General features: G+C 43.1%; 1 protein-coding gene across 2 annotated transcripts; it reads right to left on the minus strand.

Annotated features, from left to right (window-relative positions):
* Positions 1-26,422: 26,422 nt before the first annotated feature.
* Positions 26,423-36,490, minus strand: SLITRK2 (SLIT and NTRK like family member 2). Of its 2 annotated transcripts, XM_028715303.2 has the most exons (3): positions 36,353-36,453; positions 35,551-35,779; positions 26,423-34,532 (listed from the first exon to the last, which is right to left on the minus strand). In XM_028715303.2, the coding sequence occupies exon 3, from the start codon at positions 34,487-34,489 to the stop codon at positions 31,916-31,918; it is 2,574 nt and encodes an 857-aa protein (XP_028571136.1). In that variant the 5' UTR covers positions 34,490-34,532; positions 35,551-35,779; positions 36,353-36,453; the 3' UTR covers positions 26,423-31,915. The 2 variants fall into 2 exon arrangements, with proteins under 2 accessions (XP_028571136.1, XP_028571135.1); XM_028715302.2 differs by lacking the exon at positions 35,551-35,779 and having other exon boundaries at positions 36,353-36,490.
* Positions 36,491-72,089: the final 35,599 nt, after the last annotated feature.

Consider the following 72,089-nt stretch of genomic DNA (forward strand, 5'->3'; position numbering starts at 1 on the left):
ACAGATAGAAAATGTTTATAAGACAAGCTCTTTCTTTCCACCCATATCCTTTATGTTGTCCCTTTCTTCCTAGAGGCTGTGTGTGGATAGTACTAGCAGAAACTCATCCAGCTCTCCAGCACATCAATCTTGATCTGTGGAGTCTGGAGTGACAATTTCCCCTCCCACCAGCAGTTTTGACATATTTGTAAAGAGAAATGGGCATAATGGGTACATTTTAAAATGACACCAGTGCTGATCTTTTAGTCAGTCAACAGAAAGGGTGTCTCATTTGTCCAGTCAGGCTATAAGCCTGTGGGGGTGTCACAACAAGCTAAACATTATTTCAATTTACACTCCATTTTGCAAAGGGACAGCTGACATTCTTTTTATTCTGCAAAAAGTATGACCTCTGCTACCTGGACATGTTTTTAAGAATGATATGGATTGTTTTGTGAGAATGCTGCTTGTTTTTTTAAATATAAAATCACTCATATTGCAAATATTATATGCATGTGAATGCTGCCTTTCACCTGAAGATCACAGGGTGCTTAACAACATAAAAATACAAAGTGTGAATGCATTGACTAGAAAAAATAAATCCGCTGCTTTTATTTATAAATGTTTCTGTCATTGCTGTTGCTGTAGTTGTTGGTTGTTGTTTAAAAGTTCTCTTGTGACTCCCCTCTCCCCCACTATTTCAGTCATATATCAATTGGTATGTTTCTCTATCCGAGTATTAACATACATAAAAAAATTAATTTTATTGGTGAGGGACTGGTTATGTCATTTTCCAGTGGGGTAGCTATCGGTGGGCTTCTGCAAAATCAACCAGGCATGTTGTGGAGGACTGCAGGCCAACATGCCAAAAGCTACATACACAAGGGTGGTGGAGGCTGGGTTCATCTTCAACCATTGTTATTCACATCCCCTTTAGTTCAGTTATTTAGGGAGTTATGAGGTCAAGGACACTCTCCATGATATATTGGTTGTGGGTAAGCTTGCTTGTGGGGAGAAGGTGTGGTAGTTAATCTGGGTTCCAAGTGAGAGGTGGAAATTTGCAACTATGGTGAGAGCATGAATGCAGTTTATGAACATCCAGTGCGACTGATGGGTATTTTGTAATTTTGCTATTATTGGTTGGTTTGATTGATTTGATTGTATTTTTAGTGCATCTTGCTTTTGCATTAATATTATGTTCATCATTTTCAGGAGCTTTGGGCCCCAAAGAAGTATACAATGTCATAGCACACAACACAGCATGAGATACGCTTTCATGGAATGGAGTCAACTTTAGCAGATAACACAACTTGGATGGCAGAAAGTGAGGAGGAATTAAAGAACCTCTTAATGAGGGTGAAAGAGGAGAGCGCAAAATACGGTCTGAAGCTCAACATAAAAAAACCCTAACATCATGGCCACTGGTCCCATCACCTCCTGGCAAATAGAAGGGGAAGAAATGGAGGCAGTGAGAGATTTTACTTTCTTGGGCTCCATGATCACTGCAGATGGTGACAGCAGTCACGAAATTAAAAGACGCCTGCTTTTTGAGAGAAAAGCAATGACAAACCTAGACAGCATCTCAAAAAGCAGAGACATCACCTTGCCGACAAAGGTCCGTATAGTTAAAGCCATGGTTTTCCCAGTAGTGATGTATGGAAGCGAGAGCTGGACCATAAAGAAGGCCAATTGCCAAAGAATGGATGCTTTTGAATTATGGTGCTGGAGGAGACTCTTGAGAGTCCCATGGACTGCAAGAAGATCAAACCTATCCATTCTGAAGGAAATCAGCCCTGAGTGCTCACTGGAAGGACAGATCCTGAAGCTGAGGCCACCTCATGAGAAGACTCCCTAGAAAAGACCCTGATGTTGATAAAGATTGAGGGTACAAGGAGAAGGGGACGACAGAGGACAGGTGGACAGTGTTCTCGAAGCTACGAACATGAGTTTGACCAAACTGCGGGAGGCAGTGGAAGACAGGAGTGCCTGGTGTGCTCTGGTCCAGGGGGTCACGAAGCGTCGGACACGACTAAATGACTAAACAACAACAATATGGAATCAGAACCATCACTGACCCTGGTTAGGGAGGAGACTAACTTGTGCCCTCGAGTATGACTCAGAAACATCAACTGGCCCAAAATGCAGCAGCCAAATGACTGTTTGTGGTTACCTTTAGAACTCATATATACCCTGTTCTAAAAGAGCTGCTCTGGGCCCAATTCAAGATGATCATGTGAGTGTTTAAAACCCTCACTTAGGCAAAAAATATTTGAAGGACTGCCACTTTCCCCACAGACCCACCAAAGTAATAAGTGCAACAAAGGGGCCCCTCTTCATAATTCCAACACCCTTAGAAGCTTTTTGGAGTGGCCCGTTAGAGAGTATTCTCTGTAGCACCCCCTAACGGTGTTTCGTTTAGGGTGATACAGGCAGTTTCCCTGCACAGGGCACCAAGCCAAGGGTGTACCAAGCCAAGGGTGCATCTTAAAAAGCAGAGACATCACCTTGCCGACAAACGTCTGTATAGTTAAAGCTATGGTTTTCCCAGTAGTGATGTATGGAAGAATTGATGCTTTTGAATTATGGTGCTGGAGGAGACTCTTGAGAGTCCCATGGACTGCAAGAAGCTCAAACCTAGCCATCGTGAAGCTGAGACTCCAAGATTTTGGCCACCTCATGAGAAGAGAAGACTCCCTGGAAAAGACCCTGGTGTTGGGAAAGATTGAGGGCACAAGAAGGGGATGACAGAGGACAAGATGGTTGGACAGTGTTCTCGAAGCTACAAACATAAGTTTGACCAAACTGCAGGAGGCAGTGGAAGATAGAAGTGCCTGGTGTGCTCTGGTCCATGGGGTCACGAAGAGTAGGACATGACTAAACGACTAAACAACAACAAAGTGTTATGCTAAGCTGACAAAGGTGTAAGTATGTAACATTGTGATCACATCACATAGAAATGAAATGTAGAAAATACAGTTGCTAAGTACATTAAAGCTTAAATGCATGTAAGTGCAGTGTTGGTGCTTTTGCTGTTTCAAATATGCTTATGTTCACTGCTTCCATTTTGCTGTCTACACCCATGTAGATAATATATATTTCTGTGACTACTGATCTAAAAATACCTCATGTCTTGGTTCTATCACAAAAGTGTCTGTATTTATCAAGACGGCTTTGAAGACCTTCCATATTTCCCCCCTTTAGCAGAAGCATAAATCTACTTGAAGATCACCTGCATAAAACTTTCACTTGATGCCAAATTTCCTTCATGGCCTTCCAAACTAAAATCAATTACCTACCTTCTCCCCAATTCCTGGTGTAGGAGCTGTATTGATTCATTCACAGAATAAGAGAAATAATATTTCCACTTCTTTGCATTTTCTTGTGCAGCTCCCTGGACAGACAAGGAAACATTTGTCCCATCTTCCTCTTGTGTTCTTCATGCACAAACCATCTGCCTGACTTGCAGCCCACCACCAACCTCATTCCATCCTCCATCCTTTGACACCTGCCCTTTCTGTCAATGCAAGTAACCTTTTCATCAGAAATCAGATTACCTTTCTCTGATTTTTCTGCTCAAACAACTCCTGAACTCTTAGACCTTTCAGAGGAGAAAATAAACCACAAAACAATCATCAAAATACTAGTGTGATTAAGGACTGTGGCTTACGATACATCTGTAGTACACAGTATGAAATTTGGAGGTTACACTGAAGGATTCCAACTGCACCGCTTCCACTTTAGAAACAAGACCACAATTCCAAAGAAAATACTTGAGTCTACCTAATGAACATGGTGGCTATGTAACTAGTCAGATTTGCCTCTGTGCAGACATCACGAAGGGCAAACATAGTCAACTTGGAGTCTGGTACAGTGGAACCTCTGGTTACATATGCTTCAGGTTACAGACGCTTCAGGTTACAGACTCCACTAACCCAGAAATAGTACCTCGGGTTAAGAACTTTGCTTCAGGATGAGAACAGAAATTGTGTTCAGGCGGCGCAGCGGCATCAGGAGGCCCCATTAGCTAAAGTGATGCTTTAGGTTAAGAAAAAGTTTCAGGTTAAGAACGGACCTGGAGAACGAATTAAGTTCTTAACCCGAGGTACCACTGTATTAGTTACTTGGATGATCCTAGAAAATCAGGGATCATTTAATGACTAGGGATCATTTAATGACCCTGTGAAACTACATAGCCAATCATATTTGATTAGGAGTTGGCAACACTGGGGACAAACAAAGTGACTTCTGAGTGAGAGCAATGCATCGCACAGTGGCAAACCCTTTCTGAGGCGAAACAAAAAGTATGTGAAAGAGATACATTTGTGATGCTACTGAAAATGCAAAGTGAGTACTTTAATTTCAACCCTCAATGGGGAACATTCACAGTTGTTGAAATGGTTTAAAGGAACTGTTCTGGCAACTGAAACACTCCTTCTAAAGGAGAACCACACCAACCCTGGAGCAATAGATCCACACATGACTAGCTCTAGAGACTATCCACTTGGCATGCAATAATAAATTGGACACAAGATGTAATCAGCAACCCATTCTGGGAACTTCAGTGTGACTAACTGCACTCCAGAATGACTTTCTTCCCAGTGCCCTTCAGGGAAGGCTTGCATGGAGTATCTCACACAATTAGAAGCTTGGACTGAGTTTCCCTCACTTACATTTATTCCAATTAAAAAAGGAGGAGGAAAGCTTTTAGCTTGGTTTCAGATCTAGTCCATAATAACTGCAATATTGAGAGATGCTGTCTGGTAGCTGCAATCAGGAACCCTATGGCTTAGTGTAGGTAGGGTATCCAATTGCCCAGGGATAAGCTAGGCTTCCAACCTCTGTAACAGTTGCAGAGTTTTATGTGTAAAAGTGTATTGTGTGGGGGATGCTTTTCTGAAAATATTAATTTTAATTAAAGCTGGGGTGGGGAGTAAAATGAAGGAGTGCTACTTAAATGATTTGTGAATGTTAGACCTATGCTAGGAGCAAGGCTGTCATTACTAATTCCAGAGCATCATTTCATTTATTGCAGCTGGAGAAACTACAGGGGGAGAGTGAATGTGATCCTTCCAAGGTCAAACATACATTCCCTTTGGAGGTGACACAACATAGGAACATTGGAAGGTGCCATAATGGGTTGAGACCCTTGGTCCATCTAGCTCTATACTGTTGACACTGACTGGCAACAGTTCTATGGTTAACTTTATTTTAATTTATGTACTCATTCATTCATTCATTTATTTTATATTCAGTCCTTCTTCCCACAGGAGCTCAGCACACACATTAGTAAAAGGGTTTCTTTTCTTTTTTTAACATTCTGAAAACAGTTTAAAACACTTTGGAAACAGTGATCCCAGAGTTGCTTAGAACAGTATCTTTCAGCCATAAAAATGCCTGGGTGAACAGGAATGTTTTAAAATTCCTCCTGAGAATCAACAGTAAGGGGAGAGAAGCACCTTACCAAGGAATGGCAAGGAATCAGGGAACTGCAACTGTAAAGGTTCTGCCACAGGGCAACACCAACTGGGCAGACCTCTATGGTGCCACCACCAACAAAGCCTCACCTGCTGACCACAGAGCCAGAGATAATTGATATTCAGGAAGTCAGTCTCAAGGTCTGAAGTCATTTAGGGCTTTAGATGCTACCTTGCATTGGGCCCAATAGCTCACTGACAGCCAGGATTCTGTTTGTTCTGATGTCTCTTCTTTGAAGAGCGAAAGAATTACTGATTTGCTCAGTTTCATAACTACCATTGTGTGTGTTTGTTTGTTTTTCCTTTGTTCAAGGAAACATCCCCCCCCCCTCCAATACATCCAGGCCTTTAAAAAATGTAATTAATTGTAATAAAGAATATGAGCTTTACATCTGTTGTTTTAGTCACCCCAGGGAAGTTCAAAAAACAGTTCAAATTTTAATTTCCTGATTCAGGAAGTTTCACCCCAGTGAAGAATTCACATTTAAGAGATTTTTTTTTAAAAAAAAAAGTAAATGAAAAACGGTGTAGAGCTCCAAAAAAACAACAACCCCACAAAGTAATAAAAGATGGCTTTGAGCTAGCTGCCATTCGTATATAGATATTGTTAATGACCATTCATCAGCAGCAGTATCATTTATCTCTCCAAATAATGCATTCAATTGTACTCCAATAGCCTTAAAAAAAAACAACTTTTAATGTCAGCGCAGACTGAATTTTAACCAGCTTCCATTTCTTTTCACAAGCTTATTTGCTATCAAATCTCTCGCTTGTATCAGTGCTATCGCTTCCAGTGATTTAGTATCATTTACCATAGATAAGCAACATAAATACAGTTTGCTGGTTGATAAAACAAAAGGAATGCATATCAACACTCCTCAGCTGATAATACCATTATTCATCGCAGAGTAGGATCCTTGTTGACCTTGTTCAGGGGGTAGTGGCAGGGGGGTGGGGTGGATGAAAAGCTCTTAGAATGAAAAGCAAAAACACTGGGCAGCTCAAGATCCAGATCAGTGGTGATGCCATTCTGCTTTTCATCTGCCACATTTGTGAAACTGTTTATCATAAGCCAATAGAGTTGATTTTAAAGTAGTTCTGTAGCTGGATGGGTCGTGTCCTCATTACTGATGTTTCGTTGTTGTTTTAATGGAACATGAGAACATTTGAAAGCTGCCTATAACTTGCAAACTACTGGTAGTTAAATAACACAAGAAAAGGATCAGGCAAATGGCCTATCTATTTCTGCATCCTGTTTCCACAGTGGCCAACCAGATGCCTAAATGGGAAACTCTCAAGCAGAACCTGAGCACAAGAGTGCTCTCTGCTCCTGTGGCTTCCAGCAATTAGTATTCAGAAACATTACTGCCCCCAACTATGTAGGGGAAACACGGCCATCATGACTAGTAGCCATTTAATAATAGATTAGTAGGCATCCCTGGGAATCATCATCACCATCAACATCATCCTGAAAAAGATGAGGATGGGGAAATAAAGGAAGCGAGCATTTGCATACAGTGGATTTTAACAGGTGGCACACATTTCCAAGCAAGTACTCCTTTGCATCATGCAGTAAATGATGGCCGATGGGTGAGAATCACCAACAATAGCCTATGAACAGCCAGAGTCAACTCAAGCACTACATCTGGAGAGCCACAGTTTTCCCATCTCTAGTCTAGATTCCAACTCAACAAGAGCATAAAAGATAATGTTATATGGTGGATAGTGATAACTTTTTCCAGTCCAGCAGTTGCTGAACAACCTTCTAGGGTCCCACATGCAAGTGTTGGATGGGGTCAGAGGCAAAAGTGAGTGGAGCAACAGGTGTGAATTTTACCTTTGCACAGCAGGTTGAATTCAATGCACATTCAGACACCCCTCGGTATACTCCACTGAGACAGGGAAGAGACATAATCAGGGGTTAAGGACATATCCCAGCCAGCAAAAACAGTTGGGGTATACCATCCAGGTTCTACTGGACTATGAAATTCAATGTCCCAGTAAGGTGATCGTGCAATCATAGCAAGCATTTCAACTTGCCAGATAGAAATACCCCCCTCCTCCCTCCACGGTGTTCCACAGGTTCTATTCACCCTACCTCCATTCCCCTGAACCAATTTTGGGACTGTGGGGATCACCAGGGGGGAAACCTGATTGCATAAGACTTCTGGTGATGGTGCTCATTAATTGAATCCTGCCCTAGGTATCCAGTCTTCTCCTACAATTGCCTGTGCCAGCTGTGCCTTGTGAGAGCTAATGTTCAACAATATATAGAGGACCACAAGTTCCTCATACTTACTTGAGAGGCAGGAAGAAACCTTAGACAGCTTTGGCACCATGGTGTGAAGTGTGTCATCACCTCATTCCATCAATTTTTCATGGGCAATCTCATCGAATGCTACGCGTGACTTGCATTTAAAAAACACCCCCCCCAACCCACTATAGCATGGTATTACCCACTTAGCTTCCAACTGAGAATTGGTGATCTGGTTGCCAAATGATGTAGTACTTTGAGCACACTGGAATGGAATGGGATGAAAATGAGCCTTCTGCAATAAACAGCAGAAGGTTATTGTGTAGATTAAAATGTGAGGATTGCTACCTGCCTGCCTGCACAGATATTCATTTCACAAGCAGATTAGGGTTCTCCCCTTCCTTTTTATCTTTGCCATTCAAAAGCTGTTCTTAATTGCTACTGATTCCATTCTGCCAATTGATACCTAATTACAGGAAGCTATTCCATGTTTGGCTGTTCAATTAGCAATTAGCTAAGTGTCTAAAAATAGGGGTGGGGTGAGAAATTGCCATGTAAATGTGATTGCTTGATTATTTGATGGATCTGCAAGTGGGCATGGTCTACAACAGGGATGATGAACATTTTTCAGCCTGAGGGCCACATTCCTTTTGGGCAACCTTCCAGGGGCCACATGCTAGTGCTGGGTAGGAACCGATACAAAGGTGGGTGGAGCAATACATGCAAATTTTACCTTTGCACAATAGGCTAGTTTCTGTACACATTCACACAGCCTTCTGTATCCTCCGCCCAGACCAAAAACATTATCAAGGTTTAAGGACACGTCCCATCCAGGCAAAAACATTTAGGGTACAAAAAAAGGGTCAGCAATGGTTGGTTGTTCCAGATGCTGAATGATATTGACGATTACTGCCTACTCTGTGTTGCAAATGGTTCTAATACTATGCCACTGTTAAATGTTGACTATGGGCTCAGAAATTTGGTTTTAATTGCCAGATAATTTCCAGACAGCCCATAGCAATAGCTTGTTTTTCAGAATTCTAAGTTGCTGTGAATGCTTAAATGTTAGAAAATAAAGAATAGTAAAAAGAAAAAGAAAGCAAGATTGAGTTCAATGGGTAGAATGGCAAAATTATGTATTGATCCCTTATCACATTAATGTACACATACCACACTAACATGCAAACACACCACATGTTTCTGTACACACCACACACATGTACACATACACCACTCATATGTGCTCTAACAGGTGCATGCACAGACAGAGAACTAGGAATTACGGCACGACTCCCTACCATGCCCTGATTCTCAGGCCACACCCAGAAGATGGGGGGGGGGGGCATGCCTCATCACCACCCCAAGGAACTGAAGAATCCCAGGTGGTTGTGAATGTTTGGCCTCAAAGGATGCACCTATCTCATTCCCTTAACCACAGAGTCCGAGAAGTGAGCCTTGGGGCTAACCCATCACCTAAAGGTGCCTAAATGGTGTCACCATGTTAACCCAAACTATTTCTTTTCCCACACCTGAACTGCCCAAAGTGACCAAGTTAACCTATTAAAACAACACAGATGACCATCTAGCACTCCATCCCGCTATTCAGTGTGAAGTAGGCAGAAAACCAATCTGTGATCCAAAATGTAGGGGGGATCCTACATGGCCCCCCAGTCAGTGGCGTAGCATGGGGGGCCGGCCACACCGGGTGCAACATCTGGGGGGGGGGGGCGCCACTAATCTAGTGGAAGAGACTCGAGTGCTAAAATCCACGGGTTAGGGGGCGCAAATTACTTGCCTTGCCCCAGGTGCTGACAACCCACGCTACACCACTGCCCCCAGTGGTGACCCAAAAGCACATGGGGAGACCAGGAGGGGTGGCAGGTGCTGCTGCAAATGGAGAGGCTGGAGGGGAGACAGACTGTTCCTTAAATAGGGACCAAATTCTGCCTCCCTCCTTAGGAAAGCACCAATCGGCACCAAGGGTTTTTCTGCACTGCCTCTCTTGCTCCCATGGCAACCTGCCATCTAAGCACCATCTAGGCCTTTTGGCTGAATGTTCTCTTTTTTTGGAATGAAACCAGTCTCTCAAGAAATGCTTTTCAGGAGTAAAAAATAAATATGCAATTTATCAAGATTGTGTGTGGGGTACATAGAAAAACCAAATAAGTCTCCACTGGTTATAGAATAAAATGTTATATGTTATATCATTTATGGATGTTTGATTGATTGACAATAACAGAGCTGTGTAAAAAGACGCTGTTTTCACTCCATACAGCCACTCAATTATTAGCTTTTTAAAATTTCCCATGAATGCTTTGCATTTCTCAGGAAAATTAATCCATTAGCATCACAGTACAAAAAACTTTATTGACCCAATAAAGCAGAGTTTCTTTTCAAACAAATGATTAAAGAAAATAACATTAACATGCATCTGAGATAATTATATCCATTTATGAGACAATGGATGCTCTATCAAAGAATTAATGGAATGAAGCAGTTTGAGGGACTCTTCTTAATTTTATTTTATTTTTATCAGTTGAAATATAGCACTTTCATTTACGAGTACACATTTCAAACAAATATGACAGAATGAGGCTGCTATGCTCATACACACACATCTTGCCCACCCTCAAATTCTCTTTGCAGCATATAAAGATGTTTAGAGTCACTTGGAATTCTTCATGGGAAATACATTCAAAAAGTCACTATCAAGAAAGGTTTAGCAGCTTAAAAGTGTGAGAGAACTCCACAGGACTAAAGTTTGGCTGGAGAAAGGATCGCAAGTTTGAGAGACAGAATTTTATTTATTATATACTGGCTTTTGCACAAGCCACAAGGTATTTTAAAATAAAATAAAATAACAAAGCATAATAGATCACCATATTCTGTTCCGCTGTTGGAGGCTGGTTACCCAAGAATACCTGATGCTTGAAACCACAAGTATTCTGTGGTCTTGCTTGAAGGCTTCATGGAGGCAACTGGTTAGCCACAATGAGAACAGAATGGATTTTGATGAACCTCTGGATTCTTTCTTCTGGTTTCCGGCCTTCTCAGAGTTCTTCTCCCCAACCATCCCCACCAATGCACCAGATTCTGAGACTGCAAGACTCAGAGGTGCTGGCTTGTAAGGGTGATCGTGGAAGCCGATGTTGTGTGCGTGACATCAGTGTCAGGAGGATCTGGGGGTAGAGCTGCGAGCTTTGCCTCTGTGCTTTTTGGACTTGGGGGGGGGGGGAGGAAATGGCCACCACCCCAACAATATTTGGGCGTCCCAAAAGGGCTTGGGCCCCAAGAGTTGGTACTCTGGCAAGAGTATATGGTAAATATCTTTTAAATTGTTCATAAGCTAGTGTGCTACCTTGAAGAAAGGCTTTGGGGCACAAATCAGAGCTCAATTATAGCCACTCTCCTAAACACCCTTTCCTCCCACACTCTTTGAAAATGCAACTGAATAAGAATCTTCTCCACATCTTGTCAGTGTGCCATCTCTAGGAATCTGCCCTTTTCTTTTCTTTTTTTAAAATGATATTTATTAAAGATTTAATAGTTACAGAAAAAAAGAAAAAAGAAACAATAAAAAGTTAAACAAAACAAAACAATACCTTACAATACATCAAAGAAGGAAAAAAAGGCAAAAAACAATACAGCAGAACAATAAGAAAAACAAAAACATTTAAAAACACATCTAGTATTTCCGTATCTTTATCTTTCATTTACTTGTTTCATCGACCTCCTCACACCTCCCTTTTTTGTATTCTAGTTCAATTAGCTATTTCAGCAAATCCTTTCCATCTTTCTCAATTTTTGTTCTATAATTTATCTTAACACAATCTGACCTTAAATTTTACACTTTGGCCCATTAACAATCTATTTTTACTTAATTCTTTATAACATTTCTGCTAAAACCATGTAACTTCATTCCAGCATCCTTCTAACATTCATTAATTTTGCAATATTTCTGTAAATATACTTTGAATTTTTTTCCAATCTTCTTCCACTGACTCTTCTCCCTGGTCTCGGATTCTGCCAGTCATTTCCGCCAATTCCATGTAGTCCATCAGCTTCATCTGCCATTCTTCCCAGGTGGGTAGATCTTGTGTCTTCCAGTGCTTTGCGATGAGTATTCTTGCTGCTGTTGTAGCATACATAGGAATCTGCCCTTTTCATACTTACTCCATGGAAGTCTTGACTGTATTGGAAATACATGGTTTGTTTGTTTACTTCCTTGTTCCATTGATGAATCACTCCCCATAAAAAATCCCAAAGTGCTTTTGTTTTGTGTAACATTATGGGAAGTAAAACCAGTATCTCCAATGCCACAGAACTCCAGCAAATTTATCCAGCTTGACTACCCTACATTCTCCTACAAATGGACCTTGAGCTTGTTTGGAGGTTCTAGCAGGGGAGCGCAGCTATCGTATACCCTCTGCTTTCATTTTAAGCAGCTTTCAAGTCTATAGGTCTTTTCATTACATCTGCAATGTCTCCCTGACAGAACCTTGGGGTGCTTCCAGATTACCTGAACATTCATTATGATTTCTTTTCAGGGAGATTAAGGGCCCATCTACATTATGCACTTAATGCAGTATCAGACCACTTTAAACATTATAACTTTCTCCAAAGAATCCTGGGAGCTGTTTGTTCAGGCTGCTGAAAGTTGTTAGCAGATCTCTATTCCCCTTACAAAGCTCCAATTTCCAGAGTTTGTTGAGAAGAGGGATTGACTGTTAAACTATTCTGAAAATTGTAGTTCTGTGAGGGGAATAGGAGTCCCCTAACAGTTCTCAGCAGCCTGAACAAACTGCAACTCCCAGAATTCTTTGGGGAAGCTACGACTGTTTAAAGTGGTATGATGATGCTTCAAATGTATAGTGCAGATGGGTAAACAACATTGGCTATTTAATGAGCATTCGTTCTAATTTGCTTGCTAGATTACAGAAAGCTACAGAAGGGACGCAGGTGGTGCTGTGGGTAAATCCTCAGCGCCTAGGGCTTGCCAATCGCATGGTCGGCGGTTCAAATCCCCGCGGTGGGGTGAGCTCCTGTCTGCGGTCCCAGCTCCTGCCCACCTAGCAGTTCGAAAGCACCCTTAAGTGCAAGTAGATAAATAGGTACCGCTTTATAGCGGGAAAGTAAACTGTTTCCGTGTGCTGCGCTGGTGCTGGCTCGCCAGATGCAGCTTCGTCACGCTGGCCACGTGACCCGGAAGTGTCTCCGGACAGCGCTGGCCCCCGGCCTCTTAAGTGAGATGGGCGCACAACCCTAGAGTCGGACACGACGGGCCCGTACGGGCAGGGGTACCTTTACCTTTACCTTACAGAAGGCTAGATTACATTCTGTCTGGCAAGCAATTGTTATCCCACACTTCCCAACATTTTTCCTCATTGCTTTCCTTATAGCAGAATGCCCAGTCTTTTCAGAAAGTGGATTTGTTGTGCAAGGCTTCTCCAGCAGATTTAATTTTGCAGGTATGTGAGGGAATCCCACGCAAAGATCGTGACAGTCTAGAAGCTCACCCAGAAGCCAGAGGAATGAGAATCCCTGACAGTTGGTGAAAGGACTTCAATGCCAGCCTAGATTCTTGACATTTTTTGACTTGCAAAATATGTTATACAAAGTAGTAGCAATTGCTGTATGGATTTAAATAATAATAACATAAAATAATAATAAGTCATTTTACAAAATGTACAAAGACTACAAATTTCAGCTTTTAGATGGAGAACTTTAAATGTTTAGCTTGGAACATATAAATCTCTATTTTTAATCCCATTAAGACAAAATCCTAAACTAGATACTTGCAGCCTTATTGACAATGTTTTAAGTTTGCACATTCCCTGGCATTTTTGAGGTTTCACAACAGATGCTAAATATATTTGTTGCATTTTACACAGACCTCACCACAGTCCATTTGGATTGTTTACTGAGTAAATGTTGGTCAAAAGGAGATGGGAGGGAGGGATGCTTTAGCCTTTCATTCATGGAAATGCATCTCAGAGAACAAACATCCACTGGCACAGTTAAAAAGCCTATAAGGCACAGAAGAAAAGAAGCTTTCTAAGCAAATGCAAAATAAAATCAAAAGGTTTCCTGAGGAAGCCTTTGACTGTGGCAAAACTGCTCAATCTAGGATTTCAAAGGATGATCAAAACTATTTGCAATTACTCCTGACTTGTGCTTGTATAATTCTAGAATGAAAAAGGACTCCCCCTTCCTCCCTAAACACACACACACACACACACACACACACACACACACACACACACTGCTGCATTCCTTCTTTTGAAAGGGCATAGAATGAAAGAAACAGATTTTTGTTGCCAGCATTCTGGCACAAGGGAAATGAACCCATGAAATTATGAATGGGTCTGAAATGGGAAGATTGTCCATTAAGAAGATGAAGAAAAGACAGAGCTGTCAGTGCCTGGGCTTTTGGTGCAAACACCCCAACTCCCCATGTTGCAGAGATGAAAAAAAAGAGAGACTCGTGTGGATTTAGTAAGGCCCTTCTTCTTCCACCACAGATCTCTGCTTGATTTCAGGTTTGAAGCAAGATAACTTGTTGTGAGTAGGCTTAATGGATCAGGGAATAATTGCAGCACTGGTAGACTTCATATGTTGAAAGTTATATAATTGTATCAATTGACAGTGAGCAACTGAGTAGAATACGATATGTGTGTGTTTCCCATATATCTGTGCAAACAGAAATGCTACAGACAAAGAAAAAAAAGAAAAGAAAAGAAAAGAAAAGAAAAGAAAAGAAAAGCTGTTAATTCAGAGAGAGGTTTGGGATATCCTGAGAGGGTGCAGCATTTGCCTGATTCCTACCCTGGTCCCGATTTATAGCGAACTCTATAACCAGCAAAAGCCAATGGCTCAAAGAAGATGCAGTGCTGGGTGGGGCTATGATCCAACCAATTTTGTACAGTGGTACCTTGGGTTACATACGCTTCAGGTTACAGACTCCGCTAACCCAGAAATATTACCTCGGGTTAAGAACTTTGCTTCAGGATGAGAACAGAAATCGTGTGGCGGCGGTGCAGCAGCAGCGGGAGGCCCATTAGCTAAAGTGGTGCTTCAGGTTAAGAACAGTTTCAGGTTAAGAACAGACCTCCGGAACAAATTAAGTATGTAACCCGAGGTACCACTTTACTAGAAAGAGGTCAGGACCATGGACAGGGGCAAGAGGATGGGTCAGATATAGGTGCAAGAAGTTCAGGACCTTGAGCAGCAATCCTGCTGCTGAGTGGAGATGGAACAAATTGCCTCAACGCCGGCTTCCTGCAACTGCCAGAGCTTTCTATTGTGGCATGCAGGATCAAAACTCAGGTTTCACCATCTCAGGGCTGCAACACAGCAATTAAAGGGCCTCTTCACCTCTCTGGACAACTGCTTTACTATTTTTGTGTTACCTACCTGGTTTCCTTCTTTCTCCTCATTCTCCACCCCCTCAACTTCCTCACAGTGTGACCACAGCCAGTCAGAGATCATGCTGCATATATGGTATTGTCACAAAATGCCAAAGCTGGTATTCTGACAGCATAAGTGAGGGCAAATAAAATCAACTCTGGATGAGTTCTGAAGGTGGAAGGGACACAATCACTACATCCTCCTAGATCAGAGGGACAAAAATTAGAAGTACTGCTTCAGATCAGCCCCAAATTGGTGAAAGTGAGGGCATCTTTTCATTTGAGGATTTGTTTTGGCCCTAAAAGATAATCACTTTTTTGTGTATGTGTGAAGCTACAATGAACTCCCCGAAATAATATCCACTGAAAGTCTGTTTCTTTAAAAAGCCATGTTTCTAAAAAGGAATAAATAGGAGCTTCTCTAAAGAAGACTATAAACTAAAATTAGGATCTATGATTTCTAGGAATGAAGAACTGAGGAAGGCATGTGCAAAATGAGGACTGGTTTTTGTGAAGCCACAAATCCAAGCTTATTCCTCTCTGCTAGCCACAGCACCATGTGCCGCAGGCAGCAAAAACATTTCATAATCATTTTCAAAGGCAATTTCATGTAAAGACAACTGCAATTAATCTTAGTCATCTCAAATGGCACCACCGGCTTATGTGGAAGACTTCAGCTTTCAAGGTCAAGCAGCATATTATGGATCGGTGTCATTTCCCAGGACGCAGAGGGTTCATTAGCAGGATCAGAAAGTGGGCAACAATGCACTGTTCATCTATGGAAAGAGGGTGTCCAGATGAAATCCTGAAAAGTGAATCATAAGCAAGGATTACGTTAGTGGTTTGAGATTGTTTCCCCACCCTTTGATAGTTTAGCACTTGCAAATGAAAAAAATGTAAGGTGTCCTGGCTCCCACCCAGATCATAATGACAATGGCTTTGAGATGCAAAGGTTTTGGATATTGTTAAATGACCTTTATGCTCACTTTTATGCATTTTAAATGAACGGTTAATTCTTGAATTGTTAATGTTATGTTGCAGTGACATTATAACTTTGATTACTTTGTAAGGTTATGCACTATTATTGCAGCCTGTGAACCACTTTGAACACAGATTTGTGGGGAAAGGGTAGGTAAATACACTTGCTATAAGCCTAGGAATGCATGTGCTTTGCCATTCCATTATAGATGCTTCTATCATGAGTCATTTCTGTAGCTGCTGCCCAAATCCTTGTAATTAGAGATGAGACGAAAACTGAATCACTTGGATCTTCTGCATGCAGAGCATGTGCTCAGCCCATACTACTGAGCTGTACATGAACTAGTCATAAAAACCATTCCTCCCCATGGCAATCATGCAGAAGGCATGCCTACAGAACAACCATTATTTCCTCCTTTCTATAACAGAAGGTGTTGTGATACCCCAAAGCATACTCGTATTTTCAGCCAAAATGCTCGAGTATGACTTTTGCTAAGTTAATTTATGCTTTTCATTCAGAAAATATCTGCATACACACAAAAACAACCTGGTTAATTCACCTGGTTTGTTGGCTTGGATGATTATTTGTTTAGAAATTAAATATATCTGACTGCTTTCCCTAATCAGAAAAAACAATCAGATCAATAATCAATATAGATGTAGGCAGCAATCATAAAGCAAGATTGCTGGGATGAGCAGTTGTTTTGTTGTTGTTCTTGTTAAAAATTGTATACCACCCTATACTCACAGGTCTCAGGTCAATTCACAACATAAAATCACAATATAAAAGCACCAAATATATATTGAAAATAAAAACAAGAACAACCCAATAATCCCCCCTCCCCAACACATTCTAAAAGGGCATTGGATGTCATCAGACAAAGGCCTGGTTAAAGAGGAACATTTTTGCCTGGCACCTAAATATATATAATGAAGGCACCAGCTGAACCTCCCTGGGGAGAGCATTCTACAAATGGAGCCACTGCAGAAAAGGCCCGTTCTTGTGTTGCCACCCTCCAGACCTCTCATGGAGGAGGCATACAAAGAAGGGCCTCTGAAGATGATCTCAGGGTCTGGGTAGGCTCATATGGAGAGAGGTAGGCCTTGAGGTATTGCAGCCATTTCAGACCAGGATCCGTGTAATATGCTTAGGATGCAGAGGATCTCTAGCTCAGCCAGCTGATTCCCAGCCCAGCCAGGCTCAGCTGGTCCCCAAACCTGTCTCAGTTGAAGTTAAATCAGCATAACTTGCTCACTCTCATTCAGCCTGCTCATTTGAAACTGGCTGAGCTGAGGCTGGTATGAATCCCCAAAAAGGGCATGACTAGTGCTGCCATATGTCCAGATTTCCCCAGACTTTACTGGGATTTCAAAGGCAGAATTGATGTCCGGGGAAGGGGGTGATTCCAAAAGGCAGCACTTTGTCCTGGATCTTAGGCAAGGCAAGCTCAACAATTTTGGAGTGTCCTGGTTTTTACTTTTTGAAATATGGCAGCCCTAGGCATGAGTAAAGAGGGAGGGATTTAGACGGGACTCAATATCTCTTCAGCTCAGTCACATGACCTGGCAACTTGGTGTAAAACTATTTTTAAGGTTTGTTTTCACTCTGCCAGGCTTAGGCAGAACAGCTGCAACCCCACTGTTGAAGGGAGGCTGGATCTGGTTTGACTTTATGCCAGCTTAATTTGCAGCGTCTTGCTTTATACCAGGAACTGGAGGCCCCTCGACTATCCTCGGGTCCAGTATTGGACCACTTCGACCGGATATCCCCAGCCGATGTGGACAGACTCCTCCGAGCTGGAAAGCCCACCACCTGTCCTCTTGACCCGTGCCCGTCTTGGCTGATTAGAGCGTGTCCAGACGAGGTGCGGGCCCTCCTGGGGGATATCATCAATTTGTCCCTTGGCACGGGGACATTCCCAGGGGAACTGAAGGAGGCAGTGGTGCGCCCGCTCTTAAAGAAAACATCATTAGATCCTTTAGATCTATCCAATTACCGCCCGGTTTCGAATCTTCCGTTCCTGGGTAAGGTGATTGAGAGAGCGGTTGCTGAACAGCTTGGTGGGTTTCTGGATGAAACATCGGCTCTGGATCCATTCCAGTCCGGCTTCCGCGCTGGTCATGGGACCGAGACGGCTCTGGTTGCCCTAACAGATGATCTTCGTAGACAGCTGGATCGAGGCGGGTCGGGGCTGCTGATTCTTCTAGATCTGTCAGCAGCTTTCGACATGGTTGATCATGAACTTCTGGACCACCGCCTTGCCGACGTGGGGATCCAGGGCACAGTCCTTCAATGGCTGCGCTCGTTTCTCTCTGGTCGGGGACAGAGGGTGGCGCTTGGGGGGGAATTGTCATCGCGCCACTCCTTGGTATGTGGAGTACCTCAGGGTGCGATACTCTCCCTGATGCTTTTCAACATCTTTATGCGGCCCCTCGCCCAGCTTGTTCAGAGTTTTGGGCTGGGTTGCCATCAGTATGCTGATGACACCCAACTCTATCTGTTGATGGATGGCCATCCTGACTCGGCCCCAGATACACTGACCAGATGTTTGGAAGCTGTGGCTGGATGGTTACGTGGGAGCCGGTTGAAGCTAAATCCTTCGAAGACAGAGGTCCTGTGGCTGGGACGGGGCGATATGGGATTGGGGGGCAACTCCCATCTCTTGCGGGGGCGCAATTAGTGCCAGCACCGTCCGTTAAGAGTTTGGGTGTAATCTTCGACACCTCCCTTTCCATGGAGGCGCAGATTGCAGCTGTAACAAAGGCGGCATTTTTCCATCTCCACCAAGCTAAGCAGTTGGCTCCTTACCTCTCTCGCCCTGACCTAGCCACTGTGATCCACGCGACGGTCACCTCCAGACTGGATTATTGTAACTCGCTCTACGTGGGGCTGCCCTTGAGACTGACCCAGAAACTCCAGCGGGTGCAGAATGCTGCAGCGAGACTCCTTACGAGGTCTTCGCTGCGAGATCACATTTACCCGGTGCTATACCAGCTGCACTGGCTCCCGGTGGAGTTCAGGATCAGGTTTAAGGTGCTGGTTTTAACCTTTAAAGCCCTATACGGCTTAGGACCCTCGTACCTACGGGACCGCCTCTCCTGGTATGCCCCACAGAGAAACTTACGGTCCTCAAATAAAAACATCTTGAAGGTCCCAGGCCACAGAGAAGTTAGGCTGGCCTCAACGACAGCCAGGGCTTTTTCGGCTGTGGCTCCGATCTGGTGGAACACTCTGTCACAAGAGACCAGGGCCCTGCGGGACTTGACATCTTTCCGCAGGGCCTGCAAGACAGAGCTGTTCCACCAGGCCTTTGGCAAGGGCACAGCCTGACCCTCCTTCGGCAATCTTCGCAGAGCTCTGGCCCAATGGCTGCCAGTGGCTTGAATTAATTAATTTTAGAATGAATGATTTTAGAGTGTTGTTTATGCTGTACTTTTGTACTGTTTTATTGTTGTTAGCCGCCCTGAGCCCGGCTAAGGCTGGGGAGGGCGGGATATAAATAAAATTTATTATTATTATTTATTGTGCATAGGATTCCTCCCTTAACAACTCATTTTCAAAAGTATTAATAATAATAATAATAATAAATTTTATTTATATCCCGCCCTCCCCAGCTGAAGCTGGGCTCAGGGCGGCTAACAACAATAAAACAGTACAAAAGTACAGCACAAACAACACTCTAAAACCATTCATTATAAAATTAATTCAAATCAAGCCACTGGCAGCCATTGGGCCAGAGCTCCATGAAGATTGCCAAGGGAGGGAGTCAGGCTGTGCCCTGGCCAAAGGCCTGGTGGAACAGCTCTGTTTGCAGGCCCTGCGGAAAGATGTCAAGTCCCGCAGGGCCCTGGTCTCTTGGGACAGAGTGTTCCACCAGATTGGAGCCACAGCCGAAAAAGCCCTGGCTCTAGTTGAGGCCAGCCAACTTCTCTGTGGCCTGGGACCTTCAAGATGTTTTTATTTGAAGACCGTAAGTTTCTCTGTGGGGCATACCAGGAGAGGCGGTCCTGTAGGTACGAGGGTCCTAGGCCGTATAGGGCTTTAAAGGTTAAAACCAGCACCTTAAACCTGATCCTGTACTCCACCGAGGCCCCACCCTGGGCCAGATAGTAAGTGGCAGGAGCAGTCCTTGTGAGGCCTGTCAGGCCCTGCCCTGGGCCAGGTGGTAAGTGGCAGGAAGGAGTAGGGCCCTCAGACACTCACACAGGGGAGTCCTCCTGGGCAGCAGAGCAGTCCTTTTGAGGCTTCAGGCCCCGCCCCAGGCCAGATGGTAAGTGGCAAGAGTAGGGCCCTCAGACACTCACACAGGGGAATCTATTTCTCTATCTGCATTTCTCTATCTGCGCTATGCACTTTTAAAAACAAAGAACTGATGCACATGCAAGAGAGAGGGGGGGGGGGAGCTAGATTCTGTTGTTTGTTTTCTGGTATACTTTTTGATGCAAAACAGCTTTCTTCTTGCCCTGCCCTCCCCAGTGCTAAATGACATTTGCAATGTGCCGCAGTGGTAATTTAAAAAATCACAAGCTGTATCAGTGATTACTCCAAAAAAAGTTTCATTAACATTTTTACTATCTCATTTCACTCATGAAGAGTTTGAAAATCCAGCCATTGTATTCTAAGGGAAGGTCAATTTTCTTGAAAGAAAGCTTTTATTTATGCCATTTTGAATTTTTTAATAGAAACTCAGGTCTCTGTCTCAGGTTCAAGCCTCAGAGGTTACACTGGCTTCCACAACTATTCCCTGAGTGCTACCGATGCTCCCTAGCCAACTCCTGATCAGCTCAGTGAGACCCACTTCAGTGTGCTCATGGGTTCTTCTAGAAGGTTGGGAACCACGGATCAGGGTTTCAGCCCCCTGGAAGTGACATACGTATTTCAAACCAAATGAGTCAAATGTCAGCAAGGCATGCCAGCTGATACTCAGGGAGCTGGCAAGGGTTAGAGTAAATCTTGCATGCTCCCAATGGACCCCTTCACATGGTATCCATGGGTACTGAACACCCGAATAAGGCTTTAGTGAGAAGGTAAACATGTGTTTGGTCCAAGAGTAAAGAATTTCTGGCCCACAGTCCTAATGAGACCCACCAGTCTTACCCATCTGACCTGCCAGGCCATTTCTGCACAGCCACCTGACAAACATCTAATTTTATCAGGTATGGGGCAGGTAAAAGCCTGGCTCAGGCAAAAGCACTCCATGAATAGATTGCAAGGCCCACACAAACATCAGCTAATCTGTCAAGTCTTGAAGAGCCCCTGCAAGTTTTCCACAACAGTCAATTACCAGGCTTCTGCCAGGCTTTACAAAGGGCTCTAGACTACAGTACTTCAGCTTGCAAGAAGGAGATAACTTGATGGAATATTCTACTGCACCACCACCCCAAAGATGGGTGTGGAGAAAATAAAAATGCTTGCATATAGAAAACTCATACCAGAGAGAAGCCTAGACTAGAACACTTCCTTCTGATATGTTTGTTTGTTTTTGCTATTTTTATTTTGCTATTTTATGCAGCTGTTTGATTTTGGAATGAAGGAACAATAATAGAACCATAGAACTGTAAAGTTGGAAGGGACCACAAAGGATCTTCTAGTCTGACCCCCTGCAATGCAGGAATCTGTCATTTGCGTGTGTGGATGAGTCAATTCAGATCCCATTCACATACTCATATAATAATATGGAGTCAATTGGCAGGTTCATCTTTCAGCTAGTATGTGTTGAGGTATCAACTGATGTATATACTCTGTGTAAGGAGAAATGTAGGCACACACACACACACACACACACACACCCTTTGCACTGCCTTTCCAAAGGCAGGTAAGTAGGCACCCAGCTTGGGGAAGAAGGTGTAAATGCTCAGGCAGCATCCTAGAACCTTCTCACTCCTTCCCAAACTAACTCAGCTTTAGGAAGGGGACAGGAGGAACGTAGGACCCTGTCAGAGCCTTCATGCCTCCTTCCCAAAGACCAGTGCCTCATTTATTGGAATTTGAGATGGCGCTCTCGGCTAAACAACCAGTGTATACTGACCGCTCGCACAACCCCAAATCCACTCCTGCATGCATGTGGGAATTGACTAATGAATGCATCCCGGCAGTTACTTTTTTTGGAACAATGACAGTTCCATTGAATGGGCTAGGGAAAGTCAGGAATTCTTCCATGGCTTGGATTTTGAATGAATACAAAGAATAATTTAAGAGTTTTCAAAGAGCACCTCTCACTTGAGGTGAACTTTTATAAGCACACACACATCCAACATACACATCTGAGGCTGCTTTGGAGAAACTGCTGATCTCCAGTGTGATGGAGTTGGGTTAGACATCAGTACAAACCATGGTTTGTTGCTACATCTGAACTGTCCCTATGGCATCTGCTATGCCAAGTACACTAATTAGAGAATGAGCCTTAAACTCTGTATTCAGAATTGAATAGTGGGGAAGGATGCAAGTTTTTCTTTGTGTTGGAAGGATTTTTTTCTTCTTCCTTTCCATCTGTGACTAATGAAAAACAAGTTTGACCTTTAAGACTAAGCTGAGCAGGAAAACCTGGGAATGCAGAGTGTTCTTCTTGAGGAATGTCTTTCAGGGAGCCAGGGGTTATTTTTTCTTCTTAAAAAAAACCACAAATTTTAATACCTTGCTGCATTAATTTGAATCACTCAGATCACTAGTCCAACTTGTCCAGTACTCCTATTCTGACTACGCATATATCTCTAGGTTAGTAGTCACAGATAAATCCTAACTTTGTTAGGAATCAATCAATCAATCAATCAATCAATCAGGGGTAGGGAATCTCTGGCTTGTGGCCCAATCGGGCCTGCCAAGTCTTTCCATTTGGCCTGCAAGTACACTTTGGCCAAACTACACACACCTGTTCTATCCATTATGTCATATAAACCTGACCTCAGGTATGAGAGACAGAGCCAAAGGCAGATTGTGGGTGACCATCAGGTCCTGTGAAGCTCTGTTTGCAAGTGCCTTTCAGCTGATTGGTGGGGTAGGTCTGTCGGGCAGATTCAGTTTCCCACCCCTGGTTTAAATAGTGTTGCCGGGGATTGAAGTTGCAACTTAATATGCACAAAGCATCTGCTATAGCACAGAGGTGTGACCACTTCCAAAGCATTTTAATCAAATATATGTCTTATACCAAGTCAGGTGATTGGCCTGTCTTGCTCAGAGTTGTCTCCCCTGATTGGCCGCAGTTCTTCAGGGTCTGAGGCATTGTTCATTTTTTAAAATCTAATTCCACAACCTATTCTGAGCTGGGATGTATACATTGCTGTAAGTAGCAGGGAATGGGAAGTTATCATTTCCTATTCTTGTAAGTCACATTGATGTCTATGGGAGAAGGTAAGCCTTACCTTGAAATAAATGGGGATGAATAAGAACTGGTAGTTTTGGCTTCAATGTGCCCTGTTTGCTTGCTTGCTTGCCTGCTATATCTAAAAGAAGAAGAAGAAGAAGAAGAAGAAGAAGAAGAAGAAGAAGAAGAAGAAGAAGAAGAAGAAGAAGAAGAAAGCAAGCAAAACCCTATACATTTATGGTAGAAGCGCTAGGGATAGTTAGATCTGTCCATGTCGGCAGCAAACCTGTTCAATCATATGTCCATTCCAGCCCATTTTCATTTCTTTTAAAAACAACAGCACATATTTAAATTGTACACATTTACCACTAAAAGTACAACACACTATGCATTTTCTTAAAATATGCATTTCCCTAATACATTCCCACCTAACATTCATGTTTCTGCATTTCTCCCTAAAATACATTTGGGGGGGGGGGCTGAGAGTTGTGCTGCAAAATTGAGAGAAGTGTGCAGTCTGAAGCAGAACTGCCTTCTTATCCTTGTATTAATTCAGGCAGTGAAAATTTGCTCAACTTCTTAAAAATATGGACTGCATTACATTTTCTAGAATTCCTGGATTCCAGGCTACAGTGTATACCAAACGCCTGGGTACTACTTCTCCACTGCAAATCCTTGTTGGGAGGATGTGATTTGAAATGAAAGAACAGGCAGATATCAGGATGGTGTCTGATTTCTTCCAATTCTTTTCTTCATTATATTTCTTATGGATTCTCTTTCCTGGCCCTTTTCTTAGCTTGGGAACCTGAAGAGGTTAGACTACTTCAAAATGAGATTCTTCACTATGGTCGGAAAGGGCATTCATTCAGTGGTCTAACTTCCATTAGCAATTCTCTCAGTAGCCATCAGTGGTGTTGGCCTGTAGCTTAAAAGCAGACCTTCCTTTGAGAACAGTGGGGGCTAATGGTGATGTGGCCAGAGAGGAATGATATCTAAAATGGCTGGATTTCTGCTTACAGAGGTGCCCCTCCCCCTCCATCAAATCTTTCTTTTCCCATGATCCTAGGATTTGGTTGGATTGTGCTGACACAGTCCTGGATTGCCCTAGGTATGGCTGAGTCCACCCAGAGCAGGATGGGACCATCAGAAGAGGAGGCAGTCTGGCAGTAAAAGGAAGGTGACAAAGACACACAGACGCCCTATGTGCATCTCCTTCTCCCTCCTGATTAAACATGTAGTGGGAGACATCCAGGTCAGGTTGGACTCAGATCTCCCAAAGCTGGATCGGGGCCACTGTGAAGTGCCAGATCAGATGGGGGGCATGTATGCCCAACCCTGGGTCCCTGGTTGTACCATCTTGGACTGCAAGAAATAGATTGAAAGTCGTGTGTGTGTGTGAAAATGAAAAAGAGACGAGAGTTCCAACTTAGTTTTCTCTCTGATATGCTAATTTCCTAGGTTATGATTTTTTAAAAAATGTTTCTCCAATAGGGAATATTTAGCCAAGTAATCCGATTCCTGCTGTCTAAATTTGTATCATCCAGGAACAGTTGTATTATTTCATTTGCCATTTGCATGAACTAACCTTGAGTATAATCAGAATCCATCAACCTAGTCTCACCAAGAACATATTACTGAGTCTTTGCCACTATCCTGTCTGCATTCTTTGCTGTTGCTGATGGCACATGTGTATGTGTGTGCTAGTTATGGGAATGAAAGACATTTACACCAGGCATTTAAAGCTCTAGGATACCATTTAAACAGACATGGTCCCGTCCCGTCCCCCCCCCCCCCCGAGATTCTGGGTGCTGTTTTTTAATTGTGCTGAGAGTTGTGTCCTCTTTTTCCAGGACACATCCTCTTTTTCAAGATTAAAACTTCTGTCTAGTCAGATTTTTAAAATTGGGCAATTGTGTTGTTGTTGTTTTTACTTTGTTTGTTTGTTTACAGTAACCCAAGAAAAAAATTCCAGTGCATCAGACTCAGATCTAAGCCACCCAGCTAAGCTGGTCTGCAGCAGAGAATCACAACAGAGCAGCATCTTAAACTAGATACATCCTATATAAATCCCTTCTCTTGTGGATAAACTTAAAGGATGCTGGCTCAGCTACAAGATCTTCATGAAGGAGTCTGGAAGGGCAAGAGTTAACACCCCCCTTCCCTTAAGGATAGTCCATATGTACATGTTAAACAATTTAATAAATTGTTCTGTGCACACTTACGTTCTGTGCACACTTATGTGAACATGAGCCCAAATACTTTCATGTGGCAAGCGAAGGAGCAATATGTATTATTATTATTTTGCCGTTGAAAGTTAAAAGCATTGCTACTAGCAATATATCACAGCTTCTATAGCCAACATATAGTAGGGGTATTTAAAATGACAGTCATCAAAGTGATCCATTGTTAAGAGTAGAAGTCGGCAAATGTGTCCTCTTTTTTGCTCTTCAAAATATGGCAGCCCTAGAAGGCCCCCATTCGTCTCAGAGAGCTACAATTCCCAGAGTTTCCTGTGAAGAGAGGTTGATTCTTAGACAACTCTAATAATTGTAGGTCTGTGAGCGGGGAGGTTGGGTGGGATAAAGGTCTCTTAACAACTCTCAGCACACTTAACAAACTACAGCTCCCAAAATTTGGTGAGGAAGCCATGCCTATTTTAAAGTGGAACCATAGTGCTTTAAATGGATGTAGTTGAACAGTGTATTATCAAACAACAATTTTTTGTCACTATCCTGCCTGCATTGTTAGCTGTTGCTGATGTGGTTTGCATGATAGTGTGGGTGGTAGCGGTGGGAATAACTTATACCAGAGCATATTTGAAGAAAAAGTATTTTCTAACCCAAAAGAAGAAACCAAATATAGCCCCTTCTTCAAATGTCCTGCTCAACTTTATTCTGCATTTTCAGTTGATTCATAGAAGTCTCATTGCCTTCAACATGCTTACACTGCAGCAAGCTATGTGAAGCTTTAAACTAGCCCTGAGATTATTAGTATTTCTTTTTTTCAGGAGTGAAAATAAATAGACCAATGCCTCTTGCAAAAATAAATGTTTACTTGAAACACTCTCTATGTAAAATTGGATTGCTCTCATAAGACAGCAACAGTAATAAATGCAGAAAGGAGAAATATAGAAAACTGACTCACCCAATGCCTTATATATAAAACCATTCTCTACCTGTTTTTCTCAAGCTATTTAAGTGAGAAATATGTTTTGTTAAACCCAAGGACAGAATCACTTATCAGATGCTTTCAGAAGTCCTCAAACAAGGAGCTCACTCAAGGTCAGATGCCATTCCAGTTTAGTACTCCAACTTCTGCTAATGGGGTACTATTTTCCTTCTTGAAGTCAATATGGGTTTGGAGGACTGTTTCCCCAACCAGCTCTTCCATTATTAAAGTCAATCTAATGGGCTGCAAATGGGGAGGGTCTTCTGGACTCCAAATGCAAAGAAGAAGATATGTTCAAGAGAGTGTTTATGTAGATGTCGCGTTAAGCCATGAGAAGATCACTTGATAAATCAGACTCTCTCACGAGGCCTGTGTTTTGTGCCCTAACATAAGGCTACTTCCTGTTGGCACCACTCCAATTAAAACAGCTTTGACTGCCAGCATTTATAATCAAAAAAATCTCGTGGCTTAAGATTGTTCCCAGTTGGTAGATAAGATATAATCAGTAACTGCAAAAGCTTGAAAATTCCATCCAGCGGGGTCCAGTTCCCTACCCGCATGATAATAAAAGGATTATTATGTCCGGTAACCTATTTATGAAAAGGAAACAGTGGACTCCTTTCAGAAGCCATCAATTGCTTTAATAAGGAATTGAAAGGCTTGCCCTACTTTATATGCTGAGCACCATTCCAGTTGCATAAGGATTTACAATGGACCAAAAACAAAACTGGTTTTGTTGTAAATAAGAGCAATTTGTTGGGAAGAAGAAGGTTTGGGGGGACTTCCATAATTATGTTTGCACCTAAGAAGGAGGCAAATATGATTTAGAGCCTAATAAGGAATTATCAAGCTTTGGTTAGTTGCATGAGGTTCTGTGTTCTAAGGAAATGAATAGGTGTTTGAAGCAGCCAGGAAAAAAGATTAAACTGAAGACACAAACCAAAGCATAGATGTGGAGAAGAAGGACTGATATTAGGCTTAAAAAAAAAAAATGGCCCAAATAAAATTCATATTATTTTTTTTTCTGCAAATATGTTTGCAAAATGTTGGAGTTAGTTATCCCAACTTGTTTTTTAACCAGCTAGAAACAATGAGCTGACAGGATGAAAATAAGAAATCCTATAGAAAATAGAGTTCATGCTTATGTAAAGATAGAGGAGAGTAAAAGGAAGATATGAGTGGTAAGATGTTTGCCCTTGATAGAGAACAGCAAGCCTGAAACATGTAGGAACAAATTTCTATCATGCATGAGGATGCTCTCCTCCTGGCTTTTCTTTGCTTGTTTTGCATTTTGTGTAGGTTTTGCAGGAGCCGCCTTGGAAGATTGAGAGATGGAGGTACGAGTGTGCCAGAAAAAGGAGAGAGAGTGTCTGTGTTCCCAGGCTGTGTTCAGTCCTTCCCCCTCTTCCTCCTAGGCAGTGCTTAATGGAGATGTGCTGGGCTCAGGAAGTCACAGCATCTGACTGGGGAACTTTTCCACTGGTGCAGAGGTGAAGAACATTTTTGGCTCCACCACTGGCCAAATCTGACAGGTGGGCAGGACTGCAGGGACTACAGGGACATGGAAGCAAGGGGAATGTGGCAACCAGGTTGCACACTGAACAGTACACAAGGAAAGGTGGAGAGTAGTGTTAAGGGATGGAAGACAAAGGTTTGGGACTTACAGTAAGTGCTGATCCCTGGGTCCCCATGTACTAGTATTATTGCCCTTACAATAGAAAGCAGCATCACTGGGCTGCAGCTGTGGACAGGTGTATCTTATCAATTTTGGTTCCTCATTTTTCCAATATCAAATTCAGTTCTCCACATTTCTGCAGCAGTTCATGACTGCCCCTGCTCATGAAAATTTGTCAGCATTTTAGTGCGAATTGCTATGTAAAAACATATAATTTGCCCAACACAGAAAACTTTTGCAAAGCAGTTTTCTCTAATATAATGCATTTCTGTGCACATTACTTGATTGGAGAACTGCATTGCAGAATTCAGTGATCTGTGAATTTTGAGGGATGGCTGAGTTTCAGTTCATGTATCATTTCAGAAAGTTGAGAATTATGTAGGTTCACCTTCAAATGTGAACTGAATTTCTGTCCCTCCTTGGTTGCAGGGCATGCTGAAAAGCATGCTTCCAGTGAGACACTTCACCATATCTGTTTGCTCAGGGACCTAACTTGCATATATCATTGTATATCCTCATTCTATGCGAATCTGTATCATGGGCAAATCTGCAGCAAATATACACAAGGGACCAGAACAAGACTGGTTTTGTTGTAAATAAGAGCAAGTCATTGGGAAGGAGAAGGGGGAGAAATAAGTCTTTTAAAAACCTAGCAACACTCTTGGAGGAGGGCAGGCCTGCTTCCTGTTCTCAGCAGTGACTGTGGCACCACAGCCAATTTTTCAGGTGCTAGAGGTGATGGGCATCTGGATTTCCACATCCCTACCAACAGAACCCTTTGATGCTATTGGGAGAATTAAGCAAATGTGTGACTCTCTCTTACGGGAATCAACAAAATGTAATAGATGCTGACATTTGGGTTGTAGCACACACCCCAGTTACATATGCCATACAAAGGAACAAGAGCCACCAACTGCTACTCAGGCAGCAACACCAGCAAGGGAAGATCAACCTGGCGTAGGACTGGATGCTCTCCTCTAGCTCAATGATGTGTTATGTCGCTGGGAAACTGATTGCCCTCCTCTAGCTTTTCCATCCGCTGTCCTTTCCTTGTGGGTCTGTCTTTATACGTTGCAAGGCTGATGGCAGGGATAATAGCAGTATGTTACTATTGAGTTGTAGAATTACGAATGTATTCCCTCAGTGCAAGGATTTCTGCTTGCAGAATGGAACTTTCCCCTTCCCTCCCCGTGCACATCCTAAATCTGCTCTATGCCCCCCCCCCCAAACATCCAGAGCATATATGGAAAGGCATAGGGTATGTGTGAGGAGAGGAGTGGGTGGGGAGGACTGTTGCGCCAGCTGACACCTATATCTATCTATAGCTGTATCTGAACCCTCACCATGAGAAGCAAAAGTTAGCAGTTGGGAAGCTGCGTTGCTGAGCATCTCCTTTCCCTGCAGAAGGTCCCAGGTTCAATCCCCAGCATCTCCTTGGAAGGCTGTGAATGCCCCCTGTCAGAAAGCCCGGAGAGCTGACCAGTGTAGATAGTACTGAGGCAGATGGACCAATGGTCTGACTCCTTGTGAGGCAGCTTAGTATGTTCTGAAGAGTTTGGTCATTTCTTCTGTCCAATTAACAGCACAAGTCTTGCCAAGGCAACACCAAAGTAAAGCCCATTGAGTTCAATGAGGCTTAGTTCTAGATAATTTGGTATAGGTGGGAAAGTGAGACAGGGGGACCCAAGTTCTCCAAACAGCACACAGCAGCATGCCAGTACTGGGAGAATCTATGTGTTTTTCATGCATTTCTAACTGGAGCAATTGGTGTAGGCTTTCAGAGGTGTGTGTGGAGAATGGGAAGGTTTTGGATACAAGGATCCCTGATCCAGCCCTTGAGAAAAGGGATTACCCCTTTTGCCTCTACTATCCTGCAGTGGTGAGGAGAGAGGCCTGCTGAGGTAAGATCTCTTGTCTCTGTAAGCAGACCTCTCACCCTCTCACTTTCCCTTCAAAGAAATCAACCCAGAACATCCTTATGGGAGGTTGGTGTTCAACTAAATTCTCCTTAGGGAATTTAGTGGGCCACAGTTAGGCATGCACATTGAGTTCAATGGGCCTGCTCTGAGTAAGACCAACATTGGATGCAGACCTACTGACCCCTGGTATACCCTCCCAGGAATACAGAATTGCTGCCTTGGATATATGTTAATTCCTTCTCATTTTTCTGATGTGTATGGATGACAGGGTGTGCGTATTTAGATTCAGTAAAATCTAACACAAAGGAATTAGACCCAGGACACTCCGTAGGTTTTCTGCAGGGAAAGGGATTTTAATCCAGTTCTACTCCAGACGCTGAAAATCCTCTGCAAGGTTGTCCAAGATTAAACAAGCACTTTCCTTATTCAGGGTGATATATGGAAATACCTACTGGTAGACATGCTTAGCATAAATAAAATATTATGCCTGGAAAGAAAAGGGGGGATGAAGATGCCCCTCCCCCGCAGTTTAAATTTTATCCTCCAGCATGAGTAAGGTAAACTCCTGTCATTAAACGTATAAAAATATCTAATTTTACTGCAGAAAAAAATATTTACAGGTAGAGAGTAATGTCTCTTAATTAGGCAAATAACCTGGGGAGGGGGAAAATGAAAACACTGAACACTACAATGGTGTTAGGAGCTGCAGTGTAGCAAAGATGGGATATTGGTTGAATAGGGTCCTTATCATGTTAAATGTCTTTTTATTAATGAACTATCACTCCCAACTGGGGCAGCAGAGTGCCCCAACCCACTGGTAATTTTTTAGCTGACTGCAATCTTCCAGGTAAAAAATAACAAACCTGACATGGGGAGGGGAGAAGATGTTGATGGGGGCTGGGAAAGAGTGAAACTTACACAATTTACAATTCAGTCTATTTTTAAAAAAGCCTTTGAACTAGAATCACTTAACAAAGACGGGCTGATTTTTGCTGTCAGTGAAACAGCAGCCCCTTTCAGCTGAATGCAGCCGACACGTAAGAGATCTATTTTTTACATTTCCTTCTTTTTAAAATAATTTCAAAAAGAAAAAATTACACAACACATTAAAATAGATTCAGGTTTCTCAAAGCTAAGCGCAACACTTAAGTAATAAGGTACTTAAAGTGCAAAGGCACTTTAATGCCAAAAAGGGAAAGGAAAAAAGAAGTGACGCCCTGTGGCTGCACTTGGTAATTGAAAGAGCTGTACTGACAATATTATTTACAAAAAAAGGGGGGGGGGAGAGAAGAAACGGTCTAAGTCTGGGGAGGAGAGAATTTTTGGAGAATATCTATTCCCTTTCAAGTGTATGGGAGGGGGGAAACTTCCCCCCAGCATCCTTTCACTGTCCTATGTCCCCACCCCCACCCCGGAAAGAAATGTAGGCAAAACTGCTCCAGTAAAAACATTAAGGTTCAGCCTCAGTTCCCAAAGGGCTGAGGGATGGGATGTGGAGAAATCCAAGCAATAACTTAAAAGGGACATAGCAGAAAAAGAAAAGCACCCATCATAGCCCTGGCGTTGTAGAAGGGTTGTTTGAGAATTTAAAATGTGGAAACTCTTGAGGATTTGACACATTGCCTTGGTCTGTCAAGTTCGGAATTGGGTTAGTGTTTCCTTCTTTCTTTCTTTCATTTGTTTCTTTCTCTTTTTTTAAAAAAGGCTTCTTCCCCCAGCAAATGAATCCTCAGCCCAGCCTTCCCCAACCCTGGCTCCACTTCACAGCTGACTTATGGCAGTTTGTTTTTCCAGAACTTCGAGGTAGTCTGGTTCAGTCTGTAGTTTCTCTTGCAATAAAGGAAGTTCAGGTTTGGATTGCTCTGAAAAATATTTCCGGGGAGTCCCGTACAAAACTGTTTTATTTATCCTGTCCTGGTTTTGTCGCCTTGACTCATAGGAAGGTGTGAACTGTCTTTTGGGGAGGGTGCAAAAGTTATAATGGACCAGGCTTCCACTCGGCAGCTCCTTGACCCTCTCCACTATGTTTTGATATAGCAGCTCCGGTTCCCTTGAAAAGCCCTGTTTCTCCAGCATTTCTGCTGCAGTGATTGTAAATGCTAGGCTGGCAGAGTCTTCTTTCTTAGGCTCGAGATTACTGTAGCTGTACTCATGGAGATTCCTATAGTAAGCCACCGGGTCTCCTTCTTTCTGCATGTAGATGGGGTTCTGGCACATCTGGCCGACAGGAGGTGGGATATAATTATACACATGCCCTTCTGCTTTATCGTGCGCCTCGCTATTGTAGCACCCATACTGCAACTGGAAGGAGCTTACGTCAAGATTGTTGGCACTGCTGGGAACGCTTGGCATACTCTTGCGACGTTTGAGAACAAAGACAAACAGACCAGCCCCGAAACAGACAGACAAAATAAACACGACCAGAAGGCCCAAAATTAAGACAGAAAGAGGGACTTCAGTACGTATTTCTGGATAGGAGCTGGGAAAAATACTGAAGGCCTGTGGTATGTCTGTGTTCAGATTTGGCAACAGAAAAGAAGAATCTAACAGATTGGGGTTCTCAGGGCAGATGGCCTCCTTGCTCAAGGTCTTGAGATGTGCTCCAGCATGCTTGGTTGGAGAGTCACAGATGACTTCATTAATAACAACGGGGGTCCCCAGCTGCTGGTTGTTTTGCTCTGTGACTCTTTCAATCCAGTTCCTCAGCCCCATGATGTCGCAAGTACAATCCCAAGGGTTTTCTTGGAGGTCAATCTGAATCAGAGCTGAAAGCTGGTCAAGGACCCCTCGCACTGGCAAGTATGAGAAATGGTTGTTCCTCAGGTTGAGTCTGGTCAGGGTTGTGCCCCCAAACACATTGTCAGGCAGGGATCTCAGCAGATTGTTGTTCAGAAATAACAGGTGAAGGTTCCCCAGGGCATCAAAGGTACGTGGCAGGATATCCTTGATAACGTTATACTCTAAATAGAGGTACTGCAGGCTATACAGCCCTTCAAACATGGAAGGGTACAGGATCTCAAGGTAATTACCATTGAGATAGAGTCGGCGTAAACTGGTGAGGTTAGAGAAGGCACCTTCTTGAATCACTGCAATCCTGTTGTTTCCCAAATGCAACAAATCCAGTGAGCTGTATTCCAAGAGATCTGTTTTGTAGACAGTTTGTAAGTAATTACTTGTGAGATAGAGTTTCTTTGGACTGCTGGGCCTTGGGTGGAGATCAGAGATGTTGCCAATTTTTTTCTCTTGGCAGTTGACATTCAACCCACTGTCAGAGCTTTGAGAAGTGCAGACGCAGCCATTTGGGCAAGTGAGTGGCACAGGGGACTTGGTCTGGTAAACCATGATAGGCCCAAAGATCTGCCTGTCTTTAGACACTGTGACCCGTGGAGTTGGGCGATTCCTTGTTTTGGGTGGGCGACTGGATTTTGGGGCTCTGGTGGCACCAACGGCAGAATTAGTGGTTGGGGGAAATCTCTGGGCGTGTGTGTCAGAGTGGGAGGAATGCTTCTCCTTCTGGTTGGAGTCACCTGCACTTTTTCGTGGGCAAAGATCCTGCCTTGTGAGTTGGGTGACATCTTTGCCATGCAACCGGAACGGGGTCTCGCAGACTATCTCCCCTACAAAGACAGTGATGGTGTCCAGCCAAGCCTTGAGAGGCAGGAGGTCACAGGTACAGTTCCATGGATTCTCCTCCAGCTGGATTTCCATGATGCCTCCAATGTGTTCCAGGACTCCAGCAAATGGCATCATCTTCAGCCTGTTCCCTCTGAGGTCCAAATGGGTTAGCAGGACAAAACGGAAAACGTTGCTGGGCAGTGACAATAAGAGGTTGTCATTCAAGATCAAGACTTTCAGTTTGTTGAGCTTGCTGAAAGCCCCGGCCTCGATGGCGCTGATGTAGTTGTAGTCAGCCTGAAGGTACTCCAGGCTCTCCAAGCCTAGGAAAGTGTCCTCTTGTAGGGTTTCCAGCTTGTTGTTGTTGAGGTGTAGCCTCTTAAGGGTCCGAAGGCCTACAAAGGCCCCAGCTCGGATCTCCTGCATGTCGTTGTTGCCCAGGTGCAGGGTCACCGCGTTGGAGTAGTTGACAAACTCATTTGGGTAGAGGCGAGTGAAGGCATTGCCATTGAGGAAGAGCTGGCAGATCTTGGATGGTGGCGGCACGAGGAGGCTGACGGTCGTAAATCCCTTGTTTTCGCAATTAATGTTCAGCACGTTCTCCTTCTCCTCGCAAGGGCAGCGGCTCTTGCTGCAAATGTCTTTGGCAGGCTTGCGGCTCTCTGTCGGCCAGATCCCAGCCACTGTGAAGACACTGAGCAGCCAAGCACCCTTCAGCATCTTTATGCTCCGTCCAGCCCAGCTTCTGCGCGGACAGGCAAACCTGGAGGGAAGTGTGGAGGGAGGAAATCAGAACCCTGGTTAAACAACAACAACACTGGCAATGGCCAGCTGGCAAGGTAGAAAATTCAACAGCTCTGTGTGCTAAACTTGGCATGCATTTCAGGGCCTCCTTTCAACAAGAGGGCCCCTGCCACCTTTCACGTGTCCCCTGCCATCTTATTGGTTCTTGACTCCCATCACCTTGATTCCACAGGCTTACAGTCTGTTCCCTCTATTATTTGGTCTTCTTTACCAAACTTTCCTGTTCTCTGCCAGCTCTGCCCACCACCCCTGAACTCCTGGGAAGGGGATCAGAAAGATGTGGGAAGCATTAGCTTGCTAACAGCCCCATGCCCTACTTAACTCTAGCATCCCTGCTCTCCACCCTCCATCAGCCAGGTTGTATTATTATAGCAATACTTCCTGACCTGACAGTTCTCTGGAGTTCCTTTCTGCTTTTCCTCTTTCACCCTCCCCTGAAAATCCATGCACTCCCCACCCCTCCCTTGCCACTTTTGTCCAAGGCAGGAGCTGCGCTCATCCCCCACAGCTTTACCCAGCTAGCCCTGCCTGCTTCTTTCCGCCTCCCACATTTTCACAGCAATCAAAAGCTCTCAGTGCTGTGGAGTAGACTCTCAGCCCCATAATTTCCATCCCGATCACTCGCTACCAATCCCATCAACTCATCAAGAGCTGTAACCAACGCCTTGGTTGGGTCCTGTCATCTTCCAGAAGAGCAGGAAAAAATTAATCAGAGAAAAAGAAATATTGCCTCTTTCTTTCTTTCAATCTGTCTGTCTCACTCTTCTTTCCTCCTTCTTCTTCTTTGTATATAATTCAATTACTTCCTAGTTTACCCAATAGGAAGGCTGAAGGAGGTACGTGACTGTAATGGAATTGATGTTCCCCCCACAAACACTTTAAAAAATGTTCTATGAACCTTGCAGACCCAGGAACCTTTTGTTCTTAACTCTCTCCCTCCAAAATTTCAATAGGATTTCAGCACAGCCTTAAATTACCTGACATAGATGGTTATTGGGGGTGGGAACTGAAGTCCACTCCACTTCTCTCACCACATGTTTGATGACTGTAGACCTTGCTGCTGTAAACCTTTTGACCTTCTTTGCTCTCTTCACTCAATCTTTTCTAAAACCTATTCCAGCATTATTATTTTTGCACCTCTAGTTCAGGGAAGGGAAAATCCAAAGGAAGCATCATATCCTCTTCCACCTCTTCAATAAATAAATACTGTAATTGTTTAAAGAAAATCAGACATCTGAGAATCCCGACAAAATCTAAGCATTTGAGAACTCTGCACCCCTAAACTCTCCTCTCCCCCCCCCCACTTTCTGTACAATTGAAGCATCCTCACACCATGGGGGAAGGAGAAAGCTGAAGAGACCAAAGTCAGCTTCAGACACCCAAAACTGAACTCTCCCCCTCCCCGTGCCTCTCCCCTCCAAAATCATTTGTCCTCCTGAACTCTCCAGTGCCCTGCGCTTCCTTTGAACCACTGCCTGGCTCCTCTTCCGCAGAGAAAACAGGGGTTGTGGGGAGATCAAATACGACTCGAGACCCCTTCTAGCTCTCCACCGCCCCACATCTCCCTCAGATCCCTTGTCCTTCTCCACTTATGTTGGTTTTCGCAAGGTCAGGAATACTACAGAAACAATACATCGCCACCCCCAAAAAAACCCCTCGTCTAAAAAACCCCCTCTAGCAGCTTCGGGTGAAAAGAGCCGAGGCGGAAGCGGGTTGGGGGGGGGGGGCGTTGAAGGAGGCAGGCATGCTGGCGCCAGAGCCAAGGGCTGCGGTACTCACTCATCAGGAGGAGCGGAGCCTGCCCTCCTTCGCCTCTTCGCGCAGCCACGACGCCTTCAGCATCCTCGCCTGGGAGCCGGAGGAAGCGAAAAGAGCGCCTCGCAAGAAGGTAAGGAAGGACCACAGACGGGATGTTTTTTTTTTCCCCTCCTCTGTGACTCTCTCTCCGGGGGATGCTCAGCGGGACCTTTGCAATGCCTCCCCTGCTGAATCGACTGCTGGGATAGGCAAGGCTGGGAGGAAACGCTAGACGAGGCGTGGGCAACCGGGAGAAGCAGGCAGCAGCGCTCGCTTCTCGCTCTCCAGCTCCGACGGCTGCCAAAGCACTTTGAATGGGCAGCCTTTTGGCAGGCTCGCCTTGGACCGAGCTGGGGGCTGACGTCACGCGCGGGGATGGTGTTGCTGGGGCAGCCGGGGAAACACGGGGCGGAGACTCTTTTTTTTTGTTTGTTTGGTTAAAAATATATTAATAATAAAAATAAAGGCTAGATCCCCCCCTCCCTCCCCACTCCTGTCGCTCCTCTTCCAGACTGGCAAAAACGACTGAGCTCTTCCAAGGTTCCAGGGTCTCCTTCACTCCAGTGGACCATCATACGCGCGCACTCACCCTCCTCCGGGAAGGGAGGAGAAAGGCAATGAAAGCGAATTATGGACTCTGAGCGTGACGGGGGAAGAACCCCACCACCCGCCCCAACTCCACTTCTGTGCTGTTGGCAGAATTCGATCGCGGCTCTTCAAAGAGCCTAAAGAATCGCTCCGCTGGATCAGATCAAAGGGACAGATCTCTTCCCCCCACAATAGCCAACCAGATAGGAACGACAAGGAGCTGTATTATACTAAATCAGAGCATTAGTCCATCTAGCTCGGCATCGCCACCACTAAAACCAAGTTCTCCAGGGTTTCAGGAGGGGGGGGGGGCTCTTCTCCGCAGCCCTACCAGGCGATGCTGAGACCTTCTCTGGGACGGAGCCTGGGACTTTCCTGCATTGCAGGCGGTTGGACTAGATGACCCTTGGGTCCCTTCCAACTCTACAATCCTATGATTCTATGATTCTCCATTCAAAGCAGATGCTCTACCACTTTGAGCTATCACTCCTTCCCTCCAGCAAGCCCACAAGCAGGGCATGAATGCAGTAGCTGCTGCCCCTCAGCTCCTGGAACTCAGTGGTACCACTGCCAATGAATCTAAAGTCTCCATTAAGCATGGTGGTAAATGGTCACTGGCCGAGGTCTATCTTCCATGTGTCTGTCCAATGTTCCTTTTAAGGCCTCTACACCAATGCCTAGCCATCACAACATCATGGCAAATTCCATAAATGAACTATGCTGCATCGTGCGTGTAAGTCCTTTCTTTCTTCTAACCTGAAACTATTGACTATCCATTTTATTGCTACACCATGCTACCTCCTCCTTCATCCTTCCATTATTGTCTGTCTCTTATTTCTCTTTCCCACTTATTTTCCATCTTCAGTCTCCCCCCCACCCCACACGCACCTTACCATTGTCAACATTCTCCTGCTGTTGACTAGAAAAGATCAGTATGAATGGGCTATCACAGATCTCTACCTCTGCAGAAAGAGTTTTCCTTTCAACTCCCATCATCCCAAATGCTGTTTGATTGAGTCAGTTCACACATAAATCATTTATCCATTCATTCGGAAGAATCATATCCCACATTTTGGCCTAAAGAACCACTGGGAAGCTTACAACAGTTTGAAGTAATGTATGTGTGCGCAACACATACATAATCCATACAACCTAGCACCAGCTAGCCTTTTGACTGATTGATGAGGCAGAACATCATTACAAGCAGTGTTCCCCCCCCCTTTAAACACACACACACACACACACACACACACGCAATGTTTAGAGGTACTCTCATTTTCCTACTCAAATTGAAATACTGCCCCTCAGTGAGGCCAAACTTAGATTCACAAAATGCTTAGGGGTATGTGAACCCCTGCGTTCCCCCAGAAAAAAAGCACTGATTACAAGTGTAGAGAAATCAGGGGCTGTGGATGTGCTTCACCAACAGCTAACGGCAGGACTGGGAAATATCCTTGTCTGAAATCCTGGAGAGCTGCTGATAGTCAGTGTAAATGATACTGAGCTAGAAGGATCAATGGTCTGACTTAGTATATGGCAGCTTCCTGTGTTCCATCTGGGAATACCATAGCTCAGTAGTACAACATCTGCTTTGCATGAAGAAGAATCCAGATTCAGCAACTCTACGTAGGGCCGAGAGAGAGATGTGCCTCAAATCCTTGAGAACTGCTGCCAGTTAGTGAGGGCAGCACTGAGCTAGATAGACCAATGGTCTGGCTCAGCACACAGCATTGAAATATTTTGCTATGTATGTGCAGCCCAAAATCTTCTAGATATGGACTGTGTCACTGACCTTTTGTAGTACTTGATGCATCATTAACAGTTTGAGTGTTTACTTAGCATCACTCTCTGCCCTGGATGTTTATCATGGCCAATGCACACATCATGGTATGCCGTACATTATGATAAACACCAAAAATGTTTAGTGTACACCAAATAAGGCAAACAGAAAACATTTCTCTTACACAGATAAATGCCCCTCTCTGCCAAGTGTACATTTGGTGGCATACCTAGCTTTTATTACTGTGTCATGAGTGAATTGAAGCAGTCCTTAGATACCCAAAATGAAGCCAAATCCACCACAAACAGAGATGCTGCCTGAAAACTTAGATTAATTCTACTGGTGATTTCCATTAATTGAATCCAGTGCTCTTTTCTTTTTTATTTAAGAAAAAAGGGTGCCAGTACTCTGGTACATTGTGAAGCTGTTAAAGTAAGTGCCACACTTTTAACATTTATTTTCTTTTGTAGGGGAGTACTGCATACCCCTCAGTACCCCTAAAAAAAGCACTGACTGCATCTAAGGGGTATAAATATGATCTCGGTGCAACACAACAATACATAAAACACTGGTAATCTTCAAGCACCATCTGAAACCATTCTTATCTTACCAAACATTAGGTGGTTCCTTACACACTGCTTCTGGGAAGGTGTGTGTGTGTGTGTGTGTGTGTGTGAGAGAGAGAGAGAGAGAGAGAGAGAGAGAGAGATTTTGAATTGCTGCCTTTCTATATATTAGTATGATTCTAAAGGCTGTTGTAAGTCACCCAAATCCCTGCTAAATCAGACCAACAGCCCACTTAGTCCAGAACTGATTTTCAACAGTGATTATCCAAATGTTATTTGGGCTGCTCTGGCTAATGTAACCTGTGTATCTTACACCAGTGTCGCTTTGGTAAAGCTCTGTGCATTTTAAAGTTCCATTTCCAGAGGAGTTGTAATTCCTCTGATGCACTATTAAAGCATATCAGTACACAGACAATAGAAAATTCTTCATATGACATGGTCCTAAGTCCAAGGTGTGATGATGGTCACTTGCTTAGCTGGCATTAACAAAGAGTACTAGACAAATTCTAGATGGGTTGGCTATGTGGAACTTTCACATACAGGTACAATATACCAGGGAATAATACCAGATGATGAAAACAAACCCTGCTTGCAAGTTCACCAAAACACAGAAGCTGACCGTTGTGAGTAGTGGCAGATTAAGGGCAGCACAACCAGTTCCACCACGCTGGGCTCCAAGCCTAGTGGGACGCTGCAGGGTATCACAACTATGACATAGTGAATTGAGCAGAACGGAAGGCAAGAGGTTGGGGGGGGGGGCTAAATTTTGGCCTTTCACCAGGGCATTTCTGAAGGCATGTGAAGCTTGAGGAACACAGTCTCGGTCTGCAATGCTATGGCGTCTTAGGAGGCCACTCCCACTGAGCTCAGCTGTGACTTCTGCTCTCACTTCAGCAAATATCTGTGAAGTCAAAAGACAAGAAGTGGAAGAGGACCATACTTGTACCTGCTGCCTGCTGCCAGCACGTGAGAGATGCTCACAGAAAGTTCACATAACTTCATATTTGTTCATCTAGCCCAGAGTGGGGAATCTATTCAGTTGGAGGGCTGCATTCCTTTCTGGGCAATCTTCCAATGGCCACGTGTCCATGGTGGATAAGGCCAGAGGCAAAAGTGAGCAGAGGAACAAATGAAAATTTCACCTTTCTGCTTTAGACTAGTTTCCACAGACACTCATTCACCCCACTCTGTTATCCATTCAGACAAGCAAGAGTCAGTATCAGAGTTCAAGGGCACATTCCATTCAGGCAAAAATACAGAGTGTAAATCATGGACCAGGGAGGGTCGGGGGGGGGGTATTAAAAGGGTCAGATGAAGAGGTATGGTGGGCCATATTCCTACCTCAGGTCTAAGGTTCAAGCTAAATATTGTCTACTCTGGAACATACTGGCTCTACAGGCATAGGACTTTCTCATTATTACCCTTATTCTTTTTACCTGAAGATATCAGTGACTGAACCTGGGATCTTTTGCATGCAGAAACAAAAACAGCATGTACTCTACCACTGATCTATGATTCATCCCTCTTCAGTTAGGCAAGAGGACATGTCTGTTAAAACTGTTTAATAAGGAGTTTAATATTTTCATCTTTCATGTATGTTAGTTCACTATTCTATGCAACAGCAGCCCTATATGATGATCCTTTCCCACCACAACTAAGATGCAGAGTTGACAGGCTGGCCTATGCAAAGAATTCCCTGCACAGGTTAGACTTGAGATCAAATGCAAAGGAGCACCTGAACAGGCAGCTGCCCTGTACTTAGGGCACTGAGTCTTGGAACAATGCAATATTTGTTTGTATGGAGAAACTCCATGTCCCTGAGGGCCCCATGAGGACTTCTGCACTCCTTGTACAGCGATGGTATTGAAGAGAGAATTTAAGCAATCACTTAGTTTTTCTCCTCAATCTCACATTCCTTCCATGCAGCTGTTGAGGGTAGTAGGTCCATGTTCTCTTTTGCTTCTGTTCATGTAAAATACAATGGAATGGGATCTCATCTAAGATAAGTAGTCTAAATTAATCATTTTTCTTTACCCTTTCACAGTAAACTTTGACTGCTGGGACATTGCATTTCGAGTGTTCATATCCAAGGGCACCCAGAGATGTTTTGGGCTTTAAGGAACTTGAATGCTTAAAACAGCATTGGACAGAGTTTCTGGGCCATATGTGTGCTTTAGTCATGTGGCAGGTAGGATGCAGATTGATCCCTATATTGCCCTGTGGAATATTTTAACATCCTTCTCCACTGGATCAACTGATGGAAAAAAACCAGTTTACTTATTGAAAATGCAAAAGGATGAACTGTAACCTGCTTCATTGGACCATAGAGAACTTCTGAGCCTTGGCATTCTCTCACTGCAGCTTAAGCAGCTGACAGACCCAGCAGGTTCTCTTAGGGCTCTGAAACCTGCTGTCTAGCCAGTGATCTTTCACAACATAAAAAAGCACAGGAAGAAAAGAAATGCTAGTGGTGGGTTGGTGGGAGAGCTTGGTGCTGCGTCTTTGCATTGGATACAACAATTGGCCCAGAATCCTATTTTGGCTACATTTTGAATGTTGTAGTGAGAACTGGGTGGGGGAGCAAATGTGTGCACAGATGGAAAACATAGTGCAATTTGAAAGTGCCAGCTTCCTGCCAATATTCATTTTGGATTCCCCATCCCAACCCTATTCAAATGCTTGCTTGAACTTTTAAAAATCTGCTTGTATTGGAGTTTCCACATGCAAATCCTAGACTCAGTGAATATAAGGGTGAGACATTGCTTTTGCTTCTTACGTTGTTCTGTTGTTTAATTGATAACTATCTAGCAAAGGGCCTTAGACTGGAAGAATACTATAGGAAACTGCCTTATCCAGAATCAAGCCATAGGTCCATCTATCTCAGTCTGGTTTACAGAGAAAGTTGGTGACTGTCTTGGGAACATATATAACAAACCAGCTAGTGCAGATAATAATAATAATAATAATAATAATAATAATAATAATAATAATAATAATAATTATTTATACCCTGTCCATCTGGCTGAATTTCCCCAGCCACTCTGGGTGGCTAGATATACTGCTGGTGGGGGGCATTTGGCCAACAACCATTTAAACATCTGCATTGGCTGCTTATCGACTATTGAGCCTGGTTCAAGGTCCTTGTATTAATTGACAAAGCCCTGAACTGCTTAGGGACTGCCTGAACTCTTACATCCCAGCTTCATCACTGAGAATACTTGAAGGAGCATCACTGGTCATTCAACACGTTCACAAGACTGATTTGACAGCAACAAGAAATTAAGCCTTTAGTTTCATTGGTCTTGTCTTGTGCAATACTTTGCCAATAGAGATTCAGGATAATTGTATTAAAATGTCAACCTACAGATTCATTTTTCATTTTAATGCATAGCTCACATGATCTATATCATTTTAAAGATAATCTTCCGAAGTTTCAAGATCTGGAAACATGTAAGTAAAACAACCAGAAATGTGACATGCGAGATGACTCAGAATTTCTTTGGTCCCCCCTCCCACCAAGTTCAGTTGAAAACTTTCCAAGAAAATAGTATTACAGTGATAGTTTTGCTATCTCATTTGGTGAACTAACAAGATCAGGGGAACTTAAGACAATGAAGCTTACATTGGCTGAGCATACTATGTTAGTCACAAACATACATACCACTCTTCAATAAATGAAAAAACAAAACACACAGACCATATGTTTTAACATTATTCTTTAAGATTCTTAGCATTAAGAAAATGTATTATGATGTTAACTGAAATGTGTTGGCATGCCACATTTCTCATGATCAATATAACACAACAATGGTGAAACTTGCACAGCATAAATGTGTTGCCACATGTGACATTTAAACTTCTTTTAGGACTGTTGTAATTTCTTCCCTAAAACCTTAATAATTATTAGGGGAGCAATCCTATGCACTAATGCAGGGGTATGACTTCATCATCCCGAGAGGCGCACCCCATTGTCTCTCAAGACAGATGGTTGCCAACAACAAAAATCTTATGCAAAAGAAACTGGTGTAAAGCAAGCTGGTGTGAGTTAAGCCAGAGTAAACTTACAACATGTCCAAACTCCATTCAGCAGTGGGGCTGCTGCACTGCCTAAGCTTGGAAAAGGGGAAACACATGTTTAAAATTGTGATCTACTGTATGCTGGGTTGACAATCATTTGACTGAGCTGAACACGCTTGAGATCCAGCCTAAGCCCCTCTGTGGTCTTGTCCCCACTGCATGCCTGGAAGACGCCCCCTTTTCAGATTTACACTAGTCTCAGCTCAGCCGGCTTGAGCTCAAACATCTAAGCACCAGTTGAAGTGGCATGATCAACTTACACCAGCATGTCTCTAGCTGAGCCTGGATTGGGGACTTAATGCTTATGGAGACCCACTGCATCCTAATTTAAAATAAACACTACAAACACCAGAAATATTGCCTCTGTGATAAATGTGATAAACCTGGAAGAAAGCGCAGAAGCAGAAACACCTACGTAAGTACTGTTGTCAGCTGGCAACATTGCTATTGTTGAGTGTGAGACTAGGAAATTGAGAAGAAAGGGTTGTTGATTTTAGCCAGACAATGCAATATGATATTTATGAGTACAAAATTCTCGTTTTTAAAAAAAAGGGGGGGGGGACTTCTGTGACATTTGTCTTCACTGCAAATGATAAATGTGGGGTTGAAAAAAAACAAATCACCAAGGGGTTGGCATAGCTAAGTGTAAATTCCCATGGGCAGTAACGCTTTCCACATACAGATAGGTAGCCGTGTTGGTCTGCCATAGTCAAAACAAAAAAAAAATCCTTCCAGTAGCACCTTAAAGACCAACTAAGTTAGTTCTTGGTATGAGCTTTCGTGTGCATGCACACTTCTTCAGATACACAGAAGAAGTGTATCTGAAGAAGAAGTGTGTATCTGAAGAAGTGTGCATGCACACGAAAGCTCATACCAAGAACTAACTTAGTTGGTCTTTAAGGTGCTACTGGAAGGATTTTTTTTTGCTTCCCACATAGGTTTGGTGCTGACTTGCAACTTGTGAATGCATATGAAAGTGTTTATGCAACGGTTCTTTCTTAGGAGGCATTAGTTTGTGGGTGTCTATAAATGAATTGTTACATGTTACATTGGTTACGCTACACTGATCACAGGTCTTTTGTTTTGAAAACTATTTTTTCCCAGGGTTTCCAGTAAACATTACCATAAGTTTGACTATTGCCCTTGAAATATTAGTTCTTTTAATATATTTCCACTGATGGGCCCAAACCAATGGATTCAAGTTACAAGAAAGGATATTCCAACTAAACATCAATATGAACTTTATGACAGTAAAGATAAAAGGTAAAGGACCCCTGGATGGTTAAGTCCAGTCAAAGGTGACTATGGGGTTGTGGCGCTCATCTCGTTTTCAGGCCAAGGGAGCCGGCATTTGTCCGCAGACAGCTTTCTGGGTCATGTGGCCAGAAGGACTAAACCGCTTCTCGTGCAATGGGACACCATGATGAGTGCCAGAGCACACAGAAACGCCATTTACCTTCCTGCCACAGCAGCACCTATTTATCTACTTGCACTGGTGTGCTTTCGAACTGCTAGGTTGGCAAGAGCTGGGACAGAGCAACAGGAGTTCCACAGTGGTGGACTTTCTTTACTTGAAGGTTTTTATGCAGAGGTTGGATGACCACCTACCATGCATGATTTAGCTGATATTCCTGCATCACAGGGAGTTGGACTACATGACCCTTGGGGTGACTTCCAACTGTACAATTCATATTTTTAGAGAAAACACTTACCCAAGTTAGAGGTAAATTCTTGAGGCTGCAAAACTGTTACATTGGTCACATCTTTTAAAACAGAATAGAAAGGAAGCATTTAAACTACCTGTGGCATTCTTCTTGATTGTTTTTGTAGAGAAGATCAAGTTGGTTAATGAGAAATAGTTTGATGTTAGTTGCAGTTAAATAATACTTGCTAAAACACAAAATATTATGTAAGGAAGCTTACTAGTGTTACATTGGTCACCACAGAATTACCTTTCAGCAAGTGTTTCGAATTTTAAATACCTGCTGAAAACTTGTATATTCCATCAAATTTATCCAAGCAATTAAGAATACCTATTTCCACAATGGCTGATTCCTGGTGTGTTTATGTGTGTGCGCACAAGTGTGTGTGTGACCTTTTTATGAATAGTTGTATATAAGTAATTTTAAACAAGTGAGCAAATAAAATAAACATAGGAAGCTGCTTATATTAATAACTGAGATCACTGGTACATCTAGCTCACCCAGCAATAACTCTCAAGTGTTTCAGAAATAACTTCTACTACTAACCAGAGCACTATAGACAGTAATGGTGTAACTTGGCACCTGGTTGTGTAAACAACCTCCCTCTGTATAGCTACAGAAAGAGCATATTGCTATTCTGGTCCTTCTAATGCCTTGTGCATGTCACCATTAGTGTGTCACTGAGGCTTGTGCATCCCTGCAGTTCTCTCTGTGAGTGCTCAGCAAGGACTTCCTCCCATATTACAAAGGTGTGGAACGTGCTATCACCATCTCCAGGAGCCTGCGTGCCCATCTCCCTTTTGTAGTTGGCGTTGCTATTGTTGCACGGTGAGATATTTTTATTCCTCACCCACGACGATTATTAAGAAAATCAACAGTTACTGCATTTAGCAGTAAACAGCCTGCAGCGTAATTGTACAGAGCAGAACAAGCACCATGCCAGACAGAAGCAAAGGCACACAGTCTGAATGTTGCAGTGTGTGTATGGAAGAGAGAGAGAGGTGGACCCTGTTGTCACTAGCATCCTTTGGGAGAACGGGAGGGGTGTGTGAAGCTGACATGAAGGGCAAAGAGAGCAGGGAGCTGGCAAGATGCCCACCTTGCCTGTTGATGCCTCTGAATCTTTGCTTTTGTCACAACATCTGGCGCTCAGCAGTCGCTTTGCAGGATCTGTGTGCTTCTCCTGGATGAGACTTAGGGGGCGGAGGGGCAAACTGGGAAATGGCTAGTCCCAGCTATCAACCTACTAGGTGGGCTCTATTCCAGAGTCCTGGGGGTGAGTTCTGTAGCCTGACAAAGGATCCCCCCCCCTTTATCTCGCCACATTCACACCATACATTTAAAGAAGCAACGGTGCAACTTTAAGCAGTCATGGCCCCCCCCCTAAGAATTGCGGGGTGTGTGTGTGTAGTTTGTTAATAAGGTTGAGAGTTGTTAGGGAGCCACTCCCCACACAGAGCTACAATTCCCAGAGTTTCTTGTGAAGAAGGATTAATTGTTAAACCACTCTGAGAATTATAGCTCTGGGTGGGGGAATACCTTTAAACAAACTACAACTCCCAGAATTTTTGAAGGGAAGCCATGCATGCATGGCCCAAAGGGGAACTGAATATGCAAATGTAGGAGATGCCAGCAGGCCTCAGGAATGCCCCAAGGTTTGCATATATATATATATATTTATTTTTTTTTTTTTAGAAAGAAACCTTCAGGGGGTCAAAACCACCATCATCAAAAATCCTGATGAGGATTGAACATGGTCAGTGGCCATAGAATACTGAGTGCCCAGGAGGGGGAGAAACTGGGGTGAGGGAGAACAAAATGGTATTCCTGGAAAAGGGAATTATTACCTGGTTGGAACCCTGAACATGAGCACTCCATGCTGCAACGTTTTGCTGTAGCCCCTGCTTGTTATTTTAATAGTGCAGAACATTATCTTTCAGTGCCATCACTATCCCTCTCTATTATACTTTCCTGGTGTTCTGAAAATGCATCTCTATTTCAGTTTGGGTAGTCTGGCTACTGCTTTACATTTAATCAACAAAGATTGCCATTCCATATACACTCACTTGGGGAGTAAATCCCACTGAGCTCAGTGGACCTTAGTTCTGAGCATACACATAGCGGATTGCATGGCTAGCCATTGATTAATCAGTTCAAAGAGAACATGGGCAGTAATCCTACATCACCTAACCTGAGAGGAGTAACCCTACTTTATCTTAATGGGAGCTGCTTCTAAGTGGACAAGAATGGGATCGAACGTAAAAATTACTGAATCTGTTGACAACTTTCAATCTCCAGTTGGGAAGTCTAAGCAAACTGGCAGCCTAATCCAATAAAGCACATCCAGTTGCAAAAGCAGTGTTGTCCTGGGAACCACACATTATCTGAGTGAGCAACTCAGGTGCCTGATACAATACAAGTGCAAATGCTGCACATTTGGCTTTTCAAGCACTGAGGATCATCTGGTGGCTGCTGAGACTACATTGCCTTCGCCAGCACAGTTTTATTTCATATTGTGCGCGCAAAAACAGGCCACCTGACATCAGTTGGTTGACAGGTGGGTCAAACTTGGCCCATGGGGCTTGCAGGGAGATAAGGATCATGCCCACCAGCTAGATCCAGATTCCTATCTATGCTACATAGCATGCACATGCGCACGGACAGACATTTCCACTTTGGCTTCAGGGGGCAAGTGCATCAGAAAAATACAGTCTTTCCTGACCCAGAGGTCTTGATGCGACTCTGAAGAATTAATTTGTTTGTGCATTTCCAAAACCTTCACAAGGCCAGCCCAGCCCTGCTATCTGGATTCTGCTCCCAGCACAGAAGGCAGGTTATGATTTATTGTGCTTGGCACTGTAAGGGCACACTGTGTCGACTTTTCAAGACAACCTCTGGCAGGGAACTCTCTGGCAGACAAAAAATAGTAACAGGTAGGCGTTTAAGAGACAAAAAAACCCAAACATCCCAGGTAACCTGACCTGAATTTAATGAACCACCATCAACACTCCTGCCCTGCTCCCACCAGTGAGAGCAAAAATTCTGTGCATAACAGAATTTCAGAAGATATAGCCCTAAAGGGGTGGGGGGAGGGGAGGAGAAGAGTACATTCCCATCTGATTTTATGTAAGGCTTTGTTGTTACACCAAGAGACAATCTAGGCTGAAGCACAACGAATCTGCACCAGGAGGATATTTTGAACCTGAATGTCTGAGCTTAGTGTGGGTGAGAGCTAGCTTCAACCTTTGCCAAAGGAGACGTGAATGACTGTAAGTTCCCCAGACTTCCGTCAAGGTGGCAGTATATTTCTCATTTCTCACAGGCTCCCAAAGTCCTTTTGATGTGCAGAGACAATAGGCAAGCAGACTTAGGGGGCTGCTGTCGCTTTTTAAAGCAACTTGGAATGCATCAAAGACTGTTCAAAAGAGGGACAATACTATCACTGAGCACAGGCAAACCATTGAAAATATCTCATTGCCTTGATGTAGTTAGTTCACTTCTGTTCTGGGATTGTTAAGGGTGTGATGCTATCATCATAACTGAGGAGGGTAGTGATGGGGTGGTAGTGCTAAGGGGGGAATTGTGTATATTTTAGAGGCATTCCCCCATGGAAGTCAATGGTAGATAGTAATATAGAGCTAGCTTCCCAAATGTTGTTGAACTGCATCTCCAATAATTTGTGACCCTTAGAGAAGGGCAAATCTATCAAGTTTGGTTTCTCTCAATTTCTCATTTCATTGCATGAAAATTCACCTGCCTTGGGATGCAAAATTTTCCTCTATATGCAATTTTTTGCAAACTAGCTAATATGTGTGCTATGCACTTTGCACTATACACTTTGAACTAGTATATGTATTTCTGTGTACATGTCTTGTATTAAAAAATTAAGTGATGTGTGAATTGAAAAAGATGGCTGTATTTTGGTTCATGTATCATTTTGGAAAGTGAGAATTAGGTAAGTTCACCTTTAAATGTGAACCATATCAAATTTCTCCCCCATCCCTGCTGACCATTGGCCATGCTAGACAAGATTGCTTTTTATGGATGGCAGATCAGAATGTCAGCTTTTTGAAGGCATTAGAGGATGGACATGATGACAAAATCATTAAGAGATGGTGACTTCCATACAATTGCAAATGGTGGACATGTCTTGAACAAATTCATACCACGTGTGCTATAAGGGAATTAATAAGGGAATTTATATCAGTTGCTTGAGTAATGGGTAAAATAAATGGAAAGAAAGCTATTGTTCAGTAATAGAGCACACTCTTTGCATGTGGACAATTCAGGAGTTTCCAGGTAGGGGTCAGAAAGACTCCCATCTGCCCCCAGCTACCATTCTCCAGCTGTATCTTTATCCCCAGTTTTCTGTGTGGCTTCTAGACCTGATGCTATATCCCCAAAGGCTTTCTACCCCTGCCATTCTGCCCCTCCTTAGAAGCTTGTACTACACTCAGGGGTTCTGCAACTGACAGCATTATGCTAAAAGTTTATTCCAGTTCCCTGCTCCCATTTATTCTCTATCAATTAATGGGAAAAGAAAACACATTTGGAAATTATCAAAGGAGAGGGGAAATCTCTCATTAGTGAGGGGCAGTGATTTTGACACTTTTGCACTAGCTGGAGAATGTGAATGTCCATTCTTTCATTATAGAAATCAAGGTCTGCACACTGAAGCCTTCTTAGCTGCTCACGCATTAATGAAAAACCAGGGGGAGACATCATGAAGTTGGTGCCTACAGAAATTTTGAAGAAATTTTAAAGTGCGCTGAAAATGAGGCAGAGAAATGGAAACCTATTTTATAGCAGTTAAAGAAAACTTGAGAAATCAGAGGATCGATTTTGGCACAGCACTAAAGTAGACTAGGATTTTCAGAAGGCAGAATGTTCAGAAATTATTGCCATATCGAATTACTGATGCACTGAGTAAGATAAGAAGATGAAGGAGTAGTTCCACATGCACCAGATTGTGTGTCTAGCACAGGAAACTTTTTAGAATGAAATTCATTGCCAATTTCCCCAAGAACCTGATTTGTGAGTTGAGCATAGAGCTTGTACCAAAAAGAAAAGCACTGGTTAGCTTTGTAAGTTTTATTTTCAATCAAAATCACCTTGAATCACAAGCCTATCCTTTCGTAGCAAAGGACAGCCTCTGTAGCATTTCAATGACCTGGAGAAGCTAATTAGATTTTGCTAAGAAAGTAAATTGAATTGTTCTTGGACTATAAAACAAACAGAACTGTGCCTTGCATTCACCTTTCCTTTTGTCTCTTTCTCCCTCCCCCATTTTAATACCATATCTTAATCTTTGTAAATTATTAGTTTACAGCAGACTGATTTGTTCACAAAAATATGTAAACAATCTCCAAATTAATGGAGGACAATACACCATACCTATGGCTATCTAAATGGAAACTGAAGTTCAGGAGCAGTATGCTTTTTGAGTCCTAGTTGATGGGACAAACAATGAGGGAAGGGTTTTCCTTTCATGTGTTTCTAAATGTCCCCAAAGCATTAGTTGTTGGAAACAGAATACCAGACTAGATGGACTTTCTGGGCTAATCTATCATGGTAGTTCTAATGCTCTTATAGATTAAATGCAAATGTTAACAGATTCAACAGTGTCTTCTTATGCATTATGCACCAGTTTCAATAAGCGCTGGTGCACAATGCACTGTGATTTTTTTTAAAAAAAATTACTTACATCACAACTCAGTAGTTGCAACATTATGCATGACTCTTGGGCTAAATGAGAATTTGATTTTCTAAGATGCTTACATCTTGTTTGGGAACGGAAGGAAATAATAGCCTGAGGCACTGCAGTTAAGGGGCTTTCAGATCTAGCCAACTGCAAGTTCCAAGCTCTCGTCGTTCACCTACACTCGATTCATGGGTATAAATAGCTGGCTGGCTTTCCCACTGCGCTTGGATTCCTGCCTCTTTGGATACATGAAAACATGCTTTGCCTGTGCCCATATATGGAAAGTAGCAGTCAGGGGCCCTTGAATCTCTGCCAACTTCACAGTCACTTCCACACATCATAGGAGGTTTGCAGAACTCGCCTGGTCTTGCCAGTCCTTGTAAAAGGAGGAAGGCACACAGGCACACACATAATAGATTCAGAGGATGACCAGCTGGCTTCCATGGAGTCCTTAGGCTTTACAAGCCTTGTCTCTCTTCCATTCACAAAATTTGATCACATAGCAAGGGTGAAGAAATTTACACCCAGTGTTGTCGTTTGTCATGCCACACTTTATCTGGATATATATTGTTTCAAATGTTTTAGTGGGATGCATATATATGCCCCAATGAACAAAGGTATAAAAAGTTTTAAAAACCAAATTGGGGGGGGGGGGAGTGTGCTGAGTGGGTATGGAAAATTACTTCTATGTCATCAGCCAAAACTGACTCATTAATCCCTTACTTTAGTATTTTAATAGTAATTACTTGCATATACTATTATTAATTCATTTGGGGTTTTATGTACACTAGTCCAAATGACACAAAGACTTGTATCCGCAGGCTTGGGTGAACTCCAGGGGTGTGTGTGTGTGTGTGTTTGTGTGTTTGTTTGTTTGTGTGTGTGTGTGTTTTCTGAAGGCTTTCATCATGCTGCAGCTTGCTTGGTCACAGATTGTTGATGCTGTGAAATACAGCATGAGGGAAAGAGGTGAATGGGTGGCTGAGGTGAGCCACAGAGGAACAGACTGCAACAGCCCTAAGCTCTGCTGGCTCCTCAGCCTACCAATCCTGGACTTCTCTGCCTCCAGGATCTAGGCTGTCCTGTGTTGCTACTGGCCACATTCCTTTTCCTCAGCCAATTTGGGCACCTGTTGTTTCTGCCACCACCCAGCTCATAGAATGAAGAGTTGGCTCACAGGAAGATCAGTGCACAAAAGAGGGAGGTGGCCAGAAGCAGTGTCCAACCTGCCTCCACCACCCTGATTTGAGTAGATGGCTCTTCCATGCTCCTCAGACTTCAAGATAACTCCCATACTCTGCAACATCCTGGTGATAAAAATCAGGATAAAGCTCAAATGTTCTCCTTGAAGAGGTGGATTCATATTTCCTCCCCTCAACACAAACACATGTGCCCTGCCATGCCACAACCCCCCTCTGCACTCACTTTTGCAGGACTGCTCGCCCCACCCCCTCACAGACCCCCCATTGCAGTGCAGCCTGCTCCCTCCCCTTTCCCAGCTCATCACCAGCCCCATCTTCCTTCAGCATTCCTCCATTCCATTGCACACCACCCCAGCCCACCCCCTCTCTAGTAAATGCTCCAGATCACCCACCTGTCTCCCCCCCTTACCAAGCTTCAAATGCCCTGCTTGAACTGCCCACCTCCCTCCAACTCTCACAGCCGTTCCAGCTGCTCATACCCCTGGAAGGTGGTAACCCTTCTTGGCAAGAGCAGTGTGCGTGTCTGCTGTCTCCACTTTGGCAGGGAAATGCCTCCCCCATGCACAAAGGTTCTACTTCAGGAGGGTTCCTCAAATAAGTGCCAGCACCAGCTGCAAGCACTGGCTCATCCTCCTCCCATACTCAGCAGCAGCAACACTGGACACTGGGAAAAACAGGATATTCTCTGATGAAATCAGAAGCCAGGGATTCTTCTGAAAATCCAGGAATGTCCTGGGGAAATAGGAACACTTGACAGGCATGAACTCCCCTGTCACTTCTCCTGTTCCAAAACCACAGAGAAGCATGATTACAAAATCAATTATAAGTCCTTTTAGGATTGCAGGCCGCTCTCCCCACATAGGGGTTACTGGAAGGGAAATCTCTGCTAGCCCTTTTAAGACTTCAGTTGACTGCAGGCAACATTTTCTATAGCTCAGGCACTAGGTTCTACAGAGACATAGCCATACCTGCAGGTGCTCTGCCACTGAGTCATGACCTTTCCTCGCCAATTCTATACAAACTAGTTGGGATGGGACTAGAGCAGAGGTGAATTTTCACTGGAGAGCAAAACTAAATCTGAGTCTTGATGCCCTCAATGGAATGCACATTTTGATAGGCACCTAAATGCCTCTTCCAATTCTTAAATAGCAAACAGATTTGCCCTAGTCTACAGCTACAACCTATATGTCATGGGTGATGGACTTTTTTTTAAGCTCAAGAGCCACCTGGGCCACCTTCCTGGGGTCACAAGGCACTGGTGACTGGGGCCAGTGACAAAAGTGGGCAGAGCAATGTTTTTATTTATATAGTAGGGTGCAAAGCAGGGCTGATCAGGGTGCAGCTTGGGCTGGTGGTTGTATGTATCATGGGCAGAACCTCAAGGGTCACAGAGAGGGCTGGAGGGCTGCATTGGGCCCCAATGCCAGAGATTCCTCACACATGCTATATGCTGTTTTCAACTGCAATTTTTTTATTCACCTTAATAACTTTGCATGCCCAGATATCTTTTGCAGACTTTCCACAGGTGTCTATGAGTGTGGAATGGTAAAGCAAGAAATCCTGGGAATAAAAGTTCCACTGGGCATATCCTAATTTGGGTATTTAGCTGCTTTAAAAATGTTGAACTTTTCTCAGTTGTATATAGCTTGGAACAGGAAGGTTCTGATTGGTTTCTGTTTTAAGTGCTATCCTTGCTAAGATGTTGGTTTTCTTTTGCTGTTCAATTAGCTCTTCAGAGTCACTGGTCTTCTGTCGATAGACTGGATGATTAAATTATTATTCCAATAATGAGATTTGACATGATTAGTGTCAATTACCTGGGTGACCTTTAAATAGGTTAATTGGCAGTTCTGAATAATGATCACCTTGTAGAGTGAGACTCCCTGAGATTAAATGAGCCACAATGCTACTAAATTTAAAGAAACCAGGTCTCAGCCATGTTCAGAGGACCACTCCATGGGAGAAGACCAGCATGGTCTCCATTTACAGTTACTGCAAGCCTGTGTACAATTTGTGACCTCCAAGACGAATGCAGCATATAAACCACATACTGAGGGCTGCACAGCATTTCACATGCCTGTGTACATTAGGAATAGGGAAGAAATTACATGTTGTTCAAATTAAAGGTGAATCTACCACATTTACACAAAGCCAACTTTTGAAATTCACACTTCTCTGAATTTTGCAGTACAAGCGATGTATACAAAATTGCATATACCAGGGTGAAGTGTGCATATACATTCATATATTGGTGAAAATCACACACAAAATTGGATTATGATAGGGAAAATTGCTTTGGGGAAAAAACTATTTATTAGGAAAAAATGCATACAAATCTGCATACAAATATATATTTTAGGAGACATTGTCATTAAATTCTGATGAATTTTCATGGTTTTTTTTAAATATAAAAACTAAATAAATCACAAAATGTGGTGGAAATATGGAGAACTTAAGATTTGAAAGATGAAATGCTGATGTTTATTTATTTCAGACATTGCAAATGGAAGACTTTGGCTGCTGTGTGGACTCCATCTGTTGGAAGAAAGGAACCTTTGAATCCAACACTATGTATATTCAATCCTATGTTTGTTACATTGATTTTTTGTTCTTAAAAAAGAAAAAAAAACTATATTAGTGTATATACACCTATAAAAATGTAGGGCATAAATGCCTGTCCCTAGTGTCCTGGCATTCATGCACACACATGCACCCAAACACACACTTGTATGGTTGCCACATCTCAGCTTTGTCCCTGGTACTCACATTTGAGAACAGCAAGCTTTATTCTCAGCTAGCCTAAAATTACCTAAAACTACAGAGGATGAGATGGTTGGACAGTGTTCTCGAAGCTACCAACTGCGGGAGGCAGTGGAAAACAGGAGTGCCTGGGGTGCTCTGGTCCAGGGGGTCACGAAGAGTCGGACACGACTAAACAACAGCAGCCTAAAATTTTTCAATCCAACATGGACACTCCAGACGCTGCTAGATTACAGCTTCCACCATCCCTGAGCCGGATAGGCTGGGGTTGATGAGAGTTGGAATCCAATGATACCTAGAGGGCACCATGTCGGCTATCCCTGGATTAGCACAATAGCCCTAGAGTGATGCTTTGCCAGGCCATTGTAGGGATGTAAAAAGTGGCATCCTGGTCACAGGCTAAGCATGGTGGTGAAGATGCTATCCATCCTGCCCGTAAGCCTACTTATGGGCAGGATGAATGCTGAGTGTGTGTGTAGACAGACACACCACCATTATGCTTAACATCCTGAACTGCTCATGGAGAGAAGGTGTCACTCACACAGTATTGCAAGACAAGCAAATGTCAAGCACAGATTACTTTCGGCCTGGCCTAAATTAATTTTCACTTGTGACTTGCAAGAGGTTTTAACCCTGGTCTCCTGATGTAATGGGATTTGAAGGAATCATTATTTTACTTATCCCTTATAATTAGATGTGTAATTCCTGGTCTTATGTTTTACTTTTCAAATCTGTGTGAACAAATTCATTTCTCTTCTCCCACTCCGCTGTAAACTTGAGCCTGGAAAGCAGCACCTAGTTTTAGAAATAGGACTTTAGAGAGGATTTTGTTTGAAACCATCCAAAGCTAATCCACTTTCCCCCACTCTCTCAAAACTATTTTACTTTAAATAAAACATTTAAAGAAATTGGAAGACAATTCTAGAAACCTTGAAAGAGAGACCTGCCACCCAAATTTTTGACAAGTTATTCTTTATGTTGCTCCATTCCATTCCCCCTCTCTTTCCTGCATGTTCCTTTATGGAAGGTGTGGGGAACCTTTGGGTCCGCAGATTTTGCTGAACTACAACTCCGTTCTTCCCTGTACATTGGCCATACCTGCTAGGATAAGGTTACCAGATGTCCCCGTTTCCCAGGGACAGTCCGCAGATTTACAAATCAGTCCCCTGACAAAATCCATCTATTTAGTAGGAAGTTGAAAAGTGTCCCTAGATTCACTGAAAAAAAATCTGGTAACCTTATGCTAGGGCCGATGGTAGTTGTAATTCAGCAACTTCTGGATGGCTTCAGATGGGACCATAGCTCAGTGGTAGAGCACATGCTCATCATGTGGAAGGCACCAAGTTCAATCTCAGGCATCCCCAGTCAGAATGACCAGGTAGGAGGCCATTTTATTTTATTTCAATATTTTATTTCAAGATGATATGCAGACTAAAACCACGACATTGCAATAAAATATATTAAACCACTTTGGTAAGAGGTGCTTAGCAAAGAATCTCAGGTTTCAAAGGCCTGTCTGAATAATGCAGTTCTTAGAAGATGCCTAAAAATGACCAGGGACAGCCAGTAGCATAGCTTGGGTTGCCAGTTCCCAGGGCTGCATGGGGCGGGGGGGGGGGCGGGTGGCACAGACATCATTGACATCATTAGGCAGCTGAATGTGCATGTGTACTCCATCCACCCCCTGCACATGTGTTTTAGCACTGAGTTATGGGCATGTAAATATACTGTAAACAAACTTTCTCCTTTTGATAGGAGGCACTTACTTAATATCTGAATACTTGTGTGTGTAACCTGTTAAACAGGGAGAATCTATGCTTCAAAATTGTGCAGTTGTGGGTCGGGTTGTTGGATCTTCAATGTTTTGGATCATACCCAAGTGGCTGAATTATCTGCTCTTTGGGAACATGCCTTTCCTAAAAAAGCAGATGACACCAGAAAAAAGAGGGAAAGTTTTAAAGGTATATGGGGTGGGATATCTAAAAACACAGAAAGCTCTCATTCAGGGTCCTGGTATGGGTGTCCATGTCTTTTGAGGCTGGTTTTGTTGTTGTTAATTCTATTTCTGTTGTGTATGATTATCAGAGATATGGAGTTCTTGGTGGTGGCTCCCAGACCTCTAATCAAATTCACTTGGCATTCAGTCTTTGCTAACTTTGGTGCCAGGTTTCTAGCAGGTTTTTTTTGGGAGGTTTTAGGAGCTTTTAATTTCCAACAAATAAAGCATCCTTTTGCTGCTTTTTACAGATTTATTTGCTGTGACTGCTGCTTATGTGGATTTAGCTACTTTACTTTGTTCCCCCCATTCAAGTGTTTACATTAGAAAAATAAAAATCCAGATTGAAGTCTCAGCTAGGCGCCTTGAACACAGTACTGCATAAAAATAGAATATGAATATTTAAAATAAAAAACAAAAGACAGAACTGCTTTCCAACCCCACTCTTTGGATTTCCTTTGTATTGGAACCAAGCCTCAAGGACAGAGACTGATATAATTTTTTGAACAGAAGAGAGAGAGAAAGAACATACACATACACAAACACAAACAGAACCAACGTGTTGTCTGTGTTGCTTCTCTAGCAGTTTATTGCCACCACCGGTGCACAGTCCTTTCTAAACACATATTGATCCCTTCCCGTTTCAATAAATGGAAACTGGAACCAGATTAAGAGACAGACAGCCAAATACCCTGATGCAGTTTACTTCAAAGGAATGGGGGGGGGGGGAGCAAAAATGAAAGATGCCTTCCTACATGGGCTTCAGAATTCTTGGTGTGTCTATCTGGATGTAGATACATACATATCACTAGAGAGGGCACCATCTCCTCTTTAGACCCACCCCAAGGTATCCTGGTGGTGGGAAACCTTTGTGGCTCACAGAAATAACTGTTTCTGACATAATAGGAAAGTGTAGCATGACAAAAGTGTTCTTAGATACCTGTAGAATATTGTAGGTTGCTATTCTAACCCTGCATATCTGAGAATAAGCCCCACTGAATGCAATAGGATTTATCTCTGTACAGATGTGGGGTCTGTAGACAAAGGGTCCCTTTACAGGATTGTTGTGAGATTAAAATGGTAGGGGGCATGCTGCTTTGAGACTCTTAGCCAGGGGTCAGCAAACGTGCCACACCTTGGGACGGTGTCTCCAGTGCTGATCATGTGGTGGGCCAGAGGGCGGGGGAGTGCGTACCCATATGCGTGCACACACACTATTTAAAGTGCACTTCCGGGCCGGAGGAGTACTGGAAATAGCTTGTGCGCATGTGCACCGGAAATAATGATTGCACATGCACACAAGTTATTTCCGGTGCTCCTCCGACCCAGAAGTGGGCAGCTGTGAAGTGCAGCGCCGGTAAGAGTGGGCAGTGGCAGTGGGTGGTGGGGGTCACCGCGGGGCAGATAAACGAGTCCCTTGAGCCTTATCTGGCCCGCGGGCCTTAGTTTGGGGACCCCTGCTCTTAGCAGAAAGGGATTATAAATGAAACAAATAAAATTTGAGTTTACTTAAAACAAAGACGAAGGCTATTCCCAGTCATCAGAATATTTTATTTCATAATTCTAATAAAGTGATGTGTAATGGGGACCTTGTTGGCTGTATATAAGAATTTTTTCCCCTAGACAAGCTGTGAGGATGGAACAGATTTTAATGGTCAATGAAGGAAGTTGAGTCCTGAGAGTTTATATCCAATTTGTGTTCCTGGCTCCAATTTGGGATAAATGTAGGCATTTCTAAAAGTCAAAAGGGAAGAAATTTAATCTGCTTGTTTAGTAATCTGAAGCAGTTTGTTTCACTACCATGGGAAATGAAAAGCCAATGGATGGCATTTCGTGTGCCAACAAGGAGATGAGAAATTGCATTCTTTTGACCAAGCCATGTCCGAATTAAGACTTCTGGTTTGGTGGTAGGGGGAGGGGGGTTGGGGGGGGGCTAAAGAAACTACGCTTTAATTAAACAATGTTGCAAGTTTCCTGTTCAACACAGGTTTCTATGGTGACAAACAGGAACTGGGGAACACGCTCTGAATCATCTTAATTGCCAGCAAGTGTTAGAATCAGAAATCGGAATGAGAAATGATGCCTTTCCATTTCAAAGTGGCCTTTTGAAGCAAACAACCGACGCTCCGGGATGCGAAGCTATTTGATAAGGCCCTATGTAATGAAAGCTCAATAGGAATATGAACGAACACATTAAAGCTAAGTATTCCCTCAAGTGAAAATACGCAAATTCTCTTTGGTAAGTATGTTTCCAAATCAAGCAGGCTTTGGGTGATTAGCGACTTCACAGGACCTTGTGTGTACCATGATACATAGCTACATAAAGTTAGGGCAAACAGGCTGTTTGATGAAGCTGAACGTTGGGAGATTTGTGACAAAAGAAAATGCTTCTTCACACAGTGCATAGTTAAACTATGGAATTCACTGCCAGAAAAAGTAGTGATGGCCACCAACTTGGAATGCTTTGAAAAGGGATTAGATGAATTAATGGATGACAAAGTTATCAACAGCTATTAGCCATGAATAGCTAAAATCTACATCCAATGCTGGAAGCAGCATGCCTCTGAATGCCAGTTGGTGAGGTGAGTGAGGTGAGTGTTCTTCTTAGTGCCTGTTATTTCAGCTTCCCAAAGGCATTTAATTGTTCACTGTGAGAACAAGATGCTGGACTAGTTGGGCACAATATCCAAAAAAACCTTTAAAAAAACTTGGCTCAACATCCAAAAAACTCAAAGTGCTGCACCAACAAGCACAAATCAACCCCTCTGCAGTGCCACAAATCCAACTTAATGGTGTAACATTGGAAAATGTCGCTCACTTTTCCTACCTGGGCAATCATCTTTCCACAAGGGCCAACATCAATGCCAAAATCCAGCACCGTCTGAGCTCTGCTAGTGCAGCTTTATCCAGATTGAAGCGCAGAGTGTTTGAGGACCAGGACATTCACAGGGAAACCAAAATGCTTGTTTACAAAGCTATTGTACTACCATCATCATCATCATCATCATCATCATTTATACCCTGCCCATCTGGCTGGGTTTCCCCAGCCATTCTGAGTGGCTCCCAACGGAATATTAAAAACATGATAAAACATCAAACATTATAAACTTCCCTAAACAGGACTTCCTCCATACCTTATTGTATATTTGTGAAACATGGACCACTTACAAACACAACTCCATCTTCTCGAAATATTCCATCAATGGTGTCTCTGAAAAAAATCTAAATTTCACTTGGGAAGACAGGAAAACTAATGTCATTGTACTGGAAGAAGGAAATGTCACCAGTGTCAAAGTAATGATTCTTCAACATCAACTTTGTTGGACTGGTCGTGTTGTTCAGATGCCTGATTATCGTCTTCCAAAGCAACTACTGTATTCCCAACTTAAGAATGGAAAGTGTAATGCCAGTGGACAACAAAAGAGGTTTAAAGACTCTCTCAAGGCAAATCTTTTAAAAAATGCGTTATAAGCACAGAAAATTGGGAAACACTGGCCTGCGAGCATTCCAGTTGGAGAATAGCTTTTACCAAAGGTGTCATGGACTTTGAAGAAGCACAAACTCAGGATGAAAGGGAGAAACAAGTTAAGAGGAAGGCAGACTTGGCAAATCCTCACCGTGATCAACTCCCACCCAGAAACCTTCCACTTTGGAAGGATGTATGGATCCAAAACTGGCCTCCACAGTCACCTACTGACACACCATTAAGACTGTGTTCGTGGAAGACAATCTTACTCAGCCATGAGTGATTGCTAAAAAAGTAATAGTTGGGCTATTGGCCTGATCCAGCCAGCTCTTCTTACATTCTTTGGATAGACTTGTTTCTAAACCAGACAGCCATTTGCTTTGGCCATGAGTCAGAAAGTGGCAGGTGATGTCTTGAGCTGAGGGATAGTGAAAGATTTTAGTGCACACTTAGCATGGCTCCATTTATGGAACCCTGCTTAGTGCCTACTGCCACCAGCACTTCAATGATCACAGCCTTGAATGATGATGCCTCCACCAGTTGTTCACCTTCTGCTCCCTCGTCTCACCTTCTGGTCTAACCTAGGACCATTGCGCTGGGACATTTGGCTATAATCCGCTACTAGTCTAGGTTTAAGGATTTTGCTATTGGCATATAGAGCCCTGAACAACTTGGGAACAGGTTACCTTTGAGACTGCCATGTCTTATATACCACTGCTGAGTCACTTTGGTCCTGGGGAAAGAGATATTAATAATGCCTTATGCTTCCAAAGTTTAGCTTATATCCACTAAAACCAGGTCCTTGAGTGTAGTGGCATCTGCCCTTTGCAATATGCATACAATGAATCTGAGACAGGTGCCTTTTGCATATATATATATTTAGGTCCCTGATTAAGCCTCACCTGTTCACTCAGGTTTCCCCTGAGAGGTGAGCCACTGATCTGTGATGCATTTTTGTTTTGTTTTGTTTAATAAATTTTATTCTTGATTCTATGTGATACAACACCATGACACTTTTTCTTAATGTTGAAATAAAAAATAAAATAAGACAAATTTTCAGATAAAAGACATATTTTAAAAAGAAGAAAACAAATCTATGTATAATCACTACAGCTGTCCTCCTCTTTCCTCCCTTCTCCTTCACTAAACACGGGGAGGTTCACTGGCTGTAAAAGTAAGTGCATTCTTCATGCCAATCTCAATGGAATCCTATCGTGACTTGTTTTCACATAAGGGTACAATTTATTTTTCTTCATGTAGTTTTCAGTAGACTTCAGAACTATAGAACTCGTACTGTGAATTAATTGACAGAGACAGAGACAGGGAGAAAGTGGTCTCCTCGATCCACAGAGGTGGCATGTGCGATGCTTTCTTTAGCATGGGAATTTCCATATTGCCGTCTTGAGACTGATGCTGAGGGACATCAAGGCATGAAGAAGCGTGCTCGGAGCTCCTGAGCCACATAATATGGAATTCAGTTCCTCCGTAGCAAACTATGGGCATCAAGGGGACACATCCATTGGGAAATGCCGTTTGAAGTGACTGGGCTTGTAGGTGCTTCTTCCTACCCGACTTGCTTGGTGCTCCTGGCTCAAAATGTACCTTAGTTCAGTCAAAGACAGCTGCTTAAAGCTCTTCATATGAATATATCATTCATAGTATTGGAGATGCCAAGTTAATTGCTCTCTGCTGCCTTTTGCTTTGTTCTGCATCACCTTAATTGAAATTGTAGCTGAAAGACTGCTTGCAGGTGCAGATGAGTAATAAAGCAGGTACAGACAAAGAATGGAGCATCTGCGCAACAATGTAAAAGGAGCATTCCTGGATCAGGCCTATGGTACATCTAGTCCATCTTCTGGCCACTGAATTCTAGTTCACAGTAAAACGTAGGAAACTGCCTTAAACTGAGTCACAGCACTGGCCCATCTGGTTCAGTATTATCTGCGCTGGCTGGCAGAAGCTCTCCAGGGTTTCAGGCAAAGGGTCTCTCCAAACTATAGCTGGAGCTGCCAGGGTTTGAACCTGCAGAACACATTATCTGTCACTGAGCTATGGACCTTCCCTAAAGAGAATGGTCTCCCACTTCTAGCCCATCAGATTCCCATAATGTTAGTGTGTGTAATTATAGCATTCCATTTAGAGCAAGTCTCCCCTAATTGGCTCAGTTCTTCCCTCTTCTCAGGAAACATTGCACACTTTGTGCAATACTCCCTATTCCGTGTGTGTGTGTGTGAGAGAGAGAGAGAGTGTGTGTGATGGACATAGGAAGCTGCCATATACTGAAAGTCAGACCATCAGGTCCATCTAGCTCAGTATTATCTACCACCAATGCCTTTCCTGAATTTCAGACGGGACATTCCCAGTCCTATCTGGAGATGTTAGGGATTGAACCTGGGACTTTCTGTTTGCAAAACTCGTGTTTTACTAGTGAGTCAACCAGAACCCTCTGAGAAAAGTGCACAGCCAGGCACTTTTGGAGATGATAGGCCTCCCCTCTTATTCAACCCACGGGTGTGTGTGTGGGGGAATAGTCAGAGGTACACTGCTCCTGGACATTTAGCTGCCATGCGCTCTCTTTCACAATCCCCCCTCACATGAATTCCTTTCAATAAGAACCTTTCCAAGGTGTGTTCCAGTGGCCTCAGGGGGACAGCAGATCTCACTGGGTAAACAATAAGACTTCCTTCAGAGGGTTGCTGTGAATATATAATATATCATGCTCAGCCTTTATGTAGCACTTTGGCATGCTCAATATTCTTAATATTGTATTGCCCACGCTTCACCAACAGATCCCAGGGCAGCTCACAAAAATTTAAAATTCACAATTTTGGTAATCTTTCATAATGTGGCAACCTATGTGAGCCCAAAATTTCATGCCCCCAAATGGATCTTCTCAATTATGGCTCTTCTCAACTTTGTACACCCTTGACTTGGTGCCCTGTGCAGGGAAACTGCCTGTATCACCCTAAACGAAACACCGTTAGGGGGTGCTACAGAGAATACTCTCTAACGGGCCACTCCAAAAAGCTTCTAAGGGTGTTGGAATCATGAAGAGGGGCCCCTTTGTTGCACTTATTACTTTGGTGGGTCTGTGGGGAAAGTGGCAGTCCTTCAAATATTTTTTGCCTAAGTGAGGGTTTTAAACACTCACATGATCATCTTGAATTGGGCCCAGAGCAGCTCTTTTAGAACAAGGTATATATGAGTTCTAAAGGTAACCACAAACAGTCATTTGGCTGCTGCATTTTGGGCCAGTTGATGTTTCTGAGTCATACTCGAGGGCACAAGTTAGTCTCCTCCCTAATCAGGGTCAGTGATGGTTCTGATTCCATATTGTTGTTGTTTAGTCGTTTAGTTGTGTCCGACTCTTTGTGACCCCCTGGACCAGAGCACACCATGCACTCCTGTCTTCCACTGCCTCCCGCAGTTTGGTCAAACTCATGTTCGTAGCTTCAAGAACACTGTCCACCCATCTCGTCCTCTGTCGTCCCCTTCTCCTTGTGCCCTCAATCTTTACCAACATCAGTGTCTTTTCTAGGGAGTCTTCTCTTCTCATGAGGTGGCCTCAGCTTCATGATCTGTCCTTCCAGTGAGCACTCAGGGCTGATTTCCTTCAGAATGGATAGGTTTGATCTTCTTGCAGTCCATGGGACTCTCCAGAGTCTCCTCCAGCACCAGAATTCAAAAGCATCAATTCTTCGGCGATCGGCCTTCTTTATGGTCCAGCTCTCACTTCCATACATCACTACTGGGAAAACCATAGCTTTAACTATACGGACCTTTGTCGGCAAGGTGATGTCTCTGCTTTTTAAGATGCTGTCTAGGTTTGTCATTGCTTTTCTCCCAAGAAGCAGGCGTCTTTTAATTTTGTGACTGCCGTCACCATCTGCAATGATCGTGGAGCCCAAGAAAGTAAAATCTCTCACTGCCTCCATTTTGGGCCAGTTGAAGTTTCTGAGTCGTATTCGAGGGCACAAGTTAGTCTCCTCCCTAACCAGGGTCAGTGATGGTTCTGATTCCATATTAGTAGCCCCATATTACAGAAAGAGAGGCTGAGGTTGAAATAAGGTAGCTTAAGCTAAGAGGCTAAGGTTACCTGGAGAGCTCAACCCAGAGGAGAGAATCAGGAAGACCTTCCTGTTTTATAACTTCTGTCTCTTGCTACACCAGCTGTCAGCAATGAAGTGACAGTAATGAACTGAGACAGTAGTGAAATGAGTCCCGTAAAGCATCTTTCATGCTAAACATGCCATATGAATTAATTATCTCTACAGTGCGCACTGAATCCACCACCACCTGACCCAATGGGATCTCTGTCAAGGAGGCCCACTCCCCATCGTTACCATTGTCAGGGGGTTGAGAAAGGTTTTGCATCCATCTTGATGAAATCTGCAACTTAGGTCAGCAATTAACTTTGCATGTGTGGGAGAAAGTATAGGGGATAATTGTAAGGTGTTCCTAGGGTAAGGGCTGCCTATTTTCCCTGGTGACCTGGGAAAGTTTATGAGATGGAAAGAAATAGTGTGATTTGGAGCTGATTAATGCATTAATCAGTGGTAGCAGCTGAGTTACAAAGGAGAAAGCAAGCTGTGTGCCAGGTAGTTCATACTGAAAGGTGTGCATACTTAATTCACACTTTCCTAAACAATATGCAGACTGAAACACAGACATCCTTCATAATTTGCAGTTCGCTGAATTTTGCAATGCCAAATAATGTGCACAAAAAATGTATACTGTATCCTAAAGTGTGCATATAGATGTATATATTAAATAAAATAACGTACACAAATGCATTATATAAGGGGAAATTGTTGCACGTAATGCTGCAAAACTGAACATAAAATGTGTATGGTTAGAGAAATTTGCATGAAAATGCTGAGGAATTTTTATGATCACATTTTTTAAAAAATCACAAACTGATATGGAGATGCAAAGAGCTGAACAAAGCTAGGAAAATGAGGGGGGGGGCACAAATCTGAGATATTCAACCATCCATAGCTCAAGGAGAGGAATAATCATTAAAAAAAAAACCTGTGTGTGTGGGGGGGGAGCACATAACCCAAACAATGGAGATCCCCATAGTCTAAGGTAAAGGAGGAATATATTTTCTGCCCCAGAAAATTTTGCCCCAGAAAGCTTGACTGCATCCACTGAGATTGAGCCAATTACTGTGCTGGTGGAAGCTTACATTCAGCACAGTCTCTGACACACAGAAAGCCCTGAAATGATGCTGATTAGGAATCAGAGAATAATTCTAATGATAACGTACCTAACTAAAGGTAAAGGTAAAGGTAAAGGTACCCCTGCCCGTACGGGCCAGTCTTGACAGACTCTAGGGTTGTGCGCTCATCTCACTCTATAGGCTGGGAGCCAGCGCTGTCCGCAGACACTTCTGGGTCATGTGGCCAGCGTGACAAGCTGCATCTGGTGAGCCAGCGCAGCACATGGAAACGCCGTTTACCTTCCCGCTGGTAAGCGGTCCCTATTTATCTACTTGCACTTAGGGGTGCTTTCGAACTGCTAGGTTGGCAGGCGCTGGGACCGAGCAACGGGAGCGCACCCCGCTGTGGGGATTCGAACCACCGACCATGCGATCGGCAAGTCCTAGGCGCTGAGGTTTTACTCACAGCGCCACCCATGTTTACCTAACTAGCACGTACCAAAAAAAAACAAAACATGAATCAAAGCACAGCTATTTATAATTTACCACTTTCTAAACTTTCTGATGCAGTTCTTCAACAACCACAACTGCAAATATTTCTGAAACTGTGTATATTTAGGAGAAAGTGAGCAAGGAAATGCATATATTAGTGAAAATAACATAAAATGCATTTTAATAGGGGGAATTGCTTTCAAACTCACCAAACTTGTGCACAAGATGTGTGTTTATTTGAGGGAGCAATGCACACAAACATGTTAAGAAATGCTGGTGTGGAGTTCTGTGGTCAATACAAATTGAATTTATGAAATAAGAAACTGAGAAAAACTGAAATTGCTGCATTTGTCCATCCCTGTGTTCTGTCATGATGTCGCATGGAAAGGAAGGGGAGAAAGGGAAATTTGCTGCTGCTTATTGCAGGCAAGCACCTTCCCCCAAATTACTAGAATTTTTCTCATTCCCTGGGGTAGAGGAGCAAATTGACCCCTAAATCTTGCCACTTCAAGTTAATTTTTTTAAAACAAACAAACATATTACAGACATTCATACACGCAAAAATGTACACAATAAACCATGCACTGATTAATTATATAAATCAGTTATATAAATCACAAAGAATAGTTATGTATGAATATAGTAAGTGTGGCGTTGTGGTTAAGGTGTTGGTTTGGGACCTGAGTGAAAAGTGTTAAAGCCCCCAGCCAGCCATGAAGGTCACTGGGTGCTCATCAGCCAGTCACTGCCTCTCAGAGTAACCTACTCAAAGGGATGTTGTGAGGATAACATGGGGGGGGGGGGAGGAGAACCATGTGTGCTGCCTTGCATGGTGTACCTTGCACACCATATGTGCTGGATGGCCATCTGTCATGGATTCATAAGCTGAGATTCCTGGATTGCAAGGGGTTGGGCTACATGACCCTCGGGTCTCTTCCAACTCTACAATCCTATGATCCTATGCCCTAAGTTGCTAACAATAATGTAGGAAGAGAATGCAAGAAGAAAAATACAATCCTTTATACAGTTCAATAAATAGGTATCAGAGGATGCAACAAAACCAGGAGTTTCTACCACATGTGGTGCACCTGCAATAAGAATAACACTTTTGATGGGAGTCTTTAATGAAACAAGCCTCATCGCATGACAAGCCGTTCAATGAACACCACAGTTGGCTTTATTGACTGTTTTTCATGAGGACCAGAAGAACTGACAGTATAAAGAACAGATTACCATCTTCTTCTAGCGGCCTGACAACTTATAGCACAGAACTTGAAAAACCTGAAACATTTGCAACTTTCCCTGTGGAGACAAAAAGTATAGACAGTGGTGTTAATGGAAAAGCTCAGTGAGCATAAAAAAGCTGTGAATCATAATCAGGGCTCTGATGATGTTGTAAAATTATTGTACCCTTTTGCAACTTTCTTGGTTTATTTGGCCCCCACCACACACAAAAAGCAGCTGTGGTGCAATGCATTTCATTAACAATGTTGTCCAGCCCCACTATGGGGTGGGATATAATAACTGGTTGTGTTGTTGTTGTTGTTGTTGTTGTTGTTGTTGTTTTAAAAAATCCTTGTTATTGTCACAACAGTTGCTTGCTTTAACATACTGTAACTCAATGGAAAGCATGCTTTAAAAATTCAGTAGGTATGTATATTTGGGTAGTTATGCTATTCTAACAACAACACTTGTTGTGGTGGTGGTGGTAGTAAATGATGCAGATAGGAATTTACTGAATATGGATTCACTAAATCTTGTACTTCAGTGATGGAAATCCCTGCACTGGAGAGGGTTGAATTAGGTGACCCCTGCAGTCCATTCCAATCTTCAATTCTATTATTCTATGAATAGATAAAGTCTATATTTGTATGAAATTGTTATCTCCTTGTCTACTTTCTCTGACCCTCATTGAGTTTAAGCTTTGCCAGTTCTGAAGGGGGCAGTAAATTTGGGGAGGGCAGATTCTTCTTGCTGATCATATTTTGTTATCATATTTAACTGTGCTGGCACTCTTGGGACTAGGATGAACAGACAGATCTCTTCCACACGTTACTTATTTGCTTTCAAGAACATCCAGGCTGGTTTGTGCTGCACCCACTCAATGAAAAGTAAGTATCAGAATTGTCCAAAGGTACAGAGAGGACTAGAGTTATTTTCTCCATAAATCTCAGCTCACTTTAACTGCACCATAACTGCAGTGAGAAGCAAACACACTTGTAATTCATTGTAATGTGGAGCAAATCAATGAAAGTGAAAAGAGAGTGGTGGGCTGGGAGACTTTGTGGAGTCTCGCTGCAATGCTTCACGAAGCTTCTCCTTCATTCAATTCAATTGCTACTTGCCTTCAGTCATGATGCACTGATCCAAGGGGTTGGCAGTGGGGAGGGGGGGGGGAGAATGCCACAAAGAAGCAGCATTCTTCATCGTATTTCATCAACCACTATTGCCTGTGATGTATGATGCAGGTGTATGCAACATATTACTGACCAAGGGCAATAAAGAGCCACATGGTCATATCTGGTGTTTGACCACAAGGCTGTGCAATACTTTTTTTCCCTCTTTTTCTCTTTTTTGCCTAAGTCACCCTCCTCTCTGTTCCATGTACAGAAGCAAGTATTGGAGAAGATATCCGTGACATTCGCAACATGCATTTATAGCATGTATGAAACCACTTTAAACAGTTGTGGCTTCCCCAAAAGAATCCTGGGAGCTGTAGTTTGTTAAGAGCACAGAGCCTTGTTAAGAGTTCCCCATTCCCCTTACAGAGCTACAATCCCCAGAGTTCGCTGTGAAGAGAGATGGACTGTTTCAAGAACTGTTACTTTCAGAGATTTCCTAGGGGGTCTTAACAGCTCTCAGCACCCTGAACAAGTTGCAGCTCCCAGCATTCTTTGGGGCAAGCCATGATTGTTTAAAGTACTATCAGTGCTTCAAACATATGGTCTGAATGTGGACACCATCTTGTTAAGAGCCAATTAGTGCATGGCTATTGGGGGTAGGGGCACCAAGTGCAATCCCACATCCAAACTCACCCATGATTGTTTAAAGTACTATCAGTGCTTCAAACATATGGTCTGAATGTGGACACCATCTTGTTAAGAGCCAATTAGTGCATGGCTATTGGGGGTAGGGGCACCAAGTGCAATCCCACATCCAAACTCACCCACATATTGTCTGTGAAAGGCTGTAGGAACTTAAAATGGAACCACAGGGTGCCTAAATTATTTGGCCATCTTAATACATATGTGTATCCATAAGATACAGCAAAGGAAAGTGACGTGGAAGTAATTAGATGATGTCCCATATGTTGCAGATAAAGCAATACTCAGTCAACTCACTTGAGTAAAAACAAATAGTTTGTGTATATATAAATGTTTGCATCCCAAATGCTACAGAAGTTCTCAGTATGCTACAGAAAAGCTACAGCAGGATTCCTGCATGAAGTCTCCCAACATTAGCACTGACTCAATTACAACCAAATTGCATGTAATCAAAATTGACAAACTCAGTTTCTTAGCACCACATTTTGTGATAATTCAGTTGCTGCTTTGATTGAATTAGATTGGATTCTAGTGTTTTACAGGTGCAACATTTCTCATGTGAAAGAAAGGTGTGGGGGGAGGACTAAGCACCTATCCTCCTCCTTGTTTCATTTTGAATGAAAATTAAGTACTATAAGGTGTTTTTTTTTGGGGGGGGGATTGACCTATATCAGCAATGTATATAGGCAGTGATGGTCACCAGCTTGAATGACTTTAAAAGAGGATTGGACAAATTCATGGAGGATAAGGCTATCAATGGTTACTTGCCATGATGGCAAAGCTGTGCCTCTGTGTTCAGAGGCAGTAATGCAGGTTTCCAATAGACAAATAGTTTCCCACTGTAAAAAAAGCATGCTGGACTAGTTGGGCTATTGGCCTCACCCCCCAGACTCCTCTTATGTTCTTATTCACATTCTTATTTTGAATAGTAATAAGCTTAAAGGAAATGACCACCCACTATTCTTATCCCCAGCTTCTGATAATGGGAGATACACTGCTTTAATGGGAAGCTTCCAGTTTTTGCTATTATGGATAGCAGTCCAAAAAAATACACTTGCTAGATCAGACAAGGACCCACCCATTACTTGTCAAGTTCTCCACTCTCAACTTCAGTCCCTCAAGCTCAGAAGAAGATACAGGTGGGGAAGAAACCTGGGAAGCCATCAAGCCCTAGTCCTGTCCCATCCAGGATGAAAGATGTTGCTTTGCTAGCCTTTGACTCAGTAAACTCAAAAAGACAGCAATTGAAGAACAGGAAAATGTGCCTTTAAGAGCATAGACATATCAGAAGGGAGGGAGTCACAAGCAGCAAGACCAGACCTTAGAAGGCCTCTATGTCTTAAGGATGTAAGGACATAACAGTGGCAAACCAAAAGCCTGTGTGAAATCTGTAAGCAGGACCTGAGCACAAGAGCACTCTCCACTCTTGCAGTTTCTGGTATTCAGAAACATACTGCCTTCAACCATGAAGGCAAAACATAGTCATTGCTAACCTTTACCTCCATGAATCCTCCATCTTGCTGTGGCAACAGCTTTTCCTCTGTGTGAGTGAGAATGCTCCAACCAGAATATTCAAGAGTGCTCTGTCCGTGGCGTCAATGACATACCATATATACTCAAGTATAAGCCGACTTTTTCAGCACACTTTTTATGCTGAAAAAGCCCCCCTCAGCTTATACTCAAGTGAGGGTCCTTTTGGGCTGCTCCTTCCTCCTCCTCTGCCTTTGCTGCTGTCGGTGGAAGCAGAGGAGGAACGAACAGCCCAAAAACAGCCCTTTCAGGATGCTTGTTCTTCCTCGGCCACTGCGGCCACCGGCCTCTGGTGTGGTGAACTGGCTTATACTCGAGTCAATAAGTTTTCCCAGTTTTTTGTGGTAAAATTAGGTTCCTTGGCTTATATTCGGGTTGGCTTATACTCAAGTATATAGGGTACTTTATGCTTTACCTGAATGTTAATCTGCTTAACTGGCTGTTATTGTCATGCCATACTTGCCCTGACTTTGCTTTTGCTTACATGATTCTGCCCTACTGGCAGTGTGCCTCTGCAGCAACCAGTCCCCCCCGTAAGCCTTAAGGCAGGGCAGAGCAGTTCTTTTCTGCTTTCTTGGCTTCGTCTGTCATGACATGCAATTGTGTGCTCAGGTCTTGGAGTCCTTTTGAGAAATGGAATGGAATAGAGGTGTGGAACACTGTTACTTGCATTGGCTTACTTACCCCAACATCCCCACCCCCAGTAGCAGTCTCCCCAACTGGTGCTCTCCAGATGCTTTGGATTACAACTCTTATAAATCTTATACATCTCTTATATATCTTTTAATAATGGTGAATCAAAGCACCAAACTCCCATTGCAGATAAACTGAGTTGCAGAGCTTGGGAAACAAAACAAAACAATACAAAAAATGTGTGCAACCCATTAAGCAGAAATATTGAACAGTGGGAAAAAAATAAGAATTTCATTAGCAGATATAATGAGATTTTGAATCCATATGGGTATTTTAGGCTTTTTCAGAATATAAACTTTAATGAGCTGACTATGTCGTTCAGATTAACTTTTACATATACCTCAAGTCTCAGCCTTATCGCTAAAACATAGTCAGTTTCCTCAGGGGATACATAATTTGACTATCTCTACACATTTTCCTTATTAACAATTTAATTCCATGTATATAGATCAAGGGAAATATCTTTATTCAGGCATAGAGCCTTCCTCTGTTGTGTTTTATATTCATTTAAAGCTTTAAAAAACTCACATCATGCAGTTTAAGCCTATTCAGGTGCTGACGTTTGCCCCAAGATAGCACACTCCATAACTTTCTCAGGTAGTAGCCTGCTTCATGAATAAACTGAGTATTCTCAGTATGACTGGTTTCTTTCTGAAAATCAATTAACAGTGTTATAATTAGGGGAAAACAACAGTAAAGAGAACAAGGCAACCTAATCCCCTTCTTTCCTAATTAGTATATTTTAGCCTTTTTCAAAAATAAAAACTTTAATTAGCTGCCTTCTCTCTCTCTCTTCTCTCTCTTATCCATCTGAATCAGGAGATGTGGGTGAGGTGCTAGACAGGTGTTTGGAGGCAGTGATGCTGGATGTGGACCAATAACTTGAAACTGAATCCTCAAAAGACACAGTTGTTATGTTTTCTATTTTAACTAATCCATAAATTGGGGTGATAGTTGTTC

This window comes from Podarcis muralis, chromosome Z (genome assembly GCF_964188315.1).
Source record: "Podarcis muralis chromosome Z, rPodMur119.hap1.1, whole genome shotgun sequence".
Lineage (NCBI taxonomy): Eukaryota > Metazoa > Chordata > Lepidosauria > Squamata > Lacertidae > Podarcis > Podarcis muralis.

Excerpts from the sequence above, each read along its gene's own strand:
- SLITRK2 (XM_028715302.2), bottom strand. The coding sequence starts at position 34,489 with ATGCTGAAGGGTGCTTGGCTGCTCAGTGTCTTCACAGTGGCTGGGATC.